This window comes from Heptranchias perlo, unplaced genomic scaffold, assembly GCF_035084215.1.
Source record: "Heptranchias perlo isolate sHepPer1 unplaced genomic scaffold, sHepPer1.hap1 HAP1_SCAFFOLD_428, whole genome shotgun sequence".
NCBI lineage: Eukaryota > Metazoa > Chordata > Chondrichthyes > Hexanchiformes > Hexanchidae > Heptranchias > Heptranchias perlo.
In genome coordinates, this window is record NW_027139440.1 from 144,180 (window position 1) to 204,380 (window position 60,201).

The 60,201-nt window shown below is 49.7% G+C and overlaps 1 protein-coding gene across 1 annotated transcript; it reads left to right on the forward strand.

The window, feature by feature from the left end:
* Positions 1-4,431: 4,431 nt before the first annotated feature.
* On the forward strand, positions 4,432-53,067 carry LOC137312361 (uncharacterized; the record flags this gene model as incomplete). The annotated part of the gene is made up of 8 exons (XM_067978936.1): positions 4,432-4,500; positions 4,996-5,155; positions 13,709-14,188; positions 22,532-22,603; positions 32,343-32,405; positions 36,962-37,066; positions 38,387-38,495; positions 52,779-53,067. Coding segments are annotated over exons 1-8 (1,347 nt in total), but the record flags the coding sequence as incomplete, so codon positions are not given.
* Positions 53,068-60,201: the final 7,134 nt, after the last annotated feature.

The following is a 60,201-nucleotide window of genomic DNA, read 5'->3' on the forward strand; positions in this document are numbered from 1 at the left end:
CGAGGAGGAGGACAATGTGCAAAGCATCAGCAGAGCTGCATCTCACCTGTCTGCTCGTCATGCCAGGGAGTCACTCAAATTTGATAGTTTCTCATAGGGAGATCTACAAAGTGACTACAGCCAAGTACTCAGAACACCTGAAATGACCGCCAAAACCAGCATTCCCCCCACCCCACAGGTTGCGCAAAACATTCCTACAACAGCACATTGGAAATGTACCAAATGGGTGGCATCAAGTCTCACCTTTCATGAACAACTATATGAAAGGACGCTTTCACAAAAGGGACTCAGGAATGGGCATGACGTGGCAGTGGTGGTGATAATCATAACATTTAATGTGATGTTAACATAAACCAAATGTAAATGAAAAACATGACAGTCAGACACCGCTTGGTGATTACAAAACCTTAGCCTTCTTCTTCCTACAGCTTCTGTGTGGTGCATACCCTGTGGCAGAAGTTGTGGCAGGTTGCTCAGATTCATGCCCGGGCTGAAGGGTATTGGATCCCTTGAGGGGCCTCTCCAAAGACTGCTCCCACCTGCACCTGTGCAGGGACAAACGCGATCACCTGGAGAGGAGGCGGCATTGCGGGTACCGGTTGAAGGGGGAGCAACAGGTGAGACGTGGGAGCGCGATGAGTGGCGTTCCCTATTCCATGTTCCCTTTTCCCATCATCCCTCTCCTGGGCCAGGCCCACAACACTCCCACCACTTTGCTGGTCAAGGATAGAATATTAGAGCCTGGTCTACAGTTGCTTCCAAGCCTTTATTGAAAGAGATCTCCCGTACATACACACCACACCCTAGATAAGCTCTCATATAAAAAGGATGGGCGGAGATGTGGCAGATGAAATTTAATGCAAAAAATGTGACGTGGTACATTTCAGTAGGAAGAATGAGGTGAGGTTTGATAAACTAGAGGGCACAACTCTAAAAGGGATACAGGAACAGAGAGATCTGGGGGTATAAGTGCACAAATCGTTAAAAGCGGCAGGGCAGGTTGAGAAAGCGGTTAAAAAAGCATATGGGATCCTGGCTTTATAAATAGAGGCTTAGAGTACAAAAGTATGGAAGTTATGGTGAACCTTTATAAAATACTGGTTCGGCTACAACTGGAGCATTGTGTCCAGTTCTGGGCACCACACTCAAGGAAAGATGTGAAGGCCTTAGAGAGGGTGCAGAAGAGACTTACCAGAATGATTCCAGGGATGAGGGACTGCAGTTACGTGGGTAGACTGGAGAAGCTGGGGTTGTTTTCCTCAGAGCAGAGAAGACTGAAAGGAGATTTGATAGAAGTGTTCAAAATCATGAAGGGTCTAGACAGAATAGATAGACAGAAACTGTTCCCATTGGCGGAAGGGTCAAGAGCCAGATGACATAGATTGAAGGTAATTGGCAAAAGAACCAAAGGTGACATGAGGAGAAACTTTTTTACACAGTGAGTGATTAGGATCTGATTAGTTCAGCAGTGTATTTTGACTATAATTCAGCGTTGCAAATTGACGAGAATTCGGCATTGAATTTCCACTATAGTTCAGCATTGTATTTTCATTATAGTTCAGTATGGTATTTTCATTATAATTCTGCATTGTATTTTGACTATAATTCAGCATTGTATTTTGATCATAGTTCAGCATTGTATTTTGACTCTCGTTCAGCATTGTATTTTAACTATAATTCAGCATTGTATTTTGATTATAGTTCAGCATTGTATTTTGATTATAGTTCAGCATTGTATTTTGATTATAGTTCAGCATTGTATTTTGATTATAGTTCAGCATTGTATTTTGATTATAGTTCAGCATTGTATTTTGATTATAGTTCAGCATTGTATTTTGATTATAGTTCAGCATTGTATTTTGATTATTGTTCAGCATTGTATTTTGATTATAGTTCAGCATTGTATTTTGATTATTGTTCAGCATTGTATTTTGATTATAGTTCAGCATTGTATTTTGATTATATTTCAGCATTATATTTTGATTATATTTCAGCATTGTATTTTGATTATAGTTCAGCATTGTATTTTGATTATAGTTCAGCATTGTATTTTGATGAGAATTCAGCATTGTATTTTTTCTCTAGTTCAGCATTGTATTTTGATTATAGTTCAGCATTGTATTTTGATTATATTTCAGCATTGTATTTTGATTATATTTCAGCATTATATTTTGATTATATTTCAGCATTGTATTTTGATTATAGTTCAGCATTGTATTTTGATGAGAATTCAGCATTGTATTTTTTCTCTAGTTCAGCATTGTATTTTGATTATAGTTCAGCATTGTATTTTGATTATAGTTCAGCATTGTATTTTGATTATAGTTCAGCATTGTATTTTGATTATTGTTCAGCATTGTATTTTGATTATAGTTCAGCATTGTATTTTGATTATAGTTCAGCATTGTATTTTGATTATATTTCAGCATTATATTTTGATTATATTTCAGCATTGTATTTTGATTATAGTTCAGCATTGTATTTTGATTATAGTTCAGCATTGTATTTTGATGAGAATTCAGCATTGTATTTTTTCTCTAGTTCAGCATTGTATTTTGATTATATTTCAGCATTATATTTTGATTATATTTCAGCATTGTATTTTGATTATAGTTCAGCATTGTATTTTGATGAGAATTCAGCATTGTATTTTTTCTCTAGTTCAGCATTGTATTTTGATTATAGTTCAGCATTGTATTTTGATTATATTTCAGCATTGTATTTTGATTATAGTTCAGCATTGTATTTTGATGAGAATTCAGCATTGTATTTTTTCTCTAGTTCAGCATTGTATTTTGATTATAGTTCAGCATTGTATTTTGATTATATTTCAGCATTATATTTTGATTATATTTCAGCATTGTATTTTGATTATAGTTCAGCATTGTATTTTGATTATAGTTCAGCATTGTATTTTGATGAGAATTCAGCATTGTATTTTTTCTCTAGTTCAGCATTGTATTTTGATTATAGTTCAGCATTGTATTTTGATTATAGTTCAGCATTGTATTTTGATTATAGTTCAGCATTGTATTTTGATTATATTTCAGCATTATATTTTGATTATATTTCAGCATTGTATTTTGATTATAGTTCAGCATTGTATTTTGATTATAGTTCAGCATTGTATTTTGATTATAGTTCAGCATTGTATTTTGATTATCGTTCAGCATTGTATTTTGATTATCGTTCAGCATTGTATTTTGATTATAGTTCAGCATTGTATTTTGATGAGAATTCAGCATTGTATTTTTTCTCTAGTTCAGCAATGTATTTAGATTATTTTTCAGCATTGAATTTCGATTATTTTTCAGCAATGTATTTAGATTATTTTTCAGCATTGTATTTTGATTATTTTTCAGCATTGTATTTTGATTATCGTTCAGCATTGTATTTAGATTATTTTTCAGTATTGTATTTAGATTATTTTTCAGCAATGTATTTAGATTATTTTTCAGCATTGTGTTTTGATTATAGTTCAGCATTGTATTTTGATTATTTTTCAGCATTGTATTTTGATTATTTTTCAGCATTGTATTTTGATTATCGTTCAGCATTGTATTTAGATTATTTTTCAGTATTGTATTTAGATTATTTTTCAGCAATGTATTTAGATTATTTTTCAGCATTGTGTTTTGATTATAGTTCAGCATTGTATTTTGATTATTTTTCAGCAATGTATTTAGATTATTTTTCAGCATTGTGTTTTGATTTTTGTTCAGCATTGTATTTAGATTATTTTTCAGCATTCTATTTTGATTATTGTTCAGCATTGTATTTAGATTATTTTTCAGCATTGTATTTGGATTATTTTTCAGCATTGTGTTTAGATTATTTTTCAGCATTGTATTTAGATTATTTTTCAGCATTCTATTTTGATTGTAGTTGAGCATTGTATTTAGATTATAGTTCTGATGTGGAGATGCCGGTGATGGACTGGGGTGGACAAATGTAAGGAATCTTACAACACCAGGTTATAGTCCAACAATTTTATTTTAAAATCACAAGCTTTCGGAGATTATCTCCTTCGTCAGGTGAGTGAGTGAATGAGAGCTTCTCAAATCGCATATCTCATATTAGGCTGGGACACCATCACACCAATCAAAGGTGTGTTTGGTGTTCAGACAGGTTAGCCACGGAAAACAGTAGCTCCCAGTATGCTGAATACACATTGGGCCCGATTTTAGCAGGCCTGCGGGTTCCCAGCGGGTGGTCCTTCGGGAGTGTGGAAAACGCGAACCGCTAAATGAGTGCGCCCCCCGCGCGATCGCGGGATAATTGATTCCATTAAGCCGTGGTTACGGGTTCTCCGCTCCCCAGCTGCGCGCCGGCGGGCTGCGCATGCGCATTAACGTTATCGCGATGGTGGAGCTCTATTTAAAGGGGCAGTCCCCCAAAGCCCCTCCTGCTGCAAGCAAGAGGCATCACAGCATGGCGCACCCCAGGGGCAAGGCTGCGCCACGGTTCTCCGACTTCGCGCTGCAGCTGCATCTGGAGGGTGTGAGGAGGAGGAGGGACACGCTGTTCCCGACAGACGGACGCAAGTGCCCTGGCTCCGTCACCAGGAAGGCATGGGCAGGGGTGGCGGCGGAGGTCAGCAGCAGGGCCAACACCACCAGGACATGGGAGCAGTGCCGCAAGCGGTTCAATGACCTCACTAGGTCCGGCAAGGTGAGTACACCAACGCACCCTCCCACAACCCGTCTCCAACATCACACCAAACAGATCACAACCCCTCCTGCAGAGCCACTACAGCGCTCCCGCAGCAATCCTCACAGCCACTCACTCACCATCCTCATCGTGCCCACAAGTACCCACCGTCCCTGTCCCCACTCGAACACTACCACACACCCCAATCCCCATGCAATGGGATGGGCATGTGGCACACGCATCCTCCCATCCATCTGCCCCACGCTCAACCCACCCACACCGATGCTTGAGGCGTCTCACTATGCAATCTGCACTCACTCACGCATCTGTGTTTTGCCTTGACAGGAGAAGAGATGCAAGAACGCGCGAGAAAGGGCCCGCACCAGAGGGGGCCCGCCGCACGTGCTGGTACTTACGGATGCAGAGGTGGAGGCGCTCGACATCAGCGGAACGCAACATTGCCTCTCCGTGGCGGATGGCGAGTCTGGCGCTGCAGAAACGGCCGGTAAGGGAAAGCTGACACTCACCACTCATGATCGCGAATGATCTTAGCATCACCTGGCATCTGCCGCACCGCAACATTTGTGCACATGCCTGATATTGTCCTCTGTTCTCTTGCAGGGCCGTCTGCGAGCGCTGTGTGTGAGGAGGGCGATTCCTCAGAGGACATGGCGGTCTCTGAGGGTGCATCGTCACATATAAGCCAACCATCCACCAGCGCAGAGACACACACCTCGGTGGATCCCCCTCGCCAACTAGTTGGGGTTGCACATGGTGATTCACCGCGCACGTGTGAGCACGAGCAGACCCTGGTGGCAGGGGCAGCCGCAGAGGGTCCGCGTCGGTGGGAGCACTCATCTCCAGGCTCTGCTCAGCCGGACCCAGATGCTGAACCCAGGGGGCAACCAGTCAAAAGGAGAGTCGTCGAGGGGCACCAGCACATTGCCGAGGTACTGGCAGAGGTGCCACGCGCATTGTCCACGATCGCGCAGGTGATGGAGGAGTCCAACTCCTGCATGTGGGCATTGGTGGCACAGGTACAGGAGGGTATCGGCGACATAGTGTCGCGGGTAGGTGCGGGAACGCCTGCGGTGGAGGACAGGCTAGCCTCCCTCGAGCGTCACGCACAGCTCCACATCGAGTCCATGCAGGCCCTGACAACGGCTGTACGGATTCAGGGTGAGCAACATTCCGCCGCCATAAACAGACTGACGGATACATTGGAGGTGGCCTTGCAAGGCCTCACACATGCCATCCAAACTGTCGTCCAGCAGGGTGGAAGGGGTGATGTGGGCCGAGGCCACGAGAGGGATGATGGTGAACGGGGACATGGAAGCGGGGACGCTACTCAAGGTAACCCCCTCTCAACCAGTACCCGCAATGGTGCCTCCTCTCCAGGTGGCCGAGTCTGCCCCTGCACAGGTGCAGGAGGAGCAGTCTGTGGAGGTGCCCTCCCGGGCACCGAAACCCAGGGGGCGTCGGCTGAAAGCATCTACCAGGTCAGGGCACCAAGACGAGCAACCTGCCACTACCTCTGCTGGAGCCACAGGGGTAGCACTACGTAGGGGTACCCGTAAACGTAACCCAAGGGCGTTATAAGCACAAAGGGAATGCACCAGGGTGTCTGTTAATTTGTAATCTTTTTGTTTATAGTCGTTCACTATGTACATATTAAACGCAATCGTTCTCACCACTCCTGCCACCTCTCGTCCATTCTTCTGCGGCCTGTGCAATAGGTGGATGAACTGAAGGTGTTGATAAACACATGGGAGTATGATATTGTTGCTGTCACAGAGACATGGTTGAGGGAGGGGCAAGACTGGCAGCTCAATATTCCAGGGTACAGAATCTTCAGGCGAGACAGAGGGGGAGGTATAAGAGGAGGGGGGGTCGCAATATTAATTAAAGAATCAATTACTGCCATAAGGAGGGATGATATATTAGCAGGTTCCTCTAATGAGGCCATATGGGTGGAGCTTAAAAACAAAAAGGGGGCAAGCACTTTGATGGGAGTGTACTATAGACCCCCAAACAGTCAGGGGGAGATAGAGGAACAATTGTGTAGGCAAATCTCAGAAAATTGTGCAAATAATAGGGTAATAATAGTGGGGGATTTCAACTTCCCCAATATTAACTGGGATACTCAGAGTGTAAAAGGCTTAGAGGGTACAAAATTCTTAACGTGCATCCAGGAGAGCTTTTTGAGCCAGCATGTAGAAAGTCCTACAAGAGAGGGGGCGGTACTGGACCTAATTCTAGGGAATGTGGCCGGCCAAGTGGAAGAAGTGCTAGTAGGTGAGCACTTTGGTGACAGTGACCATAATTCGGTGAGATTTAAGGTGGTCATGGAAAAGGACAGGGAGGGGCCAGAAATAAAGGTTCTAAATATTGGGGGAAGGCCGATTTTAATAGGATAAGGCAGGATCTGGCCAAAATGGACTGGGATCAGCTGCTTGTAGGAAAATCCGCATCGGAGCAATGGGAGTCTTTCAGAAGGGAGACTGAGACCATACAATGGCAACATGTTCCCGTAAAGGTCAAGGGTGGTTCCAAGAACTCCAGGGAACCTTGGATGTCAGGGGATATACGAGAATGGATTAGGAAAAAAAGGAGGGCTTTTGGCAGATACAAAAGGCTAAAGACGGAGGAAGCCCGAGAGGAGTACAAAAAGTGCAGGGGGATACTTAAAAAAGAAATTAGGAGATCAAGGAGGGGCCATGAAATAACACTGGCGAGCAAAATAAAGGAAAATCCTAAGATGTTTTATAAGTATATTAAGGGTAAGAGGATGACTAGGGAAAAAATAGGGCCCATTAGGGACAAAAATGGCAATCTGTGTGTGGAGCCGGCAGATGTAGGAGGGGTTCTAAATGAATTTTTTGCATCTGTTTTCACTATGGAGAAGGACGATGTAGACATAGAAATACGGCAGGGGGACTGTGATATACTCGAACATATTAACATCGAGCGGGAGGAGGTATTGGCGGTTTTAGCAGGCCTAAAAATGGATAAATCCCAAGGCCCGGACGAAATGTATCCCAGGCTACTGTGTGAGGCAAAGGAGGAGATTGCGGGGGTTCTGACACATATATTCAGAACCTCTCTGGCCACAGGGGGTGTGCCAGAGGACTGGAGAACCGCTAATGTAATACCATTATTAAAGAAGGGGAGTAGGGAAAAACCGGGGAACTACAGGCCAGTGAGCCTAACATCAGTGGTAGGAAAATTATTGGAAAAAATTCTGAAGGACAAAATTAGTCTCCACTTGGAGAAGCAAGGATTAATCAGGGATAGTCAACATGGCTTTGTCAAGGGAAGATCATGTCCGACTAATTTGATTGAATTTTTTGAGGGGGTGACTAGGCGTGTGGATGAGGGTAACGCAGTGGATGTGGTATACATGGATTTCAGTAAGGCCTTCGATAAAGTCCCCCACAGGAGACTGGTCAAGAAGGTACGAGCCCATGGAATCCAGGGTGCCTTGGCACTTTGGATACAAAACTGGCTTAGTGGCAGAAGGCAGAGGGTGATGGTCGAAGGTTGTTTTTGTGACTGGAAGCCTGTGGCCAGTGGGGTACCACAGGGATCGGTGCTGGGTCCCTTGCTGTTTGTGGTCTACATTAACGACTTGGATATGAATGTAAAAGGTATGATCAGTAAGTTCGCTGATGATACAAAAATTGGTAGGGTGGTAAATAGCGAGGAGGATAGCCTCAGTCTGCAGGACGATATAGATGGGTTGGTCAGATGGGCGGAACAGTGGCAAATGGAATTTAACCCGGAAAAGTGCGAGGTGATGCACTTTGGAGGGACTAACAAGGCAAGGGAATACACAATGAATGGGAGGACCCTAGGCAAGACAGAGGGTCAGAGGGATCTTGGTGTGCAAGTTCACAGATCCCTGAAGGCGGCGGAACAGGTAGATAAGGTGGTAAAGAAGGCATATGGGATACTTGCCTTTATTAGCCGAGGCATAGAATATAAGAGCAAGGAGGTTATGATGGAGCTGTATAAAACACTGGTTTGGCCACAGCTGGAGTACTGTGTGCAGTTCTGGTCGCCACACTACAGGAAGGATGTGATCGCTTTGGAGAGGGTGAGAAGTGTTCCTGGTTCAACTGGTCCGTGGGTGGCACTCTACACCAGTATCCCCCACAATGATGGCATCGCTGTATTTTGATTATAGTTCAGCATTGTATTTTGATTATAATTCAGCATTGTATTTTGATTATAGTTCAGCATTGTATTTTGATTATAATTCAGCATTATAATTTGACTATAATTCAGCATTGTATTTTGACTATAATTCAGCATTGTATTTTGATCAAAGTTCAGTGTGGTACTTTGACAAAAGTTTAGCATTGTATTTTGACGAGAGACCGATATTGTATTTTGACTGTTGTTCAACATTGTAATTTGTTCAGCTTTGTCTTTTGACCTCAGTTCAAGGTACCCATCGTTCCTTCCTTATGAGCAGTAATCCCCACTGTCTCATCCTCCTCTCTCTCTGGCCTTGCTGCTCAGAGTGCACTCCATGGGCTAATCTCACCAACCTCCTTCCCGTCTCACTCAGCCCTACCATCGCTGCCCCCTTGGACTCTTCTCATCTCTGCATTTCCCTCCAGAATATCCATTCACTCATAAACAAGGCCCTTGCCATCCATGGCCTTATTGTGGATGATTGCATTGACATCATGGCTTTGACTGAACTTGGCTTATGGGTGGCGACACCTTGCCCCTTACATAGGAACATAGGAACAGGAGTAGGCCATTCAGCCGACTGAAGCCTTTCCGCCTGGCTATACCTTCCACCACCTGCCCTGCCCAAATAGTCGAGGTGGAGGTGTGGCCCTTATCACCAAATCGCCTAGGTCTGTCCCCCAACTCCTCTGGTACCTTCTCCTCCTTCGAGTACCTCACCTTGTTCCACCCCTCTCACCTCTCCTTTAAGGTCCTTGTTCTTTACCGGCCCCCAAGCCCCACCCCATGGTTCTCACTGAGATATCCTCACTGAGCGACTCATCCGTGGTATGATTTCAACCTCCATCTCAGCTCCCCTTCCTCTCCTCTTAATTCACTGCCTTCCTGTCCTCCCTAAACATCTTCCTTCATATAAACTCTCCTACCCATATTCACAGCCACCCCCTCAACCTTGCCATCTCTCGGGGCCTCTCTATTGCCATCGTCTCAATCACAGACAAGGCCACCTCTGATTACTTCCTTGTATCCCTCACCACCCGCATCCCCCTTCCAACCCCACTTCCTTCTGTGTCCGCCCCTGAAAAAAACTCTCCCCAAGTCATTTACGATGGCACTTTCAAACTCCCAACTATCTAGCCTTTGGTCCTGCATTTTCCACTGGATTTCTGCACTGTCGATCTGCTCAATCAGTCCCTTTGATGCCTTTGTCCTCAGTAAATCCCATACTTTCTTCCATTCTGGTCGTTCCTCTTGGTATGACCCCGATCTTTGCTCCCTCAAGTCCAAGGGATGCCAACATGAGCGTATCTGGTGCACAAATGGTTTAGCCACCCATCACCGTCAATAGATAAGTGGAGCGAGGGAGTGTACTGTTCCGTGAATAAAGGGAAACAGGAAGAGTCCGGCTACACTGTTTGTATTTAGATCACCGCCTGACACATCAATATGAAAAGTGCTACCATCCAACTGAGCTTACAAAGCATCTGATTGATAAGCATTTTTACAACTTATTTCTGAATGGCAAAACCTCTCAGACTTACTAATGCTCTTACTATCTTTTTTGTCTTCCTTTGCTGATCTTAATATCTCTCCCAGTCCCCTGGATCTGCACTATTCTTTGCACTTTTGTATGCTGTTTCCTTTAGTTTTATGTTACTGCTTATGTCTTCTGTTGACTGTGGATGTTTTATTTGGTAAGTAGAGTTCTTGCCCCTCGGGGGTATATATCCATTGTTTCCTGCCCATCAGCCAATTTCTAATCTTTACCCAAGATTTACCCTGAATCCCCAAATCTTTGAGCTTAACTTTTGCCCTTTCGTGACAAACTTTGTCAAAGGCCTTCTATAAGTCCAAGTACAACATGTCATAGGTCAACATTACCACAGTCCACTTGGAATGTCATTTCCTCAAAGAATTTAAGGAGGTTGGTTGTGCAGAATCTTCCCCTTCTGAAACCAGTTATTATTGTACAGATAATCTTCAAGTTTACACTGATAATCGTTCCATTGCTTAACATGGGATTGAAGTATAACTAATGGGTCTGCAGTTGTTTGTGTCCGTTTTGTCCCCTTTTTGAACATGGGCACCACATCAGCCTGTTTCCAATGTACGGGTACCTCCCCAGCGACCAGTGACTCCGGCATAATGATTGTCAGTGCCTCACAAATCTCCACCCTAGTCTCTCAGCACTCTGGGATAAGTACTGCCTGTTTGTGAGGGTTTATTGTTTTTGAGTCCTTGTCAGACACGTGGCTGACCAAAAACAAAAAATAACCTGACCTGGGAGTGCCTGATGGTGACATTGTGCAGGGAAATGTTATCCTCTATCAAACCAGTTATATGTCTGACCTGGGAGTGCCTGATGGTGACATTGTGCAGGGAAATGTTATCCTCCATCAAACCAGTTATATGTCTGACCTGGGAGTGCCTGATGGTGACATTAGGAGCCAATATATAATCAGGTAGTTCCGTTCTCAGCAGTGACATCCCTCACCCCATTGAACAGAAAGTAAAATCACCAAAATAATAACTAATAATATTAGTCGGAAGTGCTTTGAAACTCAAATGGTTCCAAAAATGATGATCTTACATAGAATTACATAGAATGTACAAAACAGAAACAGGCCATTTGGCCCAACAGGCCCATATTGGTGTTTATGCTCCACACGAGCCTCCTCCCACCCTTCTTCATCTAACCCCATCAAAATATCCTTTTCCTTTCTCCCTTGTGTTTATCGAACTTCTCCTTAAATGCATCACCTTGGTAGCAACCCCATTCCAGGAATCCAACCTGAATGAAAATCCCAGCCAGACGATGACATGAGGTCCACACCTCAACTTTGGTTCAATTTTCTCCCCCTCGCCCTCCTGAAACCTCATCCTTCATCAGTAAGTGCATTTGGTCCAGTGGTACAAAGTACACGGGAGCTTCCAGACACAAATGCAATACATTTTCCACAAATTAACAATATGATTAATGATCTGAACTCTTTCTCGACAATTCAAAGGATGTTATTTTTAAAATTCGTAACAAAATATTATAATTCATTTAAATTAGGTACACTGCACATGCTCAGACTGCACGGTCCAAATTCAGCTCCCACCATTGGCCAAAATATCAAGGCCAAGTCCTGGATTTTGGGAAAAGCTGAAGCCTTCAAGTAAAAACTTTATTGAACGCATTAAGAGACAATTCAATGGACAAATGTATCCATTGAACCTTCCTAACCCGAATGTTATTGTGAATTACAGAATTTTAATTTACATTTGTTTAAATCCTTGTTTGGCTCATTAGAAAAAAATGGCAGATGGAAAAATGATCAAAGCATTTGGGAATTGAGCGACCAGATGCCCATTCAGAGTTAGGAGTTTACACGGGGAAATGCCATTATAAATGTGAACAATTTTACAACACCAAGTTATAGTCCAGCAATTTTATTTTAAATTCACAAGCTTTCGGAGATTTTCTCCTTCCTCAGGCAAATGTTTCAAGAGCTCCTTGAAGCCTACGCATTTATACATATTGAACAATACATGGTGTTTACAGACTGCCCCTGCAACTGCCCGTTGCCAAGGCAATCACCGTGTTCAGACAGAGAGGTGTCACCTGCAGAACCCCCGAATACACATTCAACAAAAAAACAAACAGGGAAAAAAAACAGAGAAAAAAAAACACAGAGAGAGGCAGAAACATCCGGAAGGCAGAGAGAGCCAGCAATGGCCATCCCCACACCTCCACTACTCGCCTTTAAACAGCCACCCAACCTCAAACAGACCATCGTTCGCAGCAAACTACCTAGCTTTCAAGAGAACAGCGTCCACGACGCCACACAACCCTGCCACGGTAACCTCTGCAAGACATGCCAGATCATCGACACAGATACCACCATCACACGAGATGACACCACCCACCAGGTGCATGGTTCATACTCCTGTGACTCGGCCAACGTTGTCTACCTCATACGTTGCAGGAAAGGATGCCCCAGAGCATGGTACATTGGCGAGACCATGCAGACGCTGCGACAACGGATGAACGGACACCGCGCAACAATCGCCAAACAGGAGGGTTCCCTCCCAGTCGGGGAACACTTCAGCAGTCATGGACATTCATCCACCGACCTTCGGGTAAGCGTACTCCAAGGCGGCCTTCGAGACACACGACAACGCAAAATCGTCGAGCAGAAATTGATAGCCAAGTTCCGCACCCATGAGGACGGCCTCAACCGGGATCTTGGGTTCATGTCACGCTACACGTTACCCCACCAGCGAACAAATGTTATCTGTTTTTAATATAATGGGTCATTTGCTGGCTCTCTCTGCCTTCCGGATGTTTCTGCCTCTCTCTGTGTTTTTTTTTCTCTGTTTTTTTTCCCTGTTTGTTTTTTTGTTGAATGTGTATTCGGGGGTTCTGCAGGTGACACCTCTCTGTCTGAACACGGTGATTGCCTTGGCAACGGGCAGTTGCAGGGGCAGTCTGTAAACACCATGTATTGTTCAATATGTATAAATGCGTAGGCTTCAAGGAGCTCTTGAAACATTTGCCTGAGGAAGGAGAAAATCTCCGAAAGCTTGTGAATTTAAAATAAAATTGCTGGACCATAACTTGGTGTTGTAAAATTGTTTACAATTGTCAAGCCCAGTCCATCACCGGCATCTCCACATCATTATAAATGTGGACATAGGAATTTATAAAGGGAAAAAGTTCACACAAAAATGTGACAAAACGTAAATCCATGGGAAGAGTTTTTAATGATTATGGATATGTAGCTCCAAATAATTCATTCCATTCTCTTCAAACTCCATTAATTTATTTCATGCTCTTCTTCCAACTCCATCATTTATCTAATTCTCCCCGAAGCCTCAGTGATTGATCTTATTGAAGATCTTTCCTCCTTTTCATCGCAAAACTCAAAAGTCTTTTCCCCATCAACCGACCCCACGCTCCGATTAACCTGGAGCACGGCACGGGGCTGGGAGCAGTGCCGGTGCAACACAGCGGGAGCTGGCGGGACCGGGAGTCCCCGAGTCCGGATCGAGCCGGCGGGACCGGGAGTCCCCGAGTCCGGATCGAGCCGGCGGGACCGGGAGTCCCCGAGTCCGGATCGAGCCGGCGGGACCGGGAGTCCCCGAGTCCGGATCGAGCCGGCTGATGTGCCCGCTCACTGTGTCCCGGAGCCGGAGTTACTGAGCAAGACTGAGCCCGGAAACATTTGTAATTCTCAGCGAGCGATTGGCCGCGGTTTTGATCGACTTGTGACACATCATTGGGAAACGAAAGTGGAACCTCGGGCGGGAGAGATCAGAAAGCCCAGCAACAGGAGCTCGAACCTCCATCCCGGTAAGTGTGAGAATTAGTGTAACTGTACAATCAGTGAGTGAGAATTAGTGTAACTGTACAATCAGTGAGTGAGAATTAGTGTAACTGTACAATCAGTGAGTGTGAGAATTAGTGTAACTGTACAATTAGTGAGTGAGAATTAGTGTAACTGTACAATTAGTGAGTGAGAATTAGTGTAACTGTACAATTAGTGAGTGAGAACTGGTGTAACTACAATTAGCGAGTGTGAGAATTGGTGTGACTACAATTAGCGAGTGTGAGAATTGGTGTAACTACAATTGGTGAGTGTGAGAATTGGTGTAAACTACAATGAGCGAGTGTGAGAATTGGTGTAACTGTGTCAGTGCTCACTTGTTTGCTCACAGCTCCCCTCTCTATCTCTATGGTTTCACCCCCAGTCTCTGGTATGAAAGTGTGTCCCAGGAGTAACCAGGGCCATTCATTCTGTGCCAGTCCCCAATGTGCTGCTTGGGGCCAGTTTTTAAGAACGTGCTTTGTATTAAGATCGATACATGAGCCTGTGCTCGGTTTAAATGCACGAAGTGCACTCCTCGCAGACTGAGGAAGCGGTGGATGCTTCTTAGAGCAGCAGAGAGGGTTTGGGCGTGAAATGTGCAGATCTCCCTCCATCTCTCACACACCAGACGTGGGAGGAACTAACCGCCAGAGCAGGGGCTGAGAATCGCAGAAATCAAATCAAAACGGCAACTGCAAGAATTTACAGCAGATCTACTGCACTTGAAAGAACCACAGTCGCAGGCAATTCGGCCCATCATATCTGTGCCAACCCTTTGCCAGAGGAATCCAGAACTAATCTCACCGCTCCGCTCTCCCCATAGCCCTGGATCAATCCCAAACTAATCCCACTGCCCCACTCACTCCCCATAACTCTGTATCACCCTAAACTAATCCCACTGCCCCACTCTCTCCCCATAGCCCTGGATCAATCCCAAACTAATCCCACTGCCCCACTCCCTCCCCATAGCCCTGCATCAATCCCAAACTAATCCCACTGCCCCACTCCCTCCCCATAGCCCTGGATCAATCCCAAACTAATCCCACTGCCCCACTCCCTCCCCATAGCCCTGGATCAATCCCAAACTAGAATCATAGAATCATAGAATCATAGAAGTTACAACATGGAAACAGGCCCTTCGGCCCAACATGTCCATGTCGCCCAGTTTATACCACTAAGCTAGTCCCAATTGCCTGCACTTGGCCCATATCCCTCGATACCCATCTTCCCCATGTAACTGTCCAAATGCTTTTTAAAAGACAAAATTGTACCCGCCTCTACTACTGCCTCTGGCAGCTCGTTCCAGACACTCACCACCCTTTGAGTGAAAAAATTGCCCCTCTGGATCCTTTTGTATCTCTCCCCTCTCACCTTAAATCTGTGCCCCCTCGTTATAGACTCCCCTACCTTTGGGAAAAGATTTTGACTATCGACCTTATCTATGCCCCTCATTATTTTATAGACTTCTATAAGATCACCCCTTAACCTCCTACTCTCCAGGGAATAAAGTCCCAGTCTGTCTAACCTCTCCCTGTAAGTCAAACCATCAAGTCCCGGTAGCATCCTAGTAAATCTTTTCTGCACTCTTTCTAGTTTAATAATATCCTTTCTATAATAGGGTGACCAGAACTGTACACAGTACTCCAAGTGTGGCCTCACCAATGCCCTGTACAACTTCAACAAGACATCCCAACTCCTGCATTCAATGTTCTGACCAATGAAACCAAGCATGCTGAATGCCTTCTTCACCACCCTATCCACCTGTGACTCCACTTTCAAGGAGCTATGAACCTGTACTCCCAGATCTCTTTGTTCTATAACTCTCCCCAACGCCCTACCATTAACGGAGTAGGTCCTGGCCCGATTCGATCTACCAAAATGCATCACCTCACATTTATCTAAATTAAACTCCATCTGCCATTCATCGGCCCACTGGCCCAATTTATCAAGATCCCGTTGCAATCCTAGATAACCTTCTTCACTGTCCACAATGCCACCAATCTTGGTGTCATCTGCAAACTTACTAACCATGCCTCCTAAATTCTCATCCAAATCATTAATATAAATAACAAATAACAGCGGACCCAGCACCGATCCCTGAGGCACACCGCTGGACATAGGCATCCAGTTTGAAAAACAACCCTCGACAACCACCCTCTGTCTTCTGTCGTCAAGCCAATTTTGTATCCAATTGGCTACCTCACCTTGGATCCCATGAGATTTAACCTTATGTAACAACCTACCATGCGGTACCTTGTCAAATGCTTTGCTGAAGTCCATGTAGACCACGTCTACTGCACAGCCCTCATCTATCTTCTTGGTTACCCCTTCAAAAAACTCAATCAAATTCGTGAGACACTGATCCCACTGCCCCACTCCCTCCCCCTCCCCATAGCCCTGTATCAATCCCAAGCTAATCCCACTGCCCCACTCCCTCCCCATAGCCCTGTATCATCCCAAACTAATCCCACTGCCCCACTCTCTCCCCATAGCCCTGGATCAATCCCAAACTAATCCCACTGCCCCACTCCCTCCCCAAAGCCCTGGATCAATCCCAAACTAATCCTACTGCCCCACTCCCTCCCCATAGCCCTGGATCAATCCCAAACTAATCCCACTGCCCCACTCCCTCCCCATAGCCCTGGATCAATCCCAAACTAATCCCACTGCCCCACTCTCTCCCCATAGCCCTGGATCAATCCCAAACTAATCCCACTGCCCCACTCCCTCCCCATAGCCCTGGATCAATCCCAAACTAATCCCACTGCCCCACTCCCTCCCCATAGTCCTATATTAATCCCAAACTAATCCCACTGCCTTGCTCTGGCTATATCCCTGTATCATCCTCGGTTCTGTTAGTTGCAGTTGGTAGAGACTCTTTTTAAGCAGACTGTAAATAGACCTTGTTTGCTTTGCTGTTTGCTGAGTAAATAAACTTTGCTTTGTTTGCTGTAAAACACACTGGCCGCAAATCCTGCCTGTCGTAAGTCCCGATCCGCCTCCAACTGATTGGCTGACACAGTGGTGTCAATAGACTCTCCGATCTTCCTCTGCTTCAAGCATTTATCCAATTTTCCCTCAAACATGTGATGGTCTCTGCACATCCTCTCCCAGTGTCCTGACCAATATTTATCCCTCAACCAACATCACGAAAAAACAGATTTGGGCAGAAATTGCGTGGAGCGGTGAAGTCATGGTTACCACCGCTCTATAGTTTTAAATTAACGAGCTTGCTTACTGCAGTCTTTATTTTGGGCACTTCCTCAGATAGGAAGTGGAGAAGAGCTCAGCGTCAGTTCAAGTGAAGAGGAACATGCTTTCCCCTCGAACAATCAGATTGCAGCTCCCAAACTGTTTCTGCAGGAACTGAATTAAAACCAATTTAAAAACAGTTATAGACCGCAAATAAAAAGTCCAGGCCAGAAATAATTGAAGTAAAGATCGCAGTAAGCAAGCTCGTTAATTTAAATAAGAGACAGAAGGGAAAAGTTTAAAACAAAAAGTAAAATTTTTTAATTTAAATTTTTTTTAATGACCAAAAACTACTAAAATAAGGAGTAATGAGATCCACATTTTTAAAAGTTAATTTTCAGTTGTTTGGCAGTCATTAAGACTTACCGCGCTGTTAAAACTTAGATTAGACCTGGTATTTTTAAGCGTACCTCTTTAATGGCGATATTACTTACTTTCCAACTGGGCAGATGAGCATGTTGGCCTTTTCAATGATTTCACAGATTGCAGCGTGCAAGATCCCTTTAATTAGAAGCTGTCGTATCGCTGACGAACCAGGAGGAGCAAGTTCCGGATTTCCACGTTTCACTGCGCATGTGCGAATGCCGGAAACTTGCTCCTCCATTTCGCCACGATCAAAGGTGAACGCTGTTGAGCTCAGCATTCTTTTCCAAGCAATTTCTGGCCCATTATCTCACCATTTCTTATTGCTGTTTGTGGGACCTTGCTGTGCACAATTTGTCCATGTTGCCCTATATTACACCAGTGACTACACTTCAAAAACACTTCATTGGCTGTGCAGCAATTTGGAATGTCCTGAGGTTGTGAAGGATGCTATACACATGCAAGTTCTTTTTTAAACCCTTCCACCTGTCCACTTCCCTCTCCTCTTTTAAGATCCTCCTCAGAACACATCTCTTTGACCAAGCTTGGTGAACCTCAACTTCTAAAGGGCACTTTACAAAGTCCCTCATGAAAGGCTATTAATTAAACTTAAAAGTTAGGGGATACAAGGTAAAGTCTAGGAATAGACAAAGAACTGGTTGAAGGGTAGAAAGCAATGAGTATTTGGCAGAGGAGTTTGGTTTTGTGGGTTGAAGTACTGACGGGAGTGACCCAGGGCTCGGTGTTCTCATTTACGTAAATGACTTGGACTCAGAAACCCAATGCAACGTAGTCAAACTTACTGATGATTCAAAACACGGAAGGGCAGTGGGATTGGAGGAAACAGCTCAAAAATTACAGAGTGAGTTCAACAAAATAAACATGTGAACAGAGTGATGGCAAATAAAACTTAAAGCAGACAAGTGTAAAGTACTGCATGTAGGACGGAAAAGTAAACCATACACGTACTCCACAAATGGTGCGGAAATAGCTAAGGATGAAGTGGAAAGAGACCTAGGAGTCACAGTAAATTCAACACTCAACACACTGTAGAGCAGCAGTCAACAAAACCAATAGAATGTTGAATTACAGAGCCAAAACAGTGAATACAAGTCCGAGAAAGTCATGATCGTACTGTACAGGGTTCTTGCCAGACTCCACCTTGACTATTGAGTCCAGTATTGGTCACAGAGACACAAGAGAGACATTCAAGTGCTGTAGGCAATGTAGAGAAGAGCCACAAGGCTGATCTCCAGTCCCCAGGGTCGGGTCTGGGATGTGAGGAAAGACTGGAGAAACTTGGAATTTTCAGCCTGAAAAGAAGGCATGCATCTGAGAGGTGATCTTATCGAGGGATATAAGATTGGGAGTAAGACAAGGAAACAAAGGTTCAACTCGTGAAAGGCAACTTCAAGACTAATATCAAGGAGTTCTTCTCAAAGAGTAATTAAACATGGGATGGACTTTAGTTACATTTCCCCTTCACCCCTGAGTGATTGTACTCCCTCTGATTCTTTTACTGTTAGAACTGGTTAGAATGTGTAACTTAGAAGGAGGAGTTGAGGTGACGAGCATAGATGCTGGTAAGGAGGGGGGAGCAGGGGGAGGCTCGTGTGGAGCATAAGCACCGACATAGACCTGTTCAGCCGAATGGCCAGTTTCTGTGCTGTACGTTCTTTTGAATTCTATGTAAGCCTGAAGCTGTGATGTTGTATCGTTCATCGAAGAATGGAAGGAGCTGCAATGGAGACTTTCGGTTAATTCCAACAGCTAACGCAATGCTCATTCATTGGACATGTCATTGAAAGCTTACCAAGATACCAAGTCTGATAGAGACGTTTGTGAAAGATTCACCAGAATGTTACCAGGGCTCCAAAGATTTAATTATGAGGAGAGATTACATAAACTAAGCTTTTATTCCCTGGAATATAGAAGGATAAGGGGTGATTTGATTGAGGTTTTTAGGATTTTGAAAGGGTAGATAGAGAGAAACTTTTTCTGCTGGTGGGGGAGTCCAGGACAAGGGGATATAACCTTAAAAATCAGAGCCAGGCCATTCAGGAGAGAAGTTAGGAAACACTTCTTCACACAAAGGGTGGTAGAAGTGTGGAACTCTCACCCACAAAAAGCTCAATTCATAATTTTAAATCTGAGATCGATAGGTTTTTTGCTAGCCAAGGGTATTAAGAGTTACGGAGCCAAGGCGGGGACTCACAAATGAAACTAACTTAAGAGGCAAAAAATCTAGAGTAAGAAGGAAAGAAAAGGCCAAAAATATATCACCATCCATTGTTTCTGATCAAACTTTTCTCCAGTTTAGTGCTTGGACTTTCTGTCTGTACTTAACAACAGCACTGGTCAAATCAAAAATTGGAAAACCGTTTCAAAGCAAGATTACGTCCATGCTCGTAACAATGCGAGCCCATGCTTGTAATGATACCAGGCCAAGTTTGTAATAATGCAGGCCACACATAGGAGTGGGAGTAGGCCATTCAGCCCCTCGAGCCTGTTCCACCATCCAATGAGATCATGGCTGATCTGAATCTTAATCCATTTACCCGCCTTGGCTCCGTAACTCTTAATACCCTCGGCTAGCAAAAAACCTATCGATCTCAGATTTAAAATTATGAATTGAGCTAGCATCTACTGCTTTTTGTGGGTGAGAGTTCCACACTTCTCCCACCCTTTGTGTGAAGAAGTGTTTCCTAACTTCTCTCCTGAATGGCCTGGCTCTGATTTTTAAGGTTATATCCCCTTGTCCTAGACTCCCCCACCAGCAGAAAAAGTTTCTCTCTATCTACCCTTTCAAAATCCTAAAAACCTCAATCAAATCACCCCTTATCCTTCTATATTCCAGGGAATAAAAGCTTAGTTTATGTAATCTCTCCTCATAATTAAATCTTTGGAGCCCTGGTAACATTCTGGTGAATCTGCGCTGCTCTCCTTCCAAGACCAATATATCCTTTCTGAGGTGCGGTGCCCAGAACTGTACCCAGTATTCCAGATGTGGTCTAACCAGGTCATTGTATAGATGTAGCAAAACTTCCCTTTATATTCAAGTCCTTTAAATATAAAGGCTAACATTCCATTAGCCTCTTTGATTATTTTTTGTACCTGACCACTACATTTTAGTGATCTGTGTACATGGACTCCTCAATCTCTTTGGACCGCCACTGTTCCGAGCTTTTCACCATTTAAACAATACTCGGATCGATCCTTCCCTGGTCCAAAATGGATGACCTCACACTTACCTGCGTTGAAATCCATCTGCCACAGTTTTGGCCACTCTGTCAATGTCTCTTTGAATTTTATGCTCCCGTCTACACTACTTACCATGTCACCAATCTTTCTGTTGTTGGCAAACTTGGATATATGGCTCTCTATTGTGTGATCAAAATCAATAATAAATATAGTGAATAGTTGAGGCCCCAGCACAGATCCTTGTGGGACACCACTAGTCACTTCCTTCCATTTCGAGTATATACCCATTGTCCCTACTCTATCTTTTACTGCTTAGGCAATCTCCTAACCAGGTCAATAATTTGCCTTCAATTCCATGAGCTTTAATCTCAGCTAACAGTCTCTTATGTGGAAACTTATCAAATGTCCTGTGGAAGTCCATAGAAACTACATCCTTTTTTAAAATATTCGTTCATGGGACGTGGGCATCGCTGGCAAGGCCAGTATTTATTGCCCATCCCTAATTGCCCTTGAGAAGGTGGTGGTCAGCCACCTTCTTGAACCGCAGTCCATGTGGTGAAGGTTCTCCCACAGTGCTGTTAGGTAGGCTGTTTCAGGATTTTGACCCAGTGATGATGAAGGAATGGCGATATATTTCCAAGTTGGGATGGTGTGTGACTTGGAGGGGAACGTGCAGGTGGTGGTGTTCCCATGTACCTGCTGCTCTTGTCCTTCGAGGTGTTAGAGGTCGCGGGTTTGGGAGGTGCTGTCGAAGAATCCTTGGCGAGTTGCTGCAGTGCATCCTGTAGATGGTACACACTGCAGCCACAGTGCGCCGGTGGTGAAGGGAGTGAATGTTTAGGGTGGTGGATGAGGTGCCAATCAAGCAGGCTGCTTTTTCCTGGATGGTGTCAAGCTTCTTGAGTGTTATTGGAGTTGCACTCATCCAGGCAAGTGGAGAGTATTCCATCACACTCCTGACTTGTGCCTTGTAGATGGTGGAAAGGCTTTGGGGAGTCAGGAGGCGAGTCACTCGCCGCAGAATGCCCAGCCTCTGACCTGCAGCCACTGTATTTATGTGGCTGGTCCAGTTAAGTTTCTGGCCAATGGTGACCCCCAGGATGTTGTTGGTGGGGGATTCGGCGATGGTAACGTCGTTGAATGTCAAGGGGAGGTGGTTGGACTCTCTCTTATTGGAGATGGTCATTGCCTGGCACTTGTCTGGTGCAAATGTTACTTGACACTTATCAGCCCAAGCCTGGATGTTATCCAGGTCTTGCTGCCTGCATCCATAGACATTCCCCTGTCTATTTGTAATGATGCCAGCCCACAGCATGAAAGTTTATTGAAAAGTATGCACTCTCTCTTTTCTGGAGGATTGGATTGAGGAACTGAGAAAGGTTCACATCTTAGAAAGTAGATGAGTTGCACCGAGAGTCAACGATCAGGATCACTCTGTAAACTGTTAAAACTACGGTCATCTTCATGTTGGACTATACTATTGACAATTAATAGAAATGGTTTTCTTTCAGATCAGTTCAGCACAATGGAGCCGGCTGATTCAGAGGGAGCCCCCAACACTTCCTTTCCCTACACTTCCGCAGGTACAGCTCATTGTGTAACAATGTGGAGCCTTTTATTATTCAATTCAGAAAATGATTGAGTCTCAGGTTCACTCCTGAAATGCCACCTTCCTCAATACACTGGGGCGCTGAGTGGGAAAGCTCGCTGGAGAGGCTGGTGGAAGGGTAGATATCATGTTGGTGGTGTGGCCCCAATTATCACAGCTTCAGACTTGTACAGAACCAAGATCTGTCCAGTATAGAAAACTGCTCCGTCATCTTACTCCTGGGCTCAGTATAGTCCAAGCCAGGGGTGCCAAACTCATGTTGTATGTTGGGCCTGATCCGATATCCTGCCACATTCAGCAAAAATATTAAAATAAGATAAACTATATTGGTACTTACATTTAGATTTTATTTTCTGCTACTGTTGCTCCCAATACCTGGCACTTCTTAGCTTGAACCTTTGCATCAACATTTGGAGCAACTGACTGGGCTGAAGCCTGTCTTGGATAAAAACATGAGAACCACTTATCACTACAGAACTTTCTGCCCCAAACACCAACCCAGGAAGTGAATTCCACAGCCTCAATTCTCTGTGTAAAGAAGTTTCTCCTGCCCTTTGTTCTAAATCTCATACATTTAATCTTATATCTATGACTCCTTGTCTTGACCCCTCAATAACTGAAAACAGTTGGTTTCTATCTCCCCATCCCATCTTTCATCAGTTGAAACATTTCAATCACATCGCCCAGGATATGTGTTGAATATGAGAAGGAGGAATCCTAACACAAAGGGCACAAAGTCAGAATGGGCCAGAGCCGGAGACACCTACCTTTCTTGCCAGGAATGCTCCTGTCTTGTTTGACTTCCTGTACTCCTAATCTGTTCTCCAACCGTAACTGGCTGCCTCAGTGATTATTAGCTATAAAGCACAAGCCCCTAACACTCTGCTGCACACACCTTATAAGCATCATTCACGATGCAGGCTGTTCCAGTTTCTGAGATATTTATGGACCTATTCTGTTTGATTCTGAGAGTCAATTTGAATATTTCTGAGAAAAGGAAGTTTGAAACTCCTGACAGAGAAAACAAAGCGTTTGAAGCTTCCGAGAGATTATTTAAATGAGTAAAGGTTCCTGCAGACATGAAAATACAAGAAAAGAAACACTCTAATGTAAAAGTTATTTACAAAGTGTTAGCTTATACTTTGAGATAAAATCCAATTATTATTTTCCTGCTGAGGAATTCAGTGGTAAATAGATAACTATATATTACAACTGTTAGTTTATTCACTTCTTGTAAAAATAAACTTGCTCAATAATTTTAAAGATTAAAAGGAAGTGGTTAGAATGAGTAACACACTACCACAAGGAGTAGTCGAGGCGACGAGCAAAGGTGCAGTTAAGGGGGGAGGAGGCTCGTGTGGAGCATAAACACCAGCCAAATGGCCTGTTTCTGTTCTGTACATTCTATGTAAGCCTGAAGCTTACAAAAGGGTGGTGGGTGTATGGAATTCGCTGCCTGAATTGGTGGTAGAGGCAGGGACCTTCAACTCTTTTAAAAAGTACCTGGACCTGCACCTAAAGTGCTGTAAGCTGCAGGGCTACGGACCGGGTGCTGGAAGGTGGGATTAGAATGGGCACCTGGTTGTTCTTCGAGCCAGCGCGGACACAATGGGCCGAATGGCCCCCTTCTGTGCTGCATCTATGGTTTCTATGGTATCGTTCATCGAAAATTGGAGGGAGCTGCAATGGAGACTTGAGATTAATTCCAACCGCTAAAGCAATGCTCATTCATTGGCCCTGTCATTGAAAGCTAACCAAGCTCCTTCTGTACTGTAACCATTCTATGATTCTATAAAAAATTTGTCGGGCTATGGGGAAAGGGCAGGGGAGTAGGACTAGCTGGATTGCTCTTGCAGAGAGGTGGCATGGACTCGATGGGCCGAATAGCCTCCTTCTGTAACCAGTCTATGATTCCATCTCTGGGTCCTTCACAATGGGGAGGAAAACTTCAAGAAGAGTGAAAAGAGGAGCCCTTCCTTCCCATGGCAACCTACGTACTTTACTCTGTAACCTTTACTCTTTAAATGAAGTATCTCCCGACCAGCTTTTTTGGATGCCTTTTCCCCCATTCTGAGTAACACAACACCGCCCCACATCGTGCTATTGACACTGCACGATTTAGGGATAGCGGCTAGGGGCTGGGCTTAAAGTGTCGGGGGCTCGGATTAGGGTCGGTGTCGGGGGCTCGGATTGGGGTCGGTGTCGGGGGCTCGGATTAGGGTCGGTGTCGGGGGCTCGGATTAGGGTCGGTGTCGGGGGCTCGGATTGGGGTCGGTGTCGGGGGCTCGGATTGGGCTCGGATTAGGGTCGGTGTCGGGGGCTCGGATTGGGGTCGGTGTCGGGAGCTCGGATTAGGGTCGGTGTCGGGGGCTCGGATTAGGGTCGGTGTCGGGGGCTCGGATTAGGGTCGGTGTCGGGGGCTCGGATTAGGGTCGGTGTCGGGGGCTCGGATTAGGGTCGGTGTCGGGGGCTCGGATTAGGGTCGGTGTCGGGGGCTCGGATTAGGGTCGGTGTCGGGGGCTCGGATTGGGGTCGGTGTCGGGGGCTCGGATTAGGGTCGGTGTCGGGGGCTCGGATTGGGGTCGGTGTCGGGGGCTCGGATTAGGGTCGGTGTCGGGGGCTCGGATTAGGGTCGGTGTCGGGGGCTCGGATTGGGGTCGGTGTCGGGGGCTCGGATTAGGGTCGGTGTCGGGGGCTCGGATTAGGGTCGGTGTCGGGGGCTCGGATTGGGGTCGGTGTCGGGGGCTCGGATTGGGCTCGGATTAGGGTCGGTGTCGGGGGCTCGGATTGGGGTCGGTGTCGGGAGCTCGGATTAGGGTCGGTGTCGGGGGCTCGGATTAGGGTCGGTGTCGGGGGCTCGGATTAGGGTCGGTGTCGGGGGCTCGGATTGGGGTCGGTGTCGGGGGCTCGGATTAGGGTCGGTGTCGGGGGCTCGGATTAGGGTCGGTGTCGGGGGCTCGGATTAGGGTCGGTGTCGGGGGCTCGGATTGGGGTCGGTGTCGGGGGCTCGGATTAGGGTCGGTGTCGGGGGCTCGGATTGGGGTCGGTGTCGGGGGCTCGGATTGGGGTCGGTGTCGGGAGCTCGGATTGGGGTCGGTGTCGGGGGCTCGGATTAGGGTCGGTGTCGGGGGCTCGGATTGGGGTCGGTGTCGGGGGCTCGGATTAGGGTCGGTGTCGGGGGCTCGGATTGGGGTCGGTGTCGGGGGCTCGGATTAGGGTCGGTGTCGGGGGCTCGGATTAGGGTCGGTGTCGGGGGCTCGGATTAGGGTCGGTGTCGGGGGCTCGGATTGGGGTCGGTGTCGGGGGCTCGGATTAGGGTCGGTGTCGGGGGCTCGGATTGGGGTCGGTGTCGGGGGCTCGGATTAGGGTCGGTGTCGGGGGCTCGGATTGGGGTCGGTGTCGGGGGCTCGGATTGGGGTCGGTGTCGGGGGCTCGGATTAGGGTCGGTGTCGGGGGCTCGGATTAGGGTCGGTGTCGGGGGCTCGGATTAGGGTCGGTGTCGGGGGCTCGGATTGGGGTCGGTGTCGGGGGCTCGGATTGGGGTCGGTGTCGGGGGCTCGGATTAGGGTCGGTGTCGGGGGCTCGGATTAGGGTCGGTGTCGGGGGCTCGGATTGGGGTCGGTGTTGGAAAATGCTATTGTCAATGCCATTGTCACGAGACACGTCCATTTTCATTTTATGTTTTTTTTTATATACCTCAAACTTACGAGTCACAGTACAGGCTCATGAATTGTTCATTCAAGGAACCTTCTTCCTGTCCTGAGCCCGATTTCCTCCCTTCTTTCACTTCTATACATTTCTCACAGAAAAAGACATCAGGGTCATGTGACTTTGGGATTTTGACACAAGAGCAGGTGATCCAGGCGTTGTGCTGGTTACATCCAATCATTGGACTGCCTGCAAAGGGCTTCTGACAGTAACATGTCACCAGGCTCCAGCAGCCGCCATCTGATTCCACCGTCAGATCTTTATCCATTACCCGCCTTTGGCCCTCACTAAAGCTGGTTTCACCCCCATGTCTATTCCCCTCACTGAGGCTCTCTGATTCCTATTTTATAGTCTCAGTATAATGGTCATTGGATTTAGTCTCCTCTTTAAATAAACCAGTAAGTGAGAAACTGTTGCCCCAGTGTCATCAACTATAATCAAATAAAAGTGCCCCTTAACGGTCACAGAAGGCCTCATGCGTACCAGCGGACACCGCTTGGTCCTTTTCCAGGGCCAACCGGGCACCCCCCCCTACAATGGGCTGCATCCAGTCTGGACCAGTGGATGGCCACCTTGGCCAGGTCCAGGAGGAGACCCACCAGGAGATTTGGTGTCTCGGTGTAAGGGGTCTCTAGCTTTGGTCTCACTACCTCTCCTCCCACTCCACTTCACTCACCAACTTTTGACCTTTTTCTCAGCTCTTTTTTCCCTCAGCCTTTCAGCCTTCGCATTTTGCTCCTCTTTCTAATGTGGGTGAAACGAGACCTCTCCCCTTCGAGCCCCCTCTGCTGTTCCATTTCCTTGCTCAACTGATTGCTCTATTATATAACTTAAAGCGGTGTTTAACTGCAGGACAGAGGAGCACGAGGCCCCGCTGCAGGGTGAGTGAAGGTGACTGAAGGATGGGCATGAGCTGAGCATCAAACCAAGCCACCGAGAGTGGTGGCACTCAGTGCCAGTCATGTTGGTGAGAGTGGGCAAAGTGCCAGTACTGGGGTTTAGCACGATCATAGATCGATCGACTTTTGTTAGTTATGGGTATGAAGGAATATAGATCAAAGGCGAATAAATGGAGTCGAGGTGCAGATCAGCATAATTTAATTAAATGGTGGAACAGGCTCGAGGAGCTGAATGGCCTCCTCCAGTTCCTATGTTACATGGGATTATCGCTCAGCCAATGTCAAGCGATTACTGTGAGTTATGGCAGAGCAGCGTTGGAAAGGATCTTTGTGTCGCCTCCAGGGCACAGCATCTGGAAATGGTCCCCTTGATTTTTGTCAACAGTTATGTTTTCTCAAGCAGTTGAACAAACAAGATGTTTTTCCTACCAGTCACTGCATTTCGAGCTGCAGAAGGGGCAGGAACGTCATTCATAACATGTAAAGTTAACAGAGCCGCAGAAATTCCATAAAGCCCACTCGACTGCCACAAATGGAAATTAAGTGGTGTGCAACTGACGAAAGAAAGCAGAACAAGCCTGAGCGTGTGCTGTCATCATCGACCTATTGAGTGAGACCGCTCCTCTCTCAGGGAGAACAATGCAACACATGTATTTCCAACAACTCTAAACTGGAGTTTGCAATTGGGAAATTTACCCTCTTTGCTATAATAGCTCTGCTCATAAGTGTTTAACCTGTTTCCTGAAAGTATTTAGTGATAACAGACACAGAATGTCCGATGTACATTTGAATAGCATTAATTACATTGTGTCAGCCAGCAACCCAATTACATCCACACTGTGCTGCCAAGTGGCAAAACGACCTTTCACCTCTCACGAGATCCTCCACAGGACCTTCTCTCAGGACCACCGCACAAGTCAAAGGCTCTCTCCAGATGCACTGGGGGCACATCTGGAACTGTGAACTTTGTGCCTTCCTGTTCTCTTGAAAATTGGAACTACACTGGCACTCCTCCAGTTCACAGCTGCCCCATCAATATTTATGGAGCTGTGAAAATGTCATTGCATCGCTCACTTCTGGAGGGTTCGAAGATGTATCCCATCTTGGCGAGGGGATTTTTGAATATTTAATCCTTCCAATTTCTGTATTACACATTCCTTGCTCCCTTCGGTTGCCCTGAAATTCCTGGGATCCCACTCCACCAACACACGTGCATTGGAATGGAAGAAGCATCTTCAAGTCCAAAGACATAAACCACGGTCCCAAACCATGAGGACAGGACCGTCTGCCCAGCCGGGGAGGGCTTGTTGTGTCTGCTCTGAACCGCTGGACAGAATATCAAAAAGACCGAATGAACCTCTGCCTTTTAACATCTTCTGCTCCTAATGGAGCAAGCGGTCCTCTTGGGAAAAGTAATTGATCCCCTCTAGTGACGGTTTGTGGCCTTCCTGAGGACCTGAGTAGAACTCACTCTAGTTTCCCTGAGGCCTTGTAAGGGCAGAATGGGCAGACACAGCTCTTGGTGTAAAAGCTCCACACATGTCCTGACACCCCGCCAACATTTATAGAGACACTTTGGTGAATCCTGCCAAGACTGGATTCGGCCCCAAACTCCTGCCCCCCCCGCCCCCCCCACCCCATCTCAGAAACCTTCTTTTCCACCTTCCCTGAACCTGGGAGTGTTGAGGCCTTTTTGTGTTTTGGGTCCTTCGCTCCATTTACTGTGACTGGAACTTTTGTCTACTCTTCCTTTCTGAAAGCTGGCGAAAAATCCAATCACCTGCTACAGTTTTACCCTGAGAACAGAATGTACAGAGCAAAGTGCTCCTAGATCTATCTGATAAGGAAGGACAGGCTGGGCAGGCACCACAGGAGACTGATAGCCTCCACACACCATTCCCAAACATACAGACCAAGGTGCTCCTAGCTCAACCTGACCCTGAACCAGTGCTTGAAGAGGTCGCATTTCACAAGGGAAGCCATCACTGAGTTGTGCCACAAGCTGGAAGCTGACCTCAAGCCTCCAGTGCATGCCCTGCACTGCCAGTAACCCGCAATCCTGTTTCTTCCAACAATCTCAGAGTGGGTACAGGAAAGATTTACGAGAATGATTCCAGGGATGAGGGACTTTAGTTATGTGAACAGACTGGAGAAGCTGGGGTTGTTCCCCTTGGAACAACCCCAGCGAGGAGATTTGATAGAGGTGTTCAAAATCATGAGGGATGCAGACAGAGTAGAAAGAGAGAAACTGTTCCCATTGGCAGATGGGTCGAGAACCAGAGGGCATAGATTTAAGATGATTGGCAAAACAACCAAAGGCGACATGAGGAAAAACTTTTATGATCTGGAATGCACTGCCCGAGGGGATGGAGGAGGTAGCTTCAATCAGGGAGAGATACAAAAGGGTCCAGAGGGGCAATTTTTTCACTCAAAGGGTGGTGAGTGTCTGGAACGAGCTGCCAGAGGCAGTAGTAGAGGCGGGTACAATTTTGTCTTTTAAAAAGCATTTGGACAGTTACATGGGTAAGATGGGTATAGAGGGATATGGGCCAAGTGCAGGCAGTTGGGACCAGCTTAGTGGTATAAACTGGGCGACATGGACATGTTGGGCCGAAGGGCCTGTTTCCATGTTGTAAACTTCTATGATTCTATGATTCTATAGCCTTCAAAAGAGAACTGGATAAGTACTTGAAGGGAAAAAATTTGCAGGGTCACAGGGAAAGGGCGGGGAATTGGGTCTAGTTGGATTGCTCTTGCAGAGAGCCGGCACGGGCTCGACGGACCGAATGGCCTCCTTCAGTGCTGTAACCATTCTATGATTCTATGATTCTATCAGATTTCTAAGGCCCTTTTTTTAAAGTATGGAATTTATGAGCCGCACAAAAAGAATCTTCATTACTATTGATTCAGTGAACATTTGTGTTTATCGAAGTGAAGGTTGTTCGTGCTGGGCAATGAAAACAATTTACAATTGGTACCTAGTCTTGGCATCAAGTGTCTCCTGGTCAGATACAGCACGGGTTAGATAGAGGGTGAAACTGCCCTCATATTCTCAGTGTCCCCTGGTCAGGTACAGCACGGGTTAGATAGAGGGTGAAACTGCCCTCATATTCTCAGTGTCCCCTGGTCAGGTACAGCACGGGTTAGACAGAGGGTGAAACTGCCCTCATACTCTCAGTGTCCCCTGGTCAGGTCACATGGAGTTTGGATGTTGTTGGAGCAGGGTTGTTGGGAGCTCTGGGGATGTTTCTTTCACCTCCTGGCTGTACTCTCGTGTTTATCCAACACTCTGGGGACGTTTCTTGTCTCCTTATCACCTGTAAGATGCTGAAATCAGGGCGGTAGTGAGATGAAAATGTGAAAAGAAACTTATTGCTCCCTTGCCACTTGAAGCCCACCCAAAGGGATTTTGGAGCGGGCCTCGATTTCGGCGGCCAAAGCAGGCAGGAGCCTCATCACAATATTTAAATCAGGACCCCCGAAGCGATTCTGGTGGGAGAGCGAGTGGCGTGCGCTGTACCTGCTCCTTAAAGGGACTACAGGAGGCCACTCCGCAAACAGCATGGGAAAGGATTTGAAATGATTTCTGTGAATGCTCCTCCTGGCCTCACAAAAATCGTCCCACCCTCTGCCGGTCCCTCTGCAGCCCCCTCACCCTACAGGATTGCATGATCCCATCCCCCTTTGAAGAGATCCCCCCCTGTCATTGCTCGCTCAGCGCTGGCAACTTGCTGATTTTATTTTAATGAGGCTCGACCGCAAGAATGGATCGGGCCTCCTGCACGTGACATTGGGCGGGCGGTGCGATTTCTCTGCCCAACCTCTGACCCGTCTCTGACCTTCGCCCGACCTCTGCCCTTTTCTACCCGATTCTCGAAATACTTTTGATTTATTGTTTTAGCCGATCAAATCTCAGGCCTGTGGAGGGTGTAGTGGAATCCTCCGTAAATTGCAATATGCAGTTTGCTGCGGATGGGATTGTTCTCAATGCTGATCCACACACTCAGCAGGGGCAGAAACAAGACGATGTAGAGTTTGGACTGTGAGGGGCGGCTACACTTCGAATAACTCTCAGGCTGCTGAACATGAAAATGATGTGGAACAGCTGAAGGCGGAACATATACACGGTCAACACTTGGGAGGGGACACTTTGGACCTATGGTTCCCAAAGCTCTCCTCCACCGCGGTTTTCCTCGTGTTATTTCTGGGTCTGTAGACTAACCGATTTTAACTCGCTCGTCTGGTGGAAACCGGGTCGGGGAGCAGTTAAAATGAGTGGAACAACTTGCCCTCTCCGATCACACTGCCTTCCTGCTGTGTCCCGATCTTAACCTACTCTTTTGAGCAGACGAGGAGGACACCCGTCCCAAGCTGTGGGGTCCTTTGCAGATTGGGGCCTGACCTGATATTTTAGTCGGAGGCCTGAGCGGTGGAGCAGTGACGGCTTCCCCCCCACCCCGGCCAGACCTGTCGGGAGAGGGATTGTAGACCAGGAGTGTTCCTCCGGGTCAAACAAGGAAACCTTGGGCCTCCCTTGTCCCGGGCTTACTCCCCACTCCCCCAATCGCTTTTGTCACCCGACCCCCCCATCTTACCACTTACCTAACTGCCGGAGACCAATCCCGTGGGTCCCCGTCTGTGACCTCCTGCTTCAGGGCTCGTGCAAACCGTACCTGCCCCCATTTAAAATCGGGGCTAATGATTGCTATCATTGGTCAACAGCTCCATCATTGTTGTATCATGTGACTATCAGCATGGTAGAAGGAGAACTAGAGGAACATTGGTCTTTTATCGTCTCGCAGTTCCGACTTGAAGAAATTCTGCAGGGAAAGCTGTCACAACGGGCCCTTCTTTGAGTAGTCGGACAAAAAATACATTTCTTGCATTTTTGAAAACTTGAGATAGACATTCAGCTAATTTCTTGTTTAAATTCAGCCTGTGGATTCTGTCCTGCCAGGGGCCGCCATCTTTGGCGTGTTTTTGACATTAGACTTGGTTTTACGACAGGCCTCGGCTCCCAGCAGCCTCTCTGTTGTTTGCCGGAGATGTTTATGAAAGAAATGGTCTTGTCCTCTCCATTTATGAATTCAAACTGTTGTCTTTCAGCTTCGGCCTGCAGAGGGGAGTCCGATAACTGTGGGGCAACCAGCCGCAGTGGTACACCCAAAGGTAGGTCTCAAACACTTTTATCAACGTTTCTGTTTCATTTTTTGTATGAACAATATGCAAACATGATAATGAAATGAGATGGTTTACAGACAGGCCAGGAAAGTACGCAGTCATGTGATGCTCATTAAAGGGGAGGAGCAGAACTGGTAACAGCAGATTGGGGGAGTGATGAGCCAGTGTCCCAGAATGCTGGAGCCGTCCTCTGCCCCTGTCCTGTGTACTCACAGCAGCAGTAAGCTCGAATCCACAGTTTTCACCAAGGTTCCCTCGAATTTTTTTCGGCCATGTGTGGAGTGAATTTGGGTTTGTGAACAGATATAAAGGGTGTGTGCCACCGTAAAAAATCACAACTTTAAACAGACATCTTAGAAAACATTATTCAGGGTAAATAACAAACAGAAGAAATGTACAAAATAATGGATAATTGTAACAATTTAATGTTATATTGGCTGATAAATTAATATAGTTTATGAAATGGGTTTCTTAAATTGCACCAGGATTGAGCAGACCAGTCTCGTTATATTTTATTAAAAATTACCTGATGGGAACGATTCCAGTCAGCTTTTGGCTGAATCAGCTTAATGATTCAAACAGAAATAAACCGTGTGCAATCAGAATTTTTAAATTGAAATACAAAACAGCTGTCAAATCAGTCCGTGTGAATTTGGGGATAGGGAACAGTTTAATTAAAACTCTCCCCTTCCCACGCCCTCCATTGACTCCTCAGCGAGGTTTAACAAATTATTGCATTCCAATTGTACAGGTTACAGGTCTCATTAGTTCTGGCTGCTTCCATGTATGGGCTGCTGGTCTCTGATTGGGCGGAGGTGCCTGGTCTCTGATTGGGCGGAGGTGCCTGGTCTCTGATTGGCCGCTGACAAACACATCTGTTTCATTTCACTTCCTGGTCTGGTTTCCGCACAGCCAATCAGCTGCTCGCTGACTGCATTTCCTAACAACGCGATAAACTATTCGGCGGCTGGGGCCAGAGCCGTGGGATTGGACACTCAGACACTCCTGAGCACCAGAGGCAGAGCAGCCTACCTGGGGCTGGAGCACTGGGGACAAGGGAGGCAGAGCTGGAGGAGGGCCTGTGGCCTGGGGTCCGGCCGGCGCGTGGGAGAGGGGCCCGGGGTCCGGCCAGCGTGAGGGAGAGGGGCCCGGGGTCCGGCCAGTGTGTGGGAGAGGGGCCCAGGGTCCGGCCAGTGTGTGGGAGAGGGGCCCGGGGTCCGGCCAGTGTGTGGGAGAGGGGCCCGGGGTCCGGCCAGTGTGTGGGAGAGGAGCCCGGGGTCTGGCCAGCACGTGGGAGAGGGGCCCGGGGTCCGGCCCGCGCGTGGGAGGGGGGCCCGGGGTCCAGCCAGCGTGAGGGAGGGGGGCCTGGGGTCCAGCCAGCGCGTGGGAGAGGAGCCCGGGGTCCAGCCAGCGTGAGGGAGAGGGGCCCGGGGTCCAGCCAGCGTGAGGGAGAGGGGCCCGGGGTCCGGCCAGCGCGTGGGAGAGGAGCCTGGGGTCCAGCCAGCGTGAGGGAGAGGGGCCCGGGGTCCAGCCAGCGTGAGGGAGGGGGGCCTGGGGTCCGGCCAGCGCGTGGGAGAGGAGCCTGGGGTCCAGCCAGCGTGAGGGAGAGGGGCCCGGGGTCCAGCCAGCGTGAGGGAGGGGGGCCTGGGGTCCGGCCAGCGCGTGGGAGAGGAGCCTGGGGTCCAGCCAGCGTGAGGGAGAGGGGCCCGGGGTCCAGCCAGCGTGAGGGAGAGGGGCCCGGGGTCCGGCCCGCGCGTGGGAGAGGGGCCCGGGGTCCAGCCAGCGTGAGGGAGGGGGGCCCGGGGTCCGGCCAGCGTGAGGGAGAGGGGCCCGGGGTCCAGCCAGCGTGAGGGAGAGGGGCCCGGGGTCCGGCCAGTGTGTGGGAGGGGGGCCCGGGGTCCAGCCAGCGTGAGGGAGGGGGGCCCGGGGTCCAGCCAGCGTGAGGGAGGGGGGCCCGGGGTCCAGCCAGCGTGAGGGAGGGGGGCCCGGGGTCCGGCCAGCGTGCGGGAGGGGGGCTGAAAGCACTTTCTTGGTGCACGGACGGAATGTTTAAGTGCGTGGCCCACAACAGACTGCTGCGCAGTCACGCATGCTTGCAGCTTAGAGGGAACAATGGTTTCCATCCACACGTTCTGTACAATATTCATTAACCAGCAATAAAGGATTGCACAGGTCACCGGGTAAAGTACATACTTATTACCGCAATACTGAACAAACTCTTTACTGCCCTATATCTAGTCAGACGATAGCATGACCCAGGGCCGTAATCATAAAGCCCCATGTTAAAGGAACTGGACGCTGTCATTTCACATGTTCCCTCGTGTCTGCTTCTCATGACTTCCAAAAGGCAGACTGATTAATACTTTCGTGAGATCGGACCAATGAATAATCAAGAGGCTGCTTAATTTTACAGATTACTCGTGACTGAACAGAGTAGCAAATCCTCAATTTTGACTTATTTCGTAACACTTCCAGCAACATATGAAAGAACAATGCACTCCACACTGTCCCTGTTAGTGGACTAACACACACACTTTGAACTCGATTGGCCCTATCCTTTATCCCTGGTGCTCCCTGCCTGCACAGGAAACCAGCTGCCTGACCTCTGACCCTCCCCCTGTCTGGGAATGGACCAGTCGCTACTGCCCACCCCCCCACCGCACACACCATTTAGGGGCCCCTGAGAAACTATCTCCTGCTGTTCACAAATGAATGGGACCATCTCAACACAGTGGCCTAGAAATTGCTCCGTCTGAATGGAGAGGCCCGAGGAGGTTATGATGGAGCTGTATAAAACACTGGTTAGGCCACAGCTGGAGTACTGTGTGCAGTTCTGGTCGCCGCACTACAGGAAGGATGTGATCGCTTTGGAGAGGGTGCAGAGGAGATTCACCAGGATGTTACCAGGGCTGGAGCGCTTCAGCTATGAAGAGAGACTGGGAAGATTGGGTTTGTTTTCCTTGGAGCTGAGGGGGGACATGATTGAGGTGTACAAAATTATGAGGGGCACAGATAGGATGGATACTAAGGAGCTTTTTCCCTTCGTTGAGGGTTCTATAACAAGGGGACATAGATTCAAGGTAAAAGGCGGGAGGTTTAGAGGGGATTTGAGAAAGAACTTTTTCACCCAGAGGGTGGTTGGAGTCTGGAACTCACTGCCTGAAAGGGTTGTGGAGGCAGGAACCCTCACAACATTCAAGAAGCATTTGGATGAGCACTTGTAATGCCATAGCATACAAGGCTACGGACCAAATGCTGGAATATGGGATTAGAGTAGACAGGGCTGATGGCCGGCGCGGACACGATGGGCTGAAGGGCCTCTCTCCGTGCTGTATAACTCTATGACTCTATGAGCACCTAATATTGGGCCTGGAGCCTCATGTTCACCGAGCTGGCGAGCTACGGCCATCAGGCCAGTTTGTCCGGTTGGCTCATTGGGAGGAAGCCACATCAGTATAATCACCCAATCTCCTGTTCAGGCTGAATTAATGAATCTGATTGTATCAAGTTGGAATCGTATGTGGGAAGCAACATGGCATAAAATGGCCCATCCAGCTTTGATACACAATCTCCCCCATGACTGTGGGCTGCTGTGGAACATTTTACCCCACTGTGAGCTAAATTTAACTTAATAGTAAGGTTTTAATAAAAATCAAACCAAGATCCTTGCATAGTGAAACAGTGAGAAACCCATTTTTTTGGCCCTCAAGAAAGGATTCCCAGAAAAGGCAGCGAGAAGCATCTCCAGCCGTCCCTGCACAGCTTCTCTGCACATCATCAATCCACGAATCAGCGGTCTGCGTTTCCTAACGTTTTGTGTATTATCAGGCCGTGTTCATAGTGGGTACAGCACAGGAGGAGGCCATTCGGCCCATCATGCTGTGCCGGCTCTTTGAAAGAGCTGTCCAATTAGTCCCACTCCCCTGCTCTTTCCTCACAGCCCTGTTAATCTTTTCCCTTCAAGTATTTATTCAATTCCCTTTTGAAAGTTATTATTGAATCTGCTTCCACCGCCCTTTCAGGCAGCGCATTCCAGATCATAACAACTCGCTGCGTAAAAAAATGTTTCCTCATGTCGTCTCTGGCTCTTTTGCCGATCACCTTAAATCTGTGTCCTCTGGTTACCGACCCTTCTGCCACTGGAAACAGTTTCTCCTTATTTACTCTGTCAAAACCATTCATGATTTTGAACACCTCTATTAAATCTCCCCTTAACCTTCTCTGCTGTGAGGAGAATAATCCCAGCTTCTCCAGTCTCTCCACATAACTGAAGTCCCTCATCCTTGGTACCATTCTCATAAATCTCCTCTGTACCTTCTCTAAGGCGTTGACATCCTTCCTAAAGTGTGGCGCACAGAATTGAACATCATTTTATAACTTCTCGTGTATTCTCTGTCTGTATTATGAGTTATGCATATTATCATTTGATAAATTTGATACCATTTGATAATATAGGATAATGATAATGGATGATGATAATATTGGATGATGAAGACAATGGATGACAATGATATCGTAAATTTTGTCAACATTAACTTTCCAAGGAACCAAGAGAAACTTGTCAGCTGAATTTACAGGGCGGAAGAGGCGCAAAGAACCAGCCTTTAGCCCTGATATGCCAGAAGAAGATTATAAATTGTGGCAAAACTGTGAGTATAATATTTTGGGCACTTTAACGACCACAAGCGGGGGAGGAGGCTGGGATAGTGGACTTCTCATCGTTATGAAACGGGGAGTTCCAGTTAGTCGTAAAACTATCCAATCACAATGATTAATACACTTCTTCATCAGTGGTTGGTGTGTTACCGAGATACTGATTGGTGTGTTACGGAGATATTGATTGGAGTGTTACTGGGATATTGATTGGTGTGTTACTGGGATATTGATTGGAGTGTTACTGGGATATTGATTGGTGTGTTACTGGGATATTGATTGGAGTGTTACTGGGATATTGATTGGTGTGTTACTGGGATATTGATTGGAGTGTTACTGGGATATTGATTGGAGTGTTACTGGGATATTGATTGGAGTGTTACTGGGATATTGATTGGAGTGTTACTGGGATATTGATTGGTGTGTTACTGGGATATTGATTGGAGTGTTACTGGGATATTGATTGGAGTGTTACTGGGATATTGATTGGTGTGTTACTGGGATATTGATTGGTGTGTTACTGGGATATTGATTGGTGTGTTACTGGGATATTGATTGGTGTGTTACTGGGCCAGTGATTGGTGTGTTACTGAGCCAGTGATTGGTGTGTTACTGGGCCAGTGATTGGTGTGTTACTGGGCCAGTGATTGGTGTGTTACTGGGCCAGTGATTGGTGTGTTACTGGGCCAGTGATTGGTGTGTTACTGGGCCAGTGATTGGTACCACCCACCAATCACCAAACACCTCCTGAACCTCCCACCAAGCATCCCTCACACCAATCAGTGACTGACCTAATTTTCAGATAGAAGAGTGGTTCAGAGGGCAAATTAATACACTATCTAGTTCGGGACAATAGGACTGCAGTATCAGCACTGGGAAGGGTGTAATTACAGCATGACATGTTTACATGGGCAGTTTCCTTATAAATGTGAATGTAGGAATTTATGATGGGAAAAGGTAACAGGAAGTGTTTGGGATGTAAGATTATTAATATATGTAGCTCGATATTTGAAAAACAGTCCCCCACCACTTCAAATCCATTCCTTTCTTGTTGAAATCTCTAATCTTTCCATTGCAAACCCACCTGACCCCCACTTCATCCCAGCCCTTCCCCCACTGTACCCACTGACTTACCACGAGCATCACCACAGGAGATCGACCAGTGAAAAAAAAATTATCCTTAAAGGAAGATTCCAGTCTGGATGACGACTGCATTGAGAGAGATTCTTTTATGTCAATTTTCTACCTACTGTTAGAAGCCTGCTCCTCACTGTCAGCTGCATTCATTTGTGTTGTCAAATTCATTACTTTATCAGTAAACGAATGGGAAAAAAGAACAAAGAAAGTCGTAGAAGAGATTTGCGAGAATCTGGAGAATGTGAACTACGTTGACTCCGATGAAAAGGAACTGCTCGACTCTCTGAAGTATGTACGGTACAAAATGAGGTGTCAACAGAAAACACCAGAGTATTGAGAACTCCCCAATCCGTTTTCATGTGTCCAATTCAATTAATTTCATATTTTTATATCATTTTTCTTTGTTTTTATTTGGTCAGGTTCCAGTTGTGTGATCCAGTTAGGTGCAATATTGGATAACCTTGGTGCCTGCTCGCTGCCTCCTTCAGTCACTTGTTCAGCCAGTTGTTCCTGGGTGTCTGCAGCCAGAACGCACCTCCCCTTTAAAAAGGTGCTGGCTGCCTTTAAGTAGTGCCATGGACCACCGATATTGTATCCCTCCCCCCCACCATATCAGCGTACAACCAGCATGAATATTACTTGCTGCCTGCATTGACTATGTGGGGGGCAGTACGCTGCCCGCCCTCTGCACACCTATTTGAGCTCGATCGAATTTCTCGGCCTCTTTCTCTGAATATATTTACATCCTGTGTAAGGTTTTTTCACATTTCCTTTATTACTTTCTTTAGATCCCTTTATGGTTTTTTAAAGCTCTCCTCGTCTGCTTGATTTCCACTTTTCCTTGCATTTGTGTAAACCTTTTCTTTTAGCTTAATTCTGTCTCTTACCTCGTTTGTCGACCATGGTTCATGATCTGCACAAGTGGAGCCTTTGCCTTTTAGGGGTAAGTACTGGTTTTATACCATATGTCAGAGTCCAATCATCTCATAACCTTTTTCATACAACAAATGATAGTCCTTGACCAATTCATACCGCTAAACACTTGTCTTTTAATTCACTCCACACAACATCAAACTACAGTACCTTTGGCAACACCTAGTACACTGTCACAGTCCCCGGTACCTTTTGCGGCCCCGCCTCGCCCCGCCTCGTCCCGTCCCACCCCGCCCCGCCCCGCCCCGCCCCCCGCCGAGGCCGCTTCCCCCCCCCCGCCCCCTTAATCTCTTTAGGCTGCCTAATATAGCCTCTACTCTATGTAAATGGGAACCCCAGTCCGTACTATAGATGATTACATCATCCAGTGCTGCTGCATACCGGGTATGCCATGCAATCCAAATGACATGTTTTGAGAGAGCCCTTCGGGAGCTGTGAAAGCAGTTTTCTCTTTCACCAACTATGTAAAAGGGACTTGCCACTACCCTTTTGTCAGATCGAAGGTGGTGAGAGAATTGGCTTTCCCCAATCTCTCAATCAACTCATCCACCCGGGGTATCAGATTTAGATCCTCATTACAGAACCACCAGTTTCCGTCGAGTTTCAGAACCAAAACTATGAGGCTACTCCATTCACTGATTCCTCAATCACACCAAGTTCCAACATCCTCTGAATCTCCTGGCTATCTGCCCTCTGTTTGGTTTCTGGGATTCAGTAAGGTCTTACCTTTATTGTCACTCCTGGTGGAGTCACCAGGTCATGGCAGAGCACCATGGTGCTCCCAGGAAAAGAGATTACTACATCATGGTCCTGACGTACCAGGTGCCGAGACTGTCTATATTGATCTTCAGTCAGTTCACTAGAGAAGGGCGCTGTTCTTTGTACCTTGGAGTCAGGGCCCCCGAGCGGTTCCTCCCTCCCTCTCCTTGGCTTCAGGAGGTTCACGTGGTCTATCTGTTTAGGCTTCCTTCTCTGAGGTTTCCTGATCTTGTAGTTCACCAGGCCCAAAGCCTCTATAACTTCATAAGGTCCCTGCCACCATACAAAGCTTGTTTCAGCTGTGGAGACAAGGACCATAATTTGGTCTCCTGGTCGGAACCTCCTGCCCACAGCCTCTTTATTATACTGGGCTCTCTGGTATTCTTGCACCGTCTCTAAATGAGCCCTCACTATGGGTGCAACCGCCTCGATCCGCTCCCTCATGGACTATATGTACAGTAATATTTTTGGAGGGACGGTTTTGTTCCTCCCAATCCGCTTTAGTGAGGTCGAGGATTCCCCAGACAGCAGCTCAAACCAGGAAAACCCTGTTGAAGACTGAGGCCCCCCCCCCGACTGCAGACATGAGATACGACAGTAAGGTATTCCAATTCCTCCCATCCTTTTTTAAACATACTCTTGAGGGTTCGATTGAACCTCTCCACAAGGCCATCAGTACACGAAGGTGGTACACGGAAGTCCTCAGACTTTTAATGTGGAGCAGGGTACAGAGATAGTCTATCAATTTGGACACTAATGGAGTCCCTGGTCCGTTAAGATCTCCTTTGGGATCACTACCCTGGAGAACGTTCTCACTAACTCGCCTGCTATGGTTTTAGAGGTTGTGTCCCTCAGTGGAATAGCCTCGGGATAGCACCAGGCATGGTAAACGCCTACTGAGATAGATTGGTGTCCTTGCGCTGATCTCTTCAGCGGTCCCACTAGGCCCATCGCGATCCTTTTGAAAGGCACCTCGACTATTGGAAGAGGGACTAATGGAGCGCAATAGTGAGGCCTGGGTCCACACAGCCGACACTCTGGACAGGAGGCACAGAACCGATGTACTTCCTCATACACCCCAGGCCAGAAGAACCAGCTCACCAGCCGCTCCAGATCCTTCCGTCCTCGGGTGACCTCCGAATAGATTACCCGTTACCCGTTTCACACCGTCGCACAAAGTCACGATCTACCTCAGTGAGGTCAAGAGCATCAACTGATGAAGAACTGTGGGTGGGGGAGGGAGGGGGGAGCCATCCCAGGTAGGAACTTGCTGGCTTCTTATCGTCACCACAGCTGGGTTCTCGCTGTGACAGAGGTTTTGTGTTCCAACTGGTAATATTGTGGAATCTAAGAGAACCTGTGAAGAACAGGACTGGATTCACTCATTGGTAAGTTGGTGACTTGGGTTTCAAAGGGTTTCAACATGCAGATACTCCCATTAGCTACCAGTAAAATCAATGTTTCCGGGAAACAAGTAAGAAACATAAGAAATAGGAGCAGGAGGAGGCCATACGGACCCTCGAGCCTGCTCCGCCATTCAGCAAGATCATGGCTGATCTTCAACCTCAACTCCACTTTCCCGTTCTATCCCCATATCCTTTGATTCCCCTAGAGTCCAAAAATCTATCTTAGCCTTGAACATATTCAACGACTCAGCATCCACAGCCCTCTGGGGTAGAGAATTCCAAAGATGCACAACCCTCTGAGTGAAGAAATTCCTCCTCATCTTAGTCTTAAATGGCCGACCCCTTATCCTGAGACCACGCACCCTAGTTTTAGACTCTCCAACCAAGGGAAACAACCTTTCTGTATCTACCCAGTCAAGCCCTCTCAGAATCTTACATGTTTCAATGAGATCAAATCTCATTCTTCTAAACTCAGTACAGGCCCATTCGACTCAATCTCGCCTCAGAGGACAACCCTCTCATCCCAGGAATCAATCTAGTGAACCTTCGTTACACTGCCTCTAAGGCAAGTATATCCTTCCTTGTACTCCAGTTGTGGTCTCACCAAAGCTCTGTACAATTGTAGCAAGGCTTCCTTACTCTTGTACTCCAACCCCCTTGCAATAAAGGCCAACATACATTTGCCTTCCTAATTGCTTGCTGTACCTGCATGCTAACTTTTTGTGTATCTTAAACGAGGACATCCAGATCTCTCTAAACACCAACATTTAATAGTTTCTCACCATTTAAAAAAGTCCTGTTCTTTTATTGTTGCTACCAAGGTGAATAACTGCACATTTTACCACATTATACTCCACCTGCCACTTTCTGGCCCACTCACTTAACCTGTCTGTATCCTTTTGCAGACTCTTTTGTGTCCTCCTCACAGCTTACTTTCCCACCTAGCTTTGTATCATCAGCAAACTTGGATACATTACACTCGGTCCCTTCATCTAAGTCATTAATATAGATTGTAAATAGTTGAGCCCCAAGCACTGATCCTTGTGGCACCCCACTAGTTACAGCCTGTCAACCTGAAAATGACCTGCTTATCTCTGTTTCCTGACTCTCTGTTTTCTGTCTGTTAGCCAATCCTCTACCCATGCTAAAATATTACTCCAAACCCCATGAGTCCTTATTTTGTGTAGCAGCCTTTTATGTGGCACCTTATCGAATGCCTTTTGGAAATCCAAATATACTACATCCACTGGTTCCCCTTTTTCTACCTTGCTGGTTACATCCTCAAAAAATTCTAATAGGTTTGTCAAACACGTCATTAAAAGGGTACTTAGACTGAAATGGACAAAACCTAACATCTACCGTGAAAATACAGGAACTTCTCGCCGTTCAATGTATTTCAATGGTGAGGCAGACAGCGAGATACCGTTTTCCCACAGCTGTCGGCAGAGCGGTGCATCTCAGACAGAAACTTTTGGATTTCCGTGATTAACCGCGCATCTGTCCCTCGCCTGAAATCGCTGTGGTATTTGCGCACAATTAACGATGAGCGCCATTAACCTCACTGTTATTTTGACAGCAAATTATGGCCCACGGTGACGTTACCTCAATAGTCACTGTTCCACCCCCTCACACCAGACCCAGCTCACAGTGCCACACTGCCCCTCTGGGCTCACTGCACCCCTCTCCAACCCCTGTGCATCGACACATTCTCTCCATCTCCCACACAACCAGGTCATGCTGGCTCTCCTTCCTTGTCCCACTTTTGGGGCCAGGGATGGCACCCGTGTCTTTAGGGCCAGGGTAAATAGGGCCGTGGGGAAAGATTTAAACGAGTTAATGGGGCTGGGAGGGGAAAATCCACACTGTTAAGTCAAAAAGAATGAAAAAAAACCCATCAGGACATAAGGGCAGGGTGGGGACAGTTACCCAGAGAAAAATTCTGTACATGAATGTACATATCATAAGAAATAAAACAAGTGAGTTAGAAGCACAAACTCAACTTAAAGGATATAATGTAGTGGCCATTACAGAGTCCCGGCTACAGGCTGGGCATGACTGGGAGCTAAATATTCCAGGCTATGGGAACTATAGAAAGGACTCGGAAGTTGGGAAAGGACATCAGTGAGGGTGATCAGACAGTGGGTAGAACTAAGGAACAGCAAAGGATGCAAGACTGGTGGGAGTTGTCTACAGACCTTCTGAAAGTAGTGATGTCGTGGGGGGATTTATAAATACAGAGATCAGGGAGGCATGTAGGAGAAACAAAGTGGGTATAATGGGAAATTTTAATTTTCACATAGACTGGGAGAAGCAGAACAGCTCAAGTAGTAAAGGCAATACATTTCTAGAATGAATTCAGGACAGTTTTCATAGAATCATAGAATGGTTCCAGCACAGAAGGAGGCCATTTGGCCCATCGGGCCTGTGCCAGCTCTTTGTAAGAGCAATCCAGTGAGGCCCACTCCCCCGCTCTTTCCCCGTAGCCCTGCAAATTTTTTCCCCTCAAGTATTTATCCAATTCCTTTTTAGAAGTCATGATTGAATCTGCTTCCACTTCCCTTTCAGGCAACGCATTCCAGATCATAACCACTCGCTGCGGAAAAAAATTATTCCTCATGTCGCCTTTGGTTCTTTTGCCGATCATCTTAAATCATAGAATCACAGAAAATTTACGGTACAGAAAGAAGCCATTCAGCCCATCGTATCAGCGTTGGCCGAAAATGAGCCACCCTGCCTAATCACACTTTCCAGTACTTGGCCCATAGCCTTCAGGAGCATATCCAGGTACTTTTTAAATGAGTTGAGGGTTTCTGCCTCTACCACCCTTTCAGGCAGTGACTTCCAGACCCCCACTATCCTCTGGGTGAAAAAATTTCTCCTCAGCTCCCCTGTAATCCTTCTACCAATCTCTTTAAATCTATGCCCCCTGGTTATTGACCTCTCTGCTGAGGGAAATAGGTCCTTCCTATCCACTCTATCGAGGCCTCTCATAATTTTGTGCACCTCAATGAAATCTCCCCTCAGCCTCCTTTGCTCCAAGGGCAATTAGGGATGGGCAATAAATGCTGGCCTCGCCAGCGACGCCCACATCCTGTGAACGAATTAAAAAAAAAGAAAGCAACCCCAGCATATCTAATCATTTCCTCACAGCTAAAATTCTCAAGTCCTGGCAACATCCTTGTAAATCTCTGCAGCTTCTCTAGTGCAATCACATCTTTCCTGTAATGTGGTGACCAGAACTGTACTCAAGCTGTGGCCTGACTAGTGTTTTATACAGTTCTAGCATAACCTCCCTGCTCTTATATTCTATGCCTCGGCTAATAAAGGAAAGTATCCCATATGCCTTCTTAACCACCTTATCTACCTCTCCTGCTACCTTCAGGGATCTGTGGACATGCACTCCAAGGTCCCTCACTTCCTATACACCTCTCAGTATCCTCCCATTTATTGTGTATTCCCTTGCCTTGTTTGCCCTCCCCAAATGCTAATGCATACCTCACACTTCTCCGGATTGAACTCCATTTGCCACTTTTCTGCCCACCTGACCAGTCCATTGATATCTTCCTGCAGTCTACAGCTTTCCTCCTCACTATCAACCACACGGCCAATTTTTGTATCGCCTGCAAACTTCTTAATCATACCCCCCACATTTAAGTCCAAATCATTAATATATACCACAAAAAGCAAGGGACCTCGTACTGAGCCCTGCGGAACCCCACTGGAAACAGCCTTCCAGTAACAAAACACCCGTCGACCTTTACCCTTTACTTCCTGCCACTGAGCCAATTTTGGATCCAATTTGCTACTTTCCCTTGGATACCATGGGCCTTTACTTTTTTGACCAGTCTGCCATGTGGGACATTGTCAAAAGCCTTGCTAAAATCCATGTACACTACATCAAACGCACTACCCTCATCAATCCTCATTGTTACCCCCTCAAAAAATTCAATCAAGTTAGTCAGACACAACCTTTCCTTAACAAATCCATGCTTGATTAATCCGTGCCTTTTTAAGTGACGGTTTATGATGAATGTCAGAATTGATTCCAATAATTTGCCCACCACCGAGGTTAGTCTCCCTGGCCTGTAATCACCCTGTCTATCCCTCTCTCCCTTTCTAAACAATGGTACAACGTTAGCAGCCCTCAAATCCTCCGGCACCACGCCTGTTTCCAGGGAGAATTGGAAAATGATGGTCAGAGCCTCCGCTATTTCCTCCCTTGCTTCCTTTAACAGCCTGGGATACATTTCATCCGGGCCTGGTGATTTATCTACTTTCAAAGATGCTAATCTGTATCCCCTGGTTCTCGACCTTTCCGCCAATGGGAACGATTTCTCTTTATTTACTTTATCTAAACCCTTCATGATTTTGAATATCTCTACCAAATCTCCTCTCACCTTCTCTGCTCCATGGAGAACAACCCTAGCTTCTCCAGTCTACCCACATAACTGAATCTCTCATATTTACCATTCTAGTAAATCTCCTCTGCACTCTCTCTAAGGCCTTTACTTCTTTCCTAAATGTGGTGCCAAGTTGTGGCCGAACCAGTGTTTTATAAAGGTTTATCATGACTTCCATACTTTTGTACTCTATGCCTCTATTTATAAAGCCCAGGATCCCATATGCTTTTTTAACCGCTTTCTCAACCTGCCCTGCCACCTTCAATGATTTGTGCACATATACCCCCAGATCTCTCTGTTCCTGCACCCACTTTAGAATTGTACCCTCTAGTTTATATTGCCTCTCCTCGTTCTTCCTACTGAAATGTATCACTTCGCACTTCTTTGCGTTAAATTTCTGTGTCCGCCCATTCCACCAGCCTGTCTATATCCTCTTGAAGTCTATCACTATCCTCCTCACTGATTACTACACTTCCAAATTTTGTGTCATCTGCAAATTTTGAATTTGTGCCCTGTAAACCCAAGTCAAGGTCATTAATATATATCAAAATCTTAGAACAGACATGGGAAGAGGCGATACTGGATTTAGTGATGAGTAACGAACCAGGTTTAGTGAACAGTCTGATGGAAAGGGAACATGTTGCGAATATTGACCACAATATGATTGAATTTGAGATCAGGTTTGAGAGGGAGAAGAGAGTCACAAACCTTGGTATTAAATTTAAGTGAGGCAAACTTCAAAGGGATGAGAAATAAACTGACCGCAGTAAACTGGGCTGAGCTGTTAACGGGTAAATGTACAGACAAACAGTGGGAAGTATTCAAAGAAGTATTTGGTATGTGTAGCATAGTAACGGAGGGCCCTGATCCCCGAGAAAGAGTATGGCCCTTTTAAGGAGATCTCCCCTTTAAGAGGAGGAATATGGCCCTTTTAAGAGACCTCACCTTTATGAATTAAGGTTGGAGTGGATGGAGACCTTCCCCAGTCAGGTGAGAATAAAAGGGAGGGGTCAAGAGAGGTAAAATCCCACCCCCTGAATATGGCTCTGAAGAGGGACCTGGGGACCTGTAAGGCAGTTGAGGGCAGCTGCGGACAGCAAAAGGTACCGGGGACTGGGAAAGTGTACTGGGTGTTGCCAAAGGTACTGTAGTGTGGAGTGAATTAAAAGACAAGTGTTTTGAAGTATGAATTGGTCAAGGACTATTGTTTGTTGTAAGAAGATTGTGAGACGGTAGGGATTCATTTCTCTAAGTAGTAGACAGAAAGACACCCACCTCAGTGGAGGAAATCTTTAGAGAACTGGTGTGGGCCGAGCAGGCTGCACAAGAGAGGACAACCCAGGCCCTTGAAACCCAGCGGTAGACCACCCAACTCCTGGTGCAGGGGTCACCCAGCATCAGATAGAGATCTTGGAATTGAGGCAACTGTGGGGCCAGAGAGCCCCATCCTGCCTATAAGAGCCAGTCTAATGCTGCAGAAGATGACTGTAGAGGATGATGTGGAGGCAAACCTCGAGGCCTTTGAAAGGTGGGTTGAGTGGGAGGAATGGTCACCAGACCAATGGTCATGGAAAAGGATAGGGAGGGGCCGGAAATAAAGGTTCTAAATTGGGGGAAGGCTGATTTTAATAGGATAAGGCAGGATCTGGCCAAAATGGACTGGGATCAGCTGCTTGTAGGAAAATCCGCATCGGAGCAATGGGAGTCTTTCAGAAGGGAGATTGAGACCATACAATGGCAACATGTTCCCGTAAAGGTCAAGGGTGGTTCCAAGAACTCCAGGGAACCTTGGATGTCAGGGGATATACGAGAATGGATTAGGAAAAAAAGGAGGGCTTTTGGCAGATACAAAAGGCTAAAGATGGAGGAAATCCTAGAGGAGTACAAAAAGTGCAGGGGGATACTTAAAAAAGAAATTAGGAGATCAAGGAGGGGCCATGAAATAACACTGGCGAGCAAAATAAAGGAAAATCCTAAGATGTTTTATAAGTATATTAAGGGTAAGAGGATGACTAGGGAAAAAATAGGGCCCATTAGGGACAAAAATGGCAATCTGTGTGTGGAGCCGGCAGATGTAGGAGGGGTTCTAAATGAATTTTTTGCATCTGTTTTCACTATGGAGAAGGACGATGTAGACATAGAAATACGGCAGGGGGACTGTGATATACTCGAACATATTAACATCGAGCGGGAGGAGGTATTGGCGGTTTTAGCAGGCCTAAAAATGGATAAATCCCCAGGCCCGGACGAAATGTATCCCAGGCTACTGTGTGAGGCAAAGGAGGAAATTGCGGGGGCTCTAACACATATATTCAGAACCTCTCTGGCCACAGAGGATGTGCCAGAGGACTGGAGAACCGCTAATGTAGTACCATTATTCAAGAAGGGGAGTAGGGAAAAACCGGGGAACTACAGGCCAGTGAGCCTAACATCAGTGGTAGGAAAATTATTGGAAAAAATTCTGAAGGACAAAATTAGTCTCCACTTGGAGAAGCAAGGATTAATCAGGGATAGTCAACATGGCTTTGTCAAGGGAAGATCATGTCTGACTAATTTGATTGAATTTTTTGAGGGGGTGACTAGGCGTGTGGATGAGGGTAACGCAGTGGATGTGGTATACATGGATTTCAGTAAGGCCTTCGATAAAGTCCCCCACACGAGTCTGGTCAAGAAGGTACGAGCCCATGGAATCCAGGGTGCCTTGGCACTTTGGATACAAAACTGGCTTAGTGGCAGAAGGCAGAGGGTGATGGTCGAAGGTTGTTTTTGTGACTGGAAGCCTGTGGCCAGTGGGGTACCACAGGGATCGGTGCTGGGTCCCTTGCTGTTTGTGGTCTACATTAACGACTTGGATATGAATGTAAAAGGTATGATCAGTAAGTTCGCTGATGATACAAAGATTGGTAGGGTGGTAAATAGCGAGGAGGATAGCCTCAGTCTGCAGGACAATATAGATGGGTTGGTCAGATGGGCGGAACAGTGGCAAATGGAATTTAACCCGGAAAAGTGCAAGGTGATGCACTTTGGAGGGACTAACAAGGCAAGGGAATACACAATGAATGGGAGGACCCTAGGCAAGACAGAGGGTCAGAGGGATCTTGGTGTGCAAGTTCACAGATCCCTGAAGGCGGCGGAACAGGTAGATAAGGTGGTAAAGAAGGCATATGGGATACTTGCCTTTATTAGCCGAGGCATAGAATATAAGAGCAAGGAGGTTATGATGGAGCTGTATAAAACACTGGTTAGGCCACAGCTGGAGTACTGTGTGCAGTTCTGGTCGCCACACTACAGGAAGGATGTGATCGCTTTGGAGAGGGTGCAGAGGAGATTCACCAGGATGTTACCAGGGCTGGAGCGCTTCAGCTATGAAGAGAGACTGGGAAGATTGGGTTTGTTTTCCTTGGAGCTGAGGGGGGACATGATTGAGGTGTACAAAATTATGAGGGGCACAGATAGGATGGATACTAAGGAGCTTTTTCCCTTCGTTGAGGGTTCTATAACAAGGGGACATAGATTCAAGGTAAAAGGCGGGAGGTTTAGAGGGGATTTGAGAAAGAACTTTTTCACCCAGAGGGTGGTTGGAGTCTGGAACTCACTGCCTGAAAGGGTTGTGGAGGCAGGAACCCTCACAACATTCAAGAAGCATTTGGATGAGCACTTGAAATGCCATAGCATACAGGGCTACGGACCAAATGCTGGAATATGGGATTAGAGTAGACAGGGCTTGATGGCCGGCGCGGACACGATGGGCCGAAGGGCCTCTATCCGTGCTGTATAACTCTATGACTCTATGACTCTATGGCTGGCATTATGGCCCTGACCTTGGTGGTCGATGCACAGAAGGCCTGTTTTGACCTGGAGCTGTAGGCAGCAGCCAATTACCATCAGTTGGAAGCGGAGATCCTCTCCAGTGGATGTGGTGTCACCTTAATTGTGTGGCTCAGAGATTTAACGCCTGGACCTACCAGGAGGGCAAGGACCCTGCTCTCGAATGTTGGCCAGGTGGTGGTTTCACAGTGGACAGTGACTCCCCTGCCAGGATGGTGGAGTTGCTGGTAATGGACCACCATTGATGAGCCCTTCCGTCCCAGGTCAGGGAGTGGGTGGGTCAAGGTGACCCGGCCAATGCCCAATCGCCCTGTTGGAGCGATAACTGGCTGCCGAAGATTTGGTCAGATCGCTGACGTTCCCCAGGCCGTGCAGCCTGGGCGACCCCTGAGTCCGAAGAATGGGACTGAATTTCAGGCGGATAAAAAGCTAGCGGGGCAAAGGATTGCTGAAGAGCGGTAAAGTGTTGTGAAGGGACATATGGGGGTGGTCCCCGGAACTATAAATCCCAGGGTAAATAGGAAACCAGGGAAAGGTTACCGGTGTAACGAGTGGGGCCCTGTAGCAGGACACTGCCCAAATCAGGAGGGGCCCATGCAATGCAGCCTCAGGGAACCTGGGGAGGCTGGCGGGGATTATCCATGTTGGGTAGTGCAGTGTTGAGCCATGTGGAAACTGTTCACCCTTTCCTAGAAACCATAAAGGTTAATGGAAAGGATGGCCCTTACTGATTTGGGGAGTGCAGTTACCCTGGTATCCTCGACTCTAGTATGGCCTTCTAAGTTAGAGCATAGGAATAAAATGCGTGACAAACCTATTGGAGTTCTTTGAGGATGTAACTAGTAGAATAGATAAGGGGGATCCAATGGATGTGGTGTATTTGGATTTTCAGAAGGCTTTCGATAAGGTGCCACACAGGAAGTTGGTGAACAAAGTTAGAGCACGTGGAATTGGGGGTAATATACTGGCATGGATTGAGAATTGGTTAACAGACAGAAAACAGAGAGTAGGAATAAACGGGGCTTTTTCAGGTTGGCAGACTGTGACTAGTGGGGTACCGCAGGGATCGGTGCGTGGACCCCAGTCATTCACAATATATATCAATGATTTGGATGAGGGGACCAAATGTAATATTTCCAAGTTTGCTGATGATTCAAAACTGGGTGGGAATGTGAGTTGTGAGGAGGATGCAAAGAGACTTCAAGGGGATACAGACAGGCTAAGTGAGTGGGCAAGAACATGGCAGATGGAATATAATGTGAAAAAATGTGAAGCTATCCACTTTGCTGGGAAAAACAGAAATGCTGAGTTTTTTAAATGGTGAGAGATTGGGAAATGTTGATGTTCAAGGGGACCTGGGTGTTCTTGTACACGAGTCACTGAAAGCAAACATGCAGGTGCAGCAAGTAATTGTGAAGGCAAATGGTATGTTAGCCTTTATTACAAGAGGATTTGAGTACCGAAGTAAAGATGTCTTACTGCAGTTATACAGGGCCTTGGTGAGACCGCACCTGGAGTATTGTGTACAATTTTGGTCTCCTTACCTAAGAAAGGATATACTTTCCATCGAGGGAGTGCAACGAAGGTTCACCAGATTGATTCCTGGGATGGCGAGATTGTCGTATGAGGCGAGATTGTCGTATGAGGAGAGATTGAGTGACTAGGCCTGTTCTCTCTCGAGTTTAGAAGAATGAGAGGTGATCTCGTTGAAACATACAAAATTCTTACAGGGCTCGACAGGGTAGATGCAAGGAGGATGTTTCCCCTGGCTGGGGAATCGAGAACCAGGGGTCACAGTCTCAGAATAAGGGGTCGGCCATTTAGGACTGAGATGAGGAGAAATTTCTTCACTCAGAGGGTGGTGAATCTTTGGAATTCTCTACCCAGAGGGCTGTGGAGGCTCAGTCATTGAGTACATTCAAAACAGAGATCGATAGATTTCTAGATATTAAAGGCATCAAATGATATGGGGATAGTGCGGGAAAGTGGAGTTGAGGTAGAAGATCAGCCATGATCTGATTGAATGGCGGAGCAGGCTTGAGGGGCGTATGGCCGACTCCTGCTCCTATTTCTTATGTTCTTATGCTCTCCATTTTGATTTCCATTTGATTTCCAAATGCAGATCCCAGATCCCAGATCCCAGATCCCTCATTGCTGAACCTGCCTCCAAGAAGCTCAATTTCTTTTCATTCCAGCCAGCTCTTCTCCATTGAACAATTCTATAAAACCCAAGCCCATCCTTCTCCCATACAGGGAGAGCTCTTCTAATGCCTCACTCACACTCCTGAACAGGATACAAAAAGCTTGTTGTCTGTAGGTAGCCTCATTTTCTCCTCTGTTGCAACTTTTCTTCTCTATTTAGCAATATAACACTCATCGTTGCTCCTCTGAATTTTCCTCCTGTTTCTGGAGCTACACAAGTCCACAGGCCCATCCTCCTCCCTGAATCCTCACTGTGATGAACATAAGAACGTAAGAAATAGGAGCAGGAGTAGGCCAGACAGACCCTCGAGCCTGCTCCGTCATTCAGTAAGATCATGGCTGATCTTCAACCTCAACTCCATTTTCCCACCCGATCCCCATATCCCTTGATTCCCTTAGAGTCCAAAAATCTATCGATCTCAGCCTTGAATATACTCAATGACTGAGCATCCACAGCCCTCTGGGGTAGAGAATTCCAAAGCTTCACAACCCTGTGAGTGAAGAAATTCCTCCTCATCTCAGTCCTAAATGTCTGACCCCTTATCCTGAGACTAGTTCTCGACTCTCGAGCCAGGGGAAACAGCCTCTCAGCATTGACCCTGTCAAGCCCACTCAGAATTTTATACGTTTCAATGAGATCACCTCTCATTCTTGTGTTCATCCCCCACTCAACACAAAAATGCGGAACTACTCACCTGTCTCAGACATCCCTTCCTCCTAAACTCTTCTTCAAAACCCAATCTCGGTTTTAAATCATCACCAAGCCTGGATTCTCGCTGTGACAGAGGCTCCCTGATTATGTGGACTTCTCATTTTCTCTCATTTTCAGCCTTTTCAGCTTTCTAGTGTCCGTCGGCCACGGCTTCACAATTAAAAATATTTTTTTAGCAGCCCGAGCAGGCAGACTGTTTGGACAAATGTGAGTCCCTTATTCAGAGCACAGTTGGGACGTATGAGGTGGGCCGGGGTTTCGTTAAATAACTGCTTTGCACAGATTCTAGCAAATCCACCATCACTGCTCCTTTGTGTTTTTTTTGTCTCAGAAGAAAGACCCTGAAATTAAAGGACAAATGTCTCCGGGAGAACATGTACATCGGGGCGTTTGGACAGACAGGCGCTGGAAAAAGTTCACTAGTGAACGCAGTTTTACACGAGAGGGGTTTGCTGCCCACGTCATCGTCAGGAGCCTGCACATCAGCCGTGGTAAAAGTACAGTCTGCCGGAGGACGCAAGTTTAAAGCAGAGATTGAATTCCTCACTGAGGAGGTAACGATCGTCACACGGCCTCATCCTGCTGCTCTCTGTTCACCATCTCTTCCTTTTCAGACTCGTGTAATAGTCTCCAGTCACCGTCCAGTGACTCCCCTCCCCCCTCACAACCGTCCAGTGACTCCCCTCCCCCTCAACTGTCCTCCCCTCCCCCACCCACGCACTGTCCAGTGACTCCCCTCCCCACCCCACGCACTGTCCAGTGACTCCCCTCCCCCACCCCACGCACTGTCCAGTGACTCCCCTCCCCCACCCCACGCACTGTCCAGTGACTCACCTCCCCCACCCCACGCACTGTCCAGTGACTCACCTCCCCCACCCCACGCACTGTCCAGTGACTCCCCTCGCACCGTCCAGTGACTCCCCTCCCCCCTCACACCGTCCAGTGACTCCCCTCCCCCCTCACACCGTCCAGTGACTCCCCTCCCCCCTCACACCGTCCAGTGACTCCCCTCCCCCCTCCTCACCGTCCAGTGACTCCCCTCCCCCCTCACAACCGTCCAGTGACTCCCCTCCCCCCCTCACACCCGTCCAGTGACTCCCCTCCCCCCTCACACCGTCCAGTGACTCCCCTCCCCCTCACACCGTCCAGTGACTCCCCTCCCCCCTCACACCGTCAGTCCTCCCCTCACCGTCCAGTGACTCCCCCTCCCCCCTCACACCGTCCAGTGACTCCCCTCCCCCCTCACACCGTCCAGTGACTCCCCCTCCCCCCTCACACCGTCCAGTGACTCCCTCCCCCCTCACACGTCCAGTGACTCCCCTCCCCCCTCACACCGTCCAGTGACTCCCCTCCCCCCTCACACCGTCCAGTGACTCCCCTCCCCCCCTCACACCGTCCAGTGACTCCCCTCCCCCCTCACACCGTCCAGTGACTCCTCCCTCCCCCCTCACACCGTCCAGTGACTCCCCTCCCCCCTCACACCGTCCAGTGACTCCCCTCCCCCCTCACACCGTCCAGTGACTCCCCCTCCCCCCTCACACCGTCCAGTGACTCCCCTCCCCCCTCACACCGTCCAGTGATCCTCCCTCCCCGTCGACTCCCCCCTCACACCGTCCAGTGACTCCCCTCCCCCCCTCACACCGTCCAGTGACTCCCCTCCCCCTCACACGTCAGTGACTCCCCTCCCCTCACACCGTCCAGTGACTCCCCTCCCCCTCACACCGTCCAGTGACTCCCCTCCCCCTCACACCGTCCAGTGACTCCCCTCCCCCCTCACACCGTCCAGTGACTCCCCTCCCCCCTCACACCGTCCAGTGACTCCCCTCCCCCCTCACACCGTCCAGTGACTCCCCTCCCCCCTCACACCGTCCAGTGACTCCCCTCCCCCCTCACACCGTCCAGTGACTCCCCTCCCCCTCGCACGTCAGGACTCCCCCCCTCGCACCGTCCAGTGACTCCCCTCCCCTCCCTCAGCACCGTCCAGTGACTCCCTCCCCCCTCGCACCGTCCAGTGACTCCCCTCCCCCCTCGCACCGTCCAGTGACTCCCCTCCCCCCTCGCACCGTCCAGTGACTCCCCTCCCCCTCGCACCGTCAGTGACTCCCTCCCCTCGCCGTCCAGTGACTCCCTCCCCCTCGCACCGTCCAGTGACTCCCCTCCCCCCTCGCACCGTCCAGTGACTCCCCTCCCCCTCGCACCGTCCAGTGACTCCCCTCCCCCCTCGCACCGTCCAGTGACTCCCCTCCCCCCTCGCACCGTCCAGTGACTCCCCTCCCCCCTCGCACCGTCCAGTGACTCCCCTCCCCCTCGCACCGTCCAGTGACTCCCTCCCCCTCGCACCGTCCAGTGACTCCCTCCCCCTCGCACCGTCCAGTGACTCCCTCCCCCTCGCACCGTCCAGTGACTCCCCCTCGCCGTCAGGCTCCCTCGCACCGTCCAGTGACTCCCTCCCCCTCGCACCGTCCAGTGACTCCCCTCCCCCCTCGCACCGTCCAGTGACTCCCCTCCCCCCTCGCACCGTCCAGTGACTCCCCTCCCCCCCTCGCACCGTCCAGTGACTCGCCCCTCCCCCTCGCACCGTCCAGTGACTCCCCCTCCCCCCTCGCACCGTCCAGGTGACTCCCCTCCCCCCTCGCACCGTCCAGTGACTCCCTCCCCCCTCGCACCGTCCAGTGACTCCCCTCCCCCCTCGCACCGTCCAGTGACTCCCCTCCCCCCTCGCACCGTCAGGACTCCCTCCCCTCGCACCGTCCAGTGACTCCCCTCCCCCCTCGCACCGTCCAGTGACTCCCCTCCCCCTCGCACCGTCCAGTGACTCCCCTCCCCCCTCGCACCGTCCAGTGACTCCCCTCCCCCCCTCGCACCGTCAGTGACTCCCCTCCCCCCTCGCACCGTCCAGTGACTCCCCTCCCCCCCTCGCACCGTCCAGTGAACCCCTCCCCCCTCCCGTCCGACCTCCCCCTCGCACCGTCCAGTGACTCCCTCCCCCTCGCACCGTCAGTGACTCCCTCCCCCTCGCACCGTCCAGTGACTCCCTCCCCCCTCGCACCGTCCAGTGACTCCCCTCCCCCCTCGCACCGTCCAGTGACTCCCCTCCCCCCTCGCACCGTCCAGTGACTCCCCTCCCCCCTCGCAACCGTCCAGTGACCCTCCCCCTCGCACCGTCCAGACTCCCTCCCCCTCGCACCGTCCAGTGCTCCCTCCCCTCGCACCGTCCAGTGACTCCCCTCCCCCCCTCGCACGCGTCCAGTGACTCCCCTCCCCCCTCGCACCGTCCAGTGACTCCTCGCACGTCAGTGACTCCCCTCCCCCTCGCACCGTCCAGTGACTCCCCTCCCCCTCGCACCGTCCAGTGACTCCCCTCCCCCCTCGCACCGTCCAGTGACTCCCCTCCCCCCCTCGCACCGTCCAGTGACTCCCCTCCCCCCTCGCACCGTCCAGTGACTCCCTCCCCCTCGCACCGTCAGTGACTCCTCCCCTCGCGTCCAGTGACTCCCCCCCTCGCACCGTCCAGTGACTCCCTCCCCCCTCGCACCGTCCAGTGACTCCCTCCCCCCTCGCACCGTCCAGTGACTCCCCTCCCCCCTCGCACCGTCCAGTGACTCCCCTCCCCCTCGCACCGTCCAGTGATCCCTCCCTCGCACCGTCAGTGACTCCCTCCCCTCGCACCGTCCAGTGACTCCCCTCCCCCCTCGCACCGTCAGTGACTCCCCTCCCCCCCTCGCACCGTCCAGTGACTCCCCTCCCCCCTCGCACCGTCCAGTGACTCCCCTCCCCCCTCGCACCGTCCAGTGACTCCCCTCCCCCTCGCACCGTCCAGTGACTCCCCTCCCCCCTCGCACCGTCCAGTGACTCCCCTCCCCCCTCGCACCGTCCAGTGACTCCCCTCCCCCCTCGCACCGTCCAGTGACTCCCCTCCCCCTCGCACCGTCCAGTGACTCCCTCCCCCCTCGCACCGTCCAGTGACTCCCCTCCCCCCTCGCACCGTCCAGTGACTCCCCTCCCCCCTCGCACCGTCCAGTGACTCCCCTCCCCCCTCGCACCGTCCAGTGACTCCCCTCCCCCCTCGCACCGTCCAGTGACTCCCCTCCCCCCTCGCACCGTCCAGTGACTCCCCTCCCCCCTCGCACCGTCCAGTGACTCCCCTCCCCCCTCGCACCGTCCAGTGACTCCCCTCCCCCCCTCGCACCGTCCAGTGACTCCCTCCCCCTCGCACGTCCAGTGATCCCTCCCCCTCGCACCGTCAGTGACTCCCCTCCCCCCTCGCACCGTCCAGTGACTCCCCTCCCCCCTCGCACGTCCAGTGACTCCCCTCCCCCCTCGCACCGTCCAGTGACTCCCCTCCCCCCCTCGCACCGTCCAGTGACTCCCCTCCCCCTCGCACCGTCCAGTGACTCCCCTCCCCCCTCGCACCGTCCAGTGACTCCCCTCCCCCCTCGCACCGTCCAGTGACTCCCCTCCCCCCTCGCACCGTCCAGTGACTCCCCTCCCCCCTCGCACCGTCCAGTGACTCCCCTCCCCCCTCGCACCGTCCAGTGACTCCCCTCCCCCCTCGCACCGTCCAGTGACTCCCCTCCCCCTCGCACCGTCCAGTGACTCCCCTCCCCCCTCGCACCGTCCAGTGACTCCCCTCCCCCCTCGCACCGTCCAGTGACTCCCCACTCCCGCCCCTCGCACCGTCCAGTGACTCCCCTCCCCCCCTCGGCACCGTCCAGTGACTCCCCTCCCCCCTCGCACCGTCCAGTGACTCCCCTCCCCCCTCGCACCGTCCAGTGACTCCCCTCCCCCCTCGCACCGTCCAGTGACTCCCCTCCCCCCCTCGCACCGTCCAGTGACTCCCCTCCCCCCTCGCACCGTCCAGTGACTCCCCTCCCCCCCTCGCACCGTCCAGTGACTCCCCTCCCCCTCGCCCGTCCAGTGATCTCGCCGGGCTCCCTCCCCTCGCACCGTCCAGTGACTCCCCTCCCCCTCGCACCGTCCAGTGACTCCCCTCCCCCTCGCACCGTCCAGTGACTCCCTCCCCCTCGCACGTCCAGTGACTCCCCTCCCCCCTCGCACCGTCCAGTGACTCCCCCTCCCCCCTCGCACCCGTCCAGTGACTCCCCTCCCCCCTCGCACCGTCCAGTGACGACTCCCCCTCCCCCCCTCGCACCGTCCAGTGACTCCCTCCCCCCTCGCACCGTCCAGTGACTCCCCTCCCCCCTCGCACCGTCCAGTTGACTCCCCCTCCCCCCTCGCACCGTCCAGTGACTCCCCTCCCCCCTCGCACCGTCCAGTGACTCCCCTCCCCCCTCGCACCGTCCAGTGACTCCCTCCCGCCGTCCGGATCCTCCCTCGCACCGTCCAGTGACTCCCTCCCCCTCGCAACCGTCCAGTGACTCCCCTCCCCCCCTCGCACCGTCCCAGTGACTCCCCTCCCCCCTCGCACCGTCCAGTGACTCCCTCCCCCTCGCACCGTCCAGTGACTCCCTCCCCCCTCGCCACCCGTCCAGTGACTCCCCTCCCCCCTCGCACCGTCCAGTGACTCCCCTCCCCCCTCGCACCGTCCAGTGACTCCCCTCCCCCCTCGCACCGTCCAGTGACTCCCCTCCCCCCTCGCACCGTCCAGTGACTCCCCTCCCCCCTCGCCACCGTCCAGTGACTCCCCTCCCCCCTCGCACCGTCCAGTGACTCCCCTCCCCCCTCGCACCGTCCAGTGACTCCCCTCCCCCCTCGCACGTCAGTGCTCCCCTCCCCCCTCGCACCGTCCAGTGACTCCCCTCCCCCCTCGCACCGTCCAGTGACTCCCCTCCCCCCTCGCACCGTCCAGTGACTCCCTCCCCCTCGCACGTCCAGTGACTCCTCCCCCTGCACCGTCCAGTGACTCCCCTCCCCCTCGCACCGTCCAGTGACTCCCCTCCCCCCTCGCACCGTCCAGTGACTCCCCTCCCCCCTCGCACCGTCCAGTGACTCCCCTCCCCCTCGCACCGTCCAGTGACTCCCCTCCCCCCTCGCACCGTCCAGTGACTCCCCTCCCCCCTCGCACCGTCCAGTGACTCCCCTCCCCCCTCGCACCGTCCAGTGAACTCCCCTCCCCCCTCGCACCGTCCAGTGACTCCCCTCCCCCCTCGCACCGTCCAGTGACTCCCCTCCCCCCTCGCACCGTCCAGTGACTCCCCTCCCCCCTCGCACCGTCCAGTGACTCCCCTCCCCCCCTCGCACCGTCCAGTGACTCCCCCTCCCCCCTCGCACCGTCCAGTGACTCCCCTCCCCCCTCGCACCGTCCAGTGACTCCCCTCCCCCCTCGCACCGTCCAGTGACTCCCCTCCCCCCTCGCACCGTCCAGTGACTCCCCTCCCCCCTCGCACCGTCCAGTGACTCCCCTCCCCCCTCGCACCGTCCAGTGACTCCCCTCCCCCTCGCACCGTCCAGTGACTCCCCTCCCCCCCTCGCACCGTCCAGTGACTCCCCTCCCCCTCGCACCGTCCAGTGACTCCCTCCCCCTCGCACGTCCAGTGACTCCCCTCCCCCCTCGCACCGTCCAGTGGACTCCCCTCCCCCCTCGCACCGTCCAGTGACTCCCCTCCCCCCCTCGCACCGTCCAGTGACTCCCCTCCCCCCTCGCACCGTCCAGTGACTCCCCTCCCCCTCGCACCGTCCAGTGACTCCCCCTCCCCCCTCGCACCGTCCAGTGACTCCCCTCCCCCCTCGCACCGTCCAGTGACTCCCCTCCCCCCTCGCACCGTCCAGTGACTCCCCTCCCCCCTCGCACCGTCCAGTGACTCCCCTCCCCCTCGCACCGTCCAGTGACTCCCCTCCCCCCTCGCACCGTCCAGTGACTCCCCTCCCCCCTCGCACCGTCCAGTGACTCTCCCGCTCCCCCCCTCGCACCGTCCAGTGACTCCCCTCCCCCCTCGCACCGTCCAGTGACTCCCCTCCCCCCTCGCACCGTCCAGTGACTCCCCTCCCCCCTCGCACCGTCCAGTGACTCCCCTCCCCCCTCGCACCGTCCAGTGACTCCCCTCCCCCCTCGCACCGTCCAGTGACTCCCCTCCCCCCTCGCACCGTCCAGTGGACTCCCCTCCCCCCTGCGCACCGTCCAGTGACTCCCCTCCCCCCTCGCACCGTCCAGTGACTCCCCTCCCCCCTCGCAACCGTCCAGTGACTCCCCTCCCCCTCGCACCGTCCCAGTGACTCCCCCTCCCCCCTCGCACCGTCCAGTGACTCCCCTCCCCCCTCGCACACGTCCAGTGACTTCCCCTCCCCCTCAGCACCGTCAGTGACTCCCCTCCCCCCTCGCACCGTCCAGTGACTCCCCTCCCCCCTCGCACCGTCCAGTGACTCCCCTCCCCCCTCGCACCGTCCAGTGACTCCCCTCCCCCCTCGCACCGTCCAGTGACTCCCCTCCCCCCTCGCACCGTCCAGTGACTCCCCTCCCCCCGTCGCACCGTCCAGTGACTCCCCTCCCCCCTCGCAGCCGTCCAGTGACTCCCCTCCCCCCTCGCACCGTCCAGTGACTCCCCTCCCCCTCAGCACCGTCCAGTGACTCCCCCTCCCCCCCTCGCACCGTCAAGTGACTCCCCTCCCCCCTCGCACCGTCCAGTGACTCCCCTCCCCCCTCGCACCGTCCAGTGGACCTCCGCTCCCCCCTCGCACCGTCCAGTGACTCCCCTCCCCCCTCGCACCGTGCCAGGTGACTCCCCTCCCCCCCTCGCACCGGCCAGTGACTCCCTCTCCCTCCTCAGCAACCCGTCCAGTGACTCCCCTCCCCCCAT